Source organism: Bufo gargarizans, unplaced genomic scaffold (assembly GCF_014858855.1).
Source record: "Bufo gargarizans isolate SCDJY-AF-19 unplaced genomic scaffold, ASM1485885v1 fragScaff_scaffold_377_pilon, whole genome shotgun sequence".
In the NCBI taxonomy this organism is placed as follows: Eukaryota; Metazoa; Chordata; class Amphibia; order Anura; family Bufonidae; genus Bufo; species Bufo gargarizans.
The window spans coordinates 22,717-94,805 of NW_025334105.1; the positions used below are offsets into that span (position 1 = coordinate 22,717).

The 72,089-nt window shown below is 45.8% G+C and overlaps 1 protein-coding gene across 2 annotated transcripts; it reads left to right on the top strand.

Annotated features, from left to right (window-relative positions):
• Positions 1 to 12,326: 12,326 nt before the first annotated feature.
• Positions 12,327 to 42,423, top strand: LOC122922457 (WAP four-disulfide core domain protein 3-like). 2 transcript variants are annotated; one of them, XM_044273083.1, is made up of 8 exons: positions 12,327 to 12,482; positions 15,503 to 15,658; positions 20,237 to 20,389; positions 25,578 to 25,730; positions 28,746 to 28,898; positions 29,488 to 29,640; positions 34,066 to 34,211; positions 42,228 to 42,423. In XM_044273083.1, the coding sequence occupies exons 1-8, from the start codon at positions 12,389 to 12,391 to the stop codon at positions 42,273 to 42,275; spliced, it is 1,056 nt and encodes a 351-aa protein (XP_044129018.1). In that variant the 5' UTR covers positions 12,327 to 12,388; the 3' UTR covers positions 42,276 to 42,423. The 2 variants fall into 2 exon arrangements, with proteins under 2 accessions (XP_044129018.1, XP_044129019.1); XM_044273084.1 differs by lacking the exon at positions 28,746 to 28,898.
• The last annotated feature ends 29,666 nt before the right edge of the window (positions 42,424 to 72,089 follow it).

Sequence of the window (72,089 nt, forward strand, 5' to 3'; positions counted from 1 at the left end):
GAAAAGACGGCCCGCACTTTATGCAGCAGCTCTGACATGCCGGGGTAGTTGTGAATGAACTTCTGCACCACCAAATTCAGCACATGCGCCTAGCAAGGGATGTGCGTCAAACCGGCTAGTCCCAGAGCTGCAACGAGATTTCGGCCCTTATCGCACACCACCAGGTCGGGCTTGAGGCTCACAACCACTCGTCGGTCTGTTGTTCTATACCCCGCCACAACTCCTGTGCGGTGTGGGGCCTGTCCCCCAAACATATGAGTTTCAGAATGGCCTGCTGACGTTTACCCCCGGCTGTGCTGAAGTTGGTGGTGAAGGTGTGTGGCTGACTGGATGAGCAGGTGGAAGAAGAGGAGGAGGAAGCCGAGTAGGAGGAGCTGGCAACAGGAGGCAAAGAATGTTGCCCTGCGATCCTTGGCGGCGGAAGGACGTGCGCCAAACAGCTCTCCGCCTGGGGCCCAGCTGCCACTACATTTACCCAGTGTGCAGTTAGGGAGATATAGCGTCCCTGGCCGTGCTTACTGGTCCACGTATCTGTGGTTAGGTGGACCTTGCCACAGATGGCGTTGCGCAGTGCACACTTGATTTTATCGGATACTTGGTTGTGCAGGGAAGGCACGGCTCTCTTGGAGAAGTAGTGCCGGCTAGGAACAACATACTGTGGGACAGCAAGCGACATGAGCTGTTTGAAGCTGTCTGTGTCCACCAGCCTAAATGACAGCATTTCATAGGCCAGTAGTTTAGAAATGCTGGCATTCAGGGCCAGGGATCGAGGGTGGCTAGGTGGGAATTTACACTTTCTCTCAAATGTTTGTGAGATGGAGAGCTGAACGCTGCCGTGTGACATGGTTGAGATGCTTGGTGACGGAGGTGGTGGTGGTGTTGGTGGTACATCCCCTGTTTGCTGGGCGGCAGGTGCCAACGTTCCTCCAGAGGCGGAGGAAGAGGCCGAGGCGGCAGCAGCAGAAGAGGTAGCAGGGGGAGCCTGAGTGACTTCCTTGTTTTTAAGGTGTTTACTCCACTGCAGTTCATGCTTTGCATGCAGGTGCCTGGTCATGCAGGTTGTGCTAAGATTCAGAACGTTAATGCCTCGCTTCAGGCTCTGATGGCACAGCGTGCAAACCACTCGGGTCTTGTCGTAAGCACATTGTTTGAAGAAGTGCCATGCCAGGGAACTCCTTGAAGCTGCCTTTGGGGTGCTCGGTCCCAGATGGCGGCGGTCAGTAGCAGGCGAAGTCTCTTGGCGGCGGGTGTTCTGCTTTTGCCCACTGCTCCCTCTTTTGCTACGCTGTTGGCTCTGTCTCACCACTGCCTCTTCCTCCGAACTGTGAAAGTCAGTGACATGACCTTCATTCCATGTGGGGTCTAGGACCTCATCGTCCCCTGCATCGTCTTCCACCCAGTCTTGATCCCTGACCTCCTGTTCAGTCTGCACACTGCAGAAAGACGCAGCAATTGGCACCTGTGTTTCGTCATCATCAGAGACATGCTGAGGTGGTATTCCCATGTCCTCATCATCAGGAAACATAAGTGGTTGTGCGTCAGTGCATTCTATGTCTTCCACCGCTGGGGAAGGGCTGGGTGGATGCCCTTGGGAAACCCTGCCAGCGGAGTCTTCAAACAGCATAAGAGACTGCTGCATAACTTGAGGCTCAGACAGTTTCCCTGGTATGCATGGGGGTGATGTGACAGACTGATTGGCTTGGTTTTCAGGCGCCATCTGTGCGCTTTCTGCAGAAGACTGGGTGGGAGATAATGTGAACGTGCTGGATCCTCTGTCGGCCACCCAATTGACTAGCGCCTGTACTTGCTCAGACCTTACCATCCTTAGAACGGCATTAGGCCCAACCAAATATCGCTGAAGATTCTGGCGGCTACTGGGACCTGAGGTAGTAGGTTCAGTAGGACGTGTAGCTGTGGCAGAATGGCCACGTCCTCTCCCTGCACCAGAGGCTCCACCAACACCACCACCGCGACCATGACCGCGTCCCTTATTATATGTTTGCCTCATTGTTAGCGTTCACAAAGCAAAGTAAAAATTGGTTAAGTCTGTTAAAAAAAAACTGATGTAAGGTATTGCACAAAATTATTATTTTTTTAACTCTATATGACAGCGGTATTTGTGGCCTAAATGTGACAGTCACCGATGCACGTGTAATCCAAGATGACCAGTATATGAACAAAAGTTGTTGTTTTTTTTACCGCAGTAACCTAATGGCCGTATTTGTGGCCAAAGGCTGGGTTCACACCTGAGCGTTTTACAGCGCGTACGATCGCGCTGTAAAACGCCCGACGCCCCAAGAAGTACATGAGCTTCTTTGGGGCGTCTTGTCACGTGTTCCCGTACATAGACTTTCGGGAATGCGCGACAATGGGCGTTCGCTTGTCTCTGTATGCGCGATTGCAAATGCCGGTACAATCGCGCATACAGAGCGCTCCATCGTGAACGCTCAGGTGTGAACCCAGCATAAATGTAATCAAAGATGACCAGTATATGAACAAAAAGTTTTTTTAAGCACAGTCAGCAAAAAAGCTGTATTTCTGGACTAGCAGACATTCAGATTTCCTGTGCTGGTGCACTATTGTTGCACAAAATGGCTGCCGATTAGGTATTGATAGTGACAAACTGAAGTTAAAAAAAGTTCGTTTTCAGCAGAAGTTGGCTGAGTGCAGGCTTAAAAAAATTGTGCACTGCACCCACAAAACACATTGGATTTAGATCGCTGAGTAAAAGGCAGTTCTTCTTAATATTTCTCCCTGATCTCTCCCTGACAGCAGCTGCAGCCTCTCCCTACACTGATCAGAGCAGAGTGATGGGTGGCGCTACGTGACTCCAGCTTATATAGAGCCTGGGTCACATGCTGCAGTTGGCCAATCACAGCTATGCCATTAGTAGGCATGGCTGTGATGGCTTCTGAGGGCACACAGTTAAACACTTGTTGATTGGCTGCTGTGCAGCCTTTCAAAAAGCGCCAAGAGAGCGCCGAACACCGAACCCGAATCCAAACTTTTACGTAAATGTTCGGGTTCGGGTCCGGGTCCCGAAAAAGCTAAAGTTCGGGTTCGCTCAACTCTAGTTATGTTCCAAGCAAATCTAACACCATTAAGGGTGACCAGCTGCTATTATGTATCTCTGGAGTTAAAGTAGAAAATTTTACTCCTCCTGAATTATTGGAGTGTTTTAAATATGACTAATCCTCAATATCCTAAGGCCTAGGGCACCAGCTTAGGAAAAATATTTTGCTACCTGTTTCATTCACCAAGGTGAAGAAGCATAAAGCATAATTAGGCCTTGTTGCTAGAAGGGAATACAGGATAAAGCCACCCTTCTGTTTGCAGGCGTTTTCATTGCATAATGGTGGGACTACAGAGTAAAGACACCCCCGTGCCGTCTTTGGTATCGGTGGACAATACTCAAAGTATAGTCAGTAATGAGCGCTTAGTGCACATTGTTTTGGTTCTCTGATTATACCTGAGAGGGAAACTGTTAACAGACACCCTACTCACAAAGGCAGAGAGACCTTTTGGTAGCCAATGCCATTGCTATATCGGATGGTAACAAATTTCAGTCTTTGTATGCAGCACCTTATATTTATTTGGTACCCTGAGAGCATATATATATAGGTATCTATATTTTGCATACCCTAAGCACAAGCCGAGGGCGGCTTGCCTCTTAAGTGCCAGGGAATGTAATGACCCAGAGTGCCATTACCACCTCCTTTTGTAACCCCCACTATCTGTATTGTGTGATCCTATGTCTTCATTCATATTTATTGCCATTGCTTGCAATGTGTGTATGTATTCCCTTGCAAAACTAATGTTCACGTGTAATGTGCCTGGTTCGCCAGGAGATGGCAGCAAATCTGTGCAGAGATACTTTCCTGCAGAGGAACCTTCAGGTTCCATTCCAGCCCTCTTTAGAGAGGGAGGAGTTTAGTTAGTCAGTAGGTCAGTCTAGCCTACCCCCTCCGGGGGATTGGTCATGTGTTGGCTAGCAGAGCACTGCCTGCTCTGCTAGGCCCAGAGGCCCAGTAGCTGAAGTCTACATGGTTGCTTGTCCTATCCTGGGCTCACATTCCCTTAACCTCCAAGCTAAAAGAGCTTGAAGCCAGGAAGAAGTTCCTAGGATTAAAGATAAAATAAGAGACAGACTACAGCTAACCTACGTGTAACAGCGTCCTCTGTGGGACGCTGTTCCCCTGATTACCGCTGCGGTTCCCGTTACCGTGCTCATCAATGATCGTGGTCTGTGCTTCCCTGTCTCTGCTGCAGCTTTGGGCTCTGTCTTTGTGGTTAGTATTACTTTGTAGATTCCGCTCCAAAACTTCAATTTAAGGGCTCTTTCACACCTGCGTTATTGTCTTCCGGCATAGAGTTCCGTCGTCGGGGCTCTTTGCCGGAAGAATCCTGATAAGGATTATCCTAATGCATTCTGAATGGAGTGAAATCTGTTCAGGATGCATCAGGATGTCTTCAGTTCCGGAACGGAACGTTTTTTGTCCGGAGAAAATACCGCAGCATGCTGCGCTTTTTGCTCCGGCCAAAAATCCTGAAGACTTGCCGCAAGGCCGGATCCGGAATTAATGCCCATTGAAAGGCATTGATCCGGATCCGGCCTTAAGCTAAACGTCGTTTTGGCGCATTGCCGCATCCGACGTTTAGCTTTTTTAGAGTGGTTACCATGGCTGCTGGGACGCTAAAGTCCTGGCAGCCATGGTAAAGTGTAGCGGGGGAGCAGCACACTTACCGTCCGTGCGGCTCCCGGGGCGCTCCAGAGTTACGTCAGGGCGCCCCACGCGCATGGATGACGTGATCGCATGGCACGTCATCCATGCGCATGGGGCGCTCTGACGTCACTCTGGAGCGCCCCAGGAGCCGCGCGGACTGTAAGTATACCGCTCCCCCGCTCCCGATCCTACTATGGCAACCAGGACTTTAATAGCATCCTGGGTACCATAGTAACACAAAGCATTTTTAAGACGGCTCCGTCTTCAAATGCTTTCAGTACACTTGCGTTTTTCCGGATCCGACGTGTAATTCCAGCAAGTGGAGTACACGCCGGATCCGGAAAACGCAAGTGTGAAAGAGGCCTAACCTGAACACTGCTTGAACTCAGCTTCTGTTGTGCAGTACGCTTCACTCCCTGGACGGGGCTGACTTGTGTCAGGTGATCTCGTTAACCTATCCTGGCTCTCCTGCAGGTACTTTAGTGGCTCAGCCCTCTTCCCAGAGGCCTTAGAGTCAAGGTCCTTATCTTGTGCTAATGAGCTTGCTTACCACTCGTGTTCCTGACTTCGTGCTTCGTTCCTGGACTTCGTTTATCTCATATCCCAGCCTGCTTGCATCGCCTCTCCTGTTACCAACCTGGATTGTCTGACATTGCTCCTGTGCCGCTTGCCCTGACCCTTTGCTCGTCCTGACTACGTCTCTGCATCATCCTCCGGTTCCAGTCTTGTTCCTCTTGGTAATGTCCCTATCTTTGCAGGTACCTCCTGGTCTGCCTGGACCAGCTGTCAATGACTGGTTTACGCTCCAGAGTAGCCCCTGGCAACTACCGACGGTCAAGCCTATCCTCACCATCAGGGACTCTAGTGAAATCCGGGTAGTCGCTTAGTCACGCCCCTCTGGAGTATTGCTAGTCAGTGGCACGGTGGGTCCACATCCGCTGTTCCATGATACTAAGTTCCAGCAGAAGAGGAAGAGTTCTTATTTAAGCCAGCCAAGCATAGCAGAGACGAGAGAGCTACAGCATAACGGAGGTGAGATTGTTGCAGAGAAGTGTTTGCCTGCCAGATTATGCCAATACCTGCTGATGATCAAGATCAAGTTAAAAGATTGTTCCTTGATATAGTTTATGCCAAGTAAAGCAGTTTTTTTCTATGTTACGACAATGTCTGGACTCCATTTATTCTACTTATTCATCACCCCCTTTTACACTTGCTTCGGACTACACAACGTCTGGGATCAATGGATATCCAGGTAGGAGCACCGTGACACGTGCCTATAACATCTACAGATACACTGTAGGCCTTTCTACACCCTGGGTTCCACCAATAACATCTACAAAGGGAATTCCAAGTCCTCGTTGCTTAACTGCAACTGATGCAATGACAACTAGCTTTATTTGAGGGACATATAATCATAGATACCTCTTGAGGGGCAAGGGATCCCCCAGATGCTGGCGGTGGGCCACTGCACTTGCGCAAGTGGTGCGCTGCATGCTCACTTGCTGACAGCTGAATTGTCAGCATAAGGCAGAGGCATGACTTCTGGCTCTCCACATTCTTGGACCCTCACTACTGGTCCAAAATGGGGGCCTTTTTTACACCTGCTGAGAGGGAGGACAAACTGAACTACTATAGAGACATCCTATGTAGTCAGTTTGCCGCTGCCTTTCTGCACCATTGTCCATCCTCTCTCAGGGCTGAGGGAGGTCCCTCTGCGCTCACGTTCCACAGCCATGGCTGCTGGGGAGGGGTGGGGTGGCAGGAGCAGTACCAGCTCCATCATCAGCAGCCTAAGTCTAGAGTCGCTGATGAGCAGCTTTCTTCACCCGCCTAGTGAAGAAACTACTCACCAGCAGCAGCATCTAGACCTGGAGCAGAACCTGAACCAGCAGGTGGTGGCATGCTTGGACAACAGCCTGCCAGCCGACATTGAAGATTCGCTGGACTACTGGGAAGCCAAACTGGATTTGTGGCCACAACTGGCCGAGTTTGCCCTGGAAAAGCTGTCCTGCTCGTCCAGTAGTGTGGCATCAGAGCGGGTTATAGTTGCCCCAAGAAAAACTCGCCTGTCCATCCAAAATGTGGAGAGACTGACCTTTGTCAAGATGAATCAGGCGTGGATCAGCCAAGATTTCCACCCAACAATTCCTGATGCATCAGACTAGATTATCCATGGTGCCACACCAACACTTTGACAAAAGAGACCGGTTTCTTCTGGCTACATGCCTCTGCTACTATTAAGATGCCGCCACCCGCCTGATGCCACACATCTGATGCCAAGTACTCCTTCTTTCACCCACTATCTTCAGCGGGTACTGATATGGCCACCCACCTCCACACTATGTCACCTTGCCACTCTGCGGCCTCCTGATGCTGCCGCCACCTCCAGAATCTGTCATTGGGCCACTCTGTGGTCTCCTTATGCTGCTGCCACCTCCACACTATGTCACCTTGCCACTCTGTTGCCTCCTCCTCATTCTGCTGCCGCCATCTCCGCACTCTGTCATTGTGCAACTCTGTGGCCTCCTTATGCTGCTACTACCCTCCCCACTTCATGACTGAGCCACTCTTTTACCTTTCCGCCTGGCTGACATCATCATTTATTTGACCCTTCTTCTGATCGGTCAGAAGGAAGGAAAAATGAGACGCACAACGGATCCTGTCTGTGTAGCAGCTGTAAGGCCTGTATGGTCCCATCAGAATTGACTTATGATTTGTTAGCCAAAAGCAGAAGTGGGTACAAAACACAGAAGACATGCAAATATTCCGTCCACGTGTCATCTGTTTTGGATCCACTCCTGTTTTTTTTTGGCATTAGCAATACTAATGGATTACTGACCAAATGCTGACCCAGTGAAGGCGGATGCTCCACAGACAGGATCAATTTTTTTGGGGGTTATTGTTCTGACGGATCAGAGAAAGGTCAAATTAATCAGTGCTGTCAACACAGACTTACTGCTGACCCCCTCTCCACTCTGTCGGGGGCTCTACTTGTATTAGCGTTTAATAGAACTGGTTCTGTAGACATCTCTGTGGAATCAGCTGCCGGCAGTGTAAAAGGAGTGCGCTTCTTCTTGGCGCTAACATCGACCTGTAAGGCTGAGTTCATACTTAAAACGGAGTTATTGGGTCAGTTTTGGCCCCGTGACTGCCCTAATAAGTGAAGTGCGCAGTGATTCTAAGAGCGACGCCTGTCATCTGCATGTCATACTGGCTCACAGTACTGTTTCACTACCACAGCAGACTCCCTATGTATGTTACTGCAAGGCACAGTGTTCTACACCACTGTAGAGGCTCCCTGCAGCCAGGAAATAGATGTTTTTTAAACGTGATTCGCCGCAAATATATTCGGATCAAACCAAATTTTTCCCCCAAAAGTCAGCGAAACGGCTAATTGAATAAAAAAAAAATTTGCTCATCTCTAGTTATTATCCATATTGCTTCCTTTGCTGGCTGGTTTCATTTTTTCATCACATTAAACACTGCTCGTTTCCATGGTTACAGACCACCCTGCAATCCATTAGTGGTGGTCGCACTTGCACACTAGAGGAAAAAGTGTCAGCCTCTCTGATGGCCAGGACCATAAAAGCGCACATAGGCTGAAGCCTTTTCCTATATTGTGCAATCATGACCACCACTGATGGATTGCAGGGTGGTCTGTTACCATGGAAACGAGCAGTGTACAATGTGGTGAAAAAATTATTCCAGCCACCAAAGGAAGCAATCTGGATAATAACAATATATTAGTAAGGGCCTTGTATTAACTTTCTCTACATGATAAATGCCACTTACTTAAGTTAGAAAACCCCTTTAAGGATATAAAATGTCCCTGAATAACTGCCTTTTGGGCTTCCCAGGTAACACTAGACAGCATAGATGGGTCTGTGCTGAAAGTAAAGTATTCCTCTAACTTCCCCAGGATCTGTTTAACATTATGCTGGTTGCGTAGTAATAACTCATTGAGCCTTCGAGATCATTTTGGGTTTAGATACAGATTTCAGCTGGAATTGTAGGAAGACTGGGACCCGATCTGATAGGAGTAAGGACCCTATCGAGGCCTTTGTACAGTAAGGCAACATCGTTGGGGTGCAAATATGTAATCCAATCTTCGGTAGGACGAATGTGCTGTTGAATAAAATGAATACCCACACATCCACCAGTCCTGCTCTAGCTAGGGAGAGACAAACATATCTAAGAGCTTTATGTGACATAGCAGAGGTACCGGTTGATTAATCTATGTGTGGATGAAGTGCCACATTAATATCACCTCCGAGAAGTGCAATACCTTCTGCAAACTTCTGCTAGAACGGTGCGAAGCCAATGGGCCTGAGCGGTGTTCGGTGAATAAACATTTCCAAACGTGTACATCTGAGTACCACCATACCTTTAAGAAAGATATATCTACAGTACCCTCGTCGTCTGCCAGGGTTGAGAGTACCACCAAGGGGAGCCATTTGCTGGTACCTTTAGTAGGAGAGTGTGGCGCTGTACTATTGAACAACTGGGTATAAACCAGATGGCTTAGTCGGGGTATATGTCCTCTTTTAAAATGTGTAGCAAAACGTCCACATGGTGTTTCTTCATTAATGCGCATATCTGGCTCCTCCTGGCCGGTACATTCAACCCCCGGACATTAAAGGAACACATCTTAAGCGTGGCCATAATAAGCAGAAGGGAAAGCAGAAAAAAGCAAATGAGAAGGCCCATACAGCAAATATCTCCTGCACATCTGTAACACAAAGTAAAGGAGCTGCATTTGGGTTGCCCAGGGGAGAAGACTGGATAAGTGGAAGGCGTATTGTAAAACATAGCACATGCCAGTCACATTCGCTGATAACGAAGGTAGTAGGGAAGACGTAGACTGTCATCTACTGTACCGACTTGCGGGAGCGGATCACTGTGATAATATGGGCTATCAAGGGACTGTTAGTAAAACAATAGAAGTGGGGTTGGTGCATCACAACAGAATAGACAGAACTGAAGTCTTTACCACATCCATAGTCTAAGGGTAGAAACCAACTAGCATGAACATCTCTCAGTCATATTCAATAGGCGGTTTGTGAGGAGTGAGCCCATTCGTTTTTCTCTCTTGCCTTTGGGGTCTCCCCCATTCAGCAGGAGACCAAGACGTTTTACAGGGAGAGGTGGTAGCTCCGATGTGGTCATGACCAGGTTCCAATCGGTCATATTCAGATCTTCAATTTCCAGGTACTCATAAACCCTTTTGAGGTCGGTGTGGGCCCGATCAAGTAGTTGCCGGTCAAGGTTGTTAAAAAGCAGTCCAAACAGATAACGCCAATGGTAAACTAACTTTTTATCACTTAAAATGTCCAAAAATTGTTTCAAAGCTTGTATTTTCTTTAGTGTCATTTTGGATAAGTCCTGATATATTGTAACATGCGTACCTTCATAAGTAAAATGGTAGGCTGATCAGGCGACATTCAGGATCCGTACTTTAAGTTGGAAACTGGTCAGCCTACTAACAATACCCCTCGGTGGTTCAGAGGTTTGTGGGGGGAAGGGGGTGGGCTACAAGGTCCTGTGTACTCTGTCTAAAGCAAGATCTTTTGCTACAGATGTAGCAGGGTTAACGCACAAACTCTTAACTCATCGCGGTATCTTGAAACAAAAGCCATTGAAAAGCAGTTGAAGGTGTTTGCTTAACGCATTTAGTTTAGATAAAATGTCTCATAAAGCATGTGTGTTAACTCTACTACATCTGTAGGTATGCGCCCAACAATTCTGCATAGAACCACGTGACTGTCTCCATAATGGTGTCAGGCGGTATGGACTCAGGGAAGTCTTTTAGCCTTAAGTTATTCTGCCTTCCGACGTTATCCTGGTCTTCTATCAGGTTGTAGAGGTAGTTAAGATGAGCTTGGGAGTTGTCCAGGTTGTGGTAAACCGCCAACTCAGACTTGACCATGGCGGCCACCGTATCCACTCTGTAGCTCAGTTGCTTAATGTCCTATAGCTCCTGCATCAGGGGAAAGCAAATAACTGGTGAATGAAATTTAGAATTCCATACCACCTGCAGGGACCATTCAGGTTAACTAAGTTCCTACAGTATGTACAGGCTCGGACTGGCCCACAGGGGTACAGGGGAAACCCCCGGTGGGCCCCTGAGCAAGGTGGGCCCTAGTCTCCCACCCACTGCACAAGTGGCACATAACACATTAAATTTACTGCACTACATACATATATTCAATGTACAGCACTTCATCCAGCCTATGGTCATATAACAAACTTGTTAGATTATTTATTATATTTGAATGTATCTGTACGGTGGGCCCCCAAAATAAATTTTACTGGTGGGCCCTAGGTACCCCAGTCTGACACTGCCTATGTAGATCTGACCGCCCTTATATAGGTGGCTATTCTGATGTAGACAGGGCACCTGTAGTGATACGGGTGATATAGGGCAAGTTCTTCATCTCTTGCTGATTTAGATGTCTACTCTGGAAGTGGCTGTGTGTTTGCTGGACAGGTCATAGAATTCTGAAGGTGTCATCACTGTATGGGGATAAGTAAAGCAGTAATACACATAGTAATGATCGCTCGACCCCATACAGATGAAATGACTGACGCTCGTAAAAACAGCGCCTACTGTATCTCCTATGATGAAAAGGCAAATATCAGGAACAAGCAATTCATTCCTGATAACTGTCTTGTCAGTTGGCCCATGTAAAGGAGGATTTACTCTTATTACTGCAGGACTCTGAATCTAACGTTAATAATTGGCCCGATATTGATGGGACCTATAAAAAAAATTGCATTAACAAAGAAACAGAGTGGAGAAGACATGTTAAGACTAGCGTTGCACATACTAGTCTTAGTGTAAAGACCTTCAGTGCATAATGTGACAAATTTATTAGGAGGCACAAGCCTCTTAAAGAAATATGCACAAATCCTGGCAGTCCTTATGCCAGAAATTGAAATCTACACCAGTTATAAGATAGTTTAGATCTGGGAGCAAATGTGCACAAGTTTCTGGAGTAGACCATAGTTAATCTGACCGGCCATGGAACTCCTCTGGAAGGTAAGACTGTCTCACTTTTCTATTCTCCTTTTGAAAACTAGCAAGAATAGTTTAAAGTATAGCGTTACTGCACCAACAATTGTAGGTCACTTGTCTGATGCAAAACAGTTCATAAATCTGTCCCATAACCTTTATTCAAGAACACAAAAAGCATAAGACGTTTACATTCTACCCTGAAGTATCCTGAACTGTGGGTGATGACATGTGTGGTTTTGATTGAGATCATTTCAATTGACTGAGTTAATTTTTTCAGAGTTCACTGTGCATCCAAATATTTGAGTTGGCATCATCTGCAGCTTCCTCTGGATTTTTAACATCCACATTGGACTTCCATCGTTGCCTGAAGCTTTTGTCACTTCCTTGAGATGACATCATAAGTAAATAAAAGTATCCGGATGATGGAGAACATTGCCACAGGCTAAGTGTACTCACAATAGGAGCATTCTGCAGAAGCAGGAACATGATGAGGAACAGAACACCAGGATCCAGAAGTTGGAAACATCTGAAAGTCCCTAATTATAATATTAGTGGATCATGGTCCAAGAACCACGCAGTATCAGCTCCCTCCTACATGTATATAAACCAACAAGTTCTAGATGCATCATATCTCCAGTAAACATCAGACATGGCCCCAGCGACCAACTCAATCATTCTGCTCCTTCTGTTCTACGGAGGAAATGTCTCATCACAAAGTGACCTTGTACCCATTACTGATGATGGTAAGTGGAGAAGACTGAGGACAATCTATATTGCAAGGGATCTCTAGAGTACTCAATGTTTATTGCTAAATCCTAGTATAATTCTTATCCTATATATATACGGACACTGCACAGTACCACTTCTCCTATCCTGTATACTGGGTGTAATCCTCAGTATCTGCTCTTATTCTGTATATATATATATATATATATATATATATATATACACTGCACAGTACCACTTCTCCTGTCCTGTATACTGGGTGTAATCCTCAGTATCTGCTCTTATTCTGTATATATACACTGCACAGTACCACTTCTCCTGTCCTGTATACTGGGTGTAATCCTCAGTATCTGCTCATATTCTGTATATATGGATACTGCACAGTACCACTTCTCCTTAATTTGGTAATTCCTTGTTTTAGTTTCCTTTTTCGTTTATGTATCTGAAGAATGCCTTATTGCCTGTTTTCCCTGACTGAGCTAATTTCTCTTCTGCCTGTGCTTTAGAAGCTCTTATAACTTGTTTGGCCTCTCTCTGCCTAATCTTATAAATTTGCCTGTCATCCTTGTTTTGTTTTGTTTTATAATTCCTAAATGCTATCTTTTTGTTTTTAATGATTTTGGCCACTTCTGCTGAGTACCACAGTGGTCTCTTCCTTTTTTTGCTTTTACTGACAAGCCTAATGCAATTTTCTGTTGCCTTCAATAGTGCCACTTTTAAGTAGTCCCATTTCTCCTGGACTCCATTGAAACTGTTCCAATCTGATAGGGACTCGTATACCACTAATCTAATTTTAGAAAAGTTCGTTTTTCTAAAATCTAAAACTTTTGTTTTTGTGTGGTGTGACTCAGTCACTGTACTTATAGTAAACCACACTGACTGGTGATCACTAGATCCCAAGCTTTCCCCTACAGTAATATCAGATACCAAATTCCCATTTGTGAATACTAAATCTAAAATGGCCTCCTTCCGGGTTGGCTCCTCCACTACTTGCTGTAGAGATAATCCCAGTAGGGAATTTAGAATATCTGTACTCCTGGCAGAACTAGCTATTTTGGTTTTCCAGTTTACATCAGGAAGATTTAAAGGGGTTCTGCACTTTCATTTTACTGATGATCTATCCTCTGGATAGATCATCAGCTTCTGATCGGCGGGGGTCATACACCAGGGACCCCGCCGATCAGCATTTTGAGAAGGCAGCGGCACTCCAGCCCTTCTCACTGTTTACCGCCGGCCCACTGACGTCATGACTAGTATCAACTAGTGTGGGCACGGCTAAGCTCCATTCAAGTGAACAGAGCTTAGCCCCGCCCACACTAGTTTATACTAGTCGTGACGTCAGTGGGCCGGCGTTAAACAGTGAGAAGGCCGCGGCGCTGCTTGCATTTTGATTGCGGGGTTATTCTCGCACATTTGGGCCCCTGGGTTGCCGGGGCAGTGTGGCTGCGCCGCGGGTGACCCCATTTTGGGGGGGGACACCCCGGGGTGTTCCGTGGGGGGCGTGGCGAGTTCCTAGAATTTTTTGTTTTTTGTCGCAAGTTAGTGGAATATGAGACTTTGTAGGAAAAAAATAAATAAAAAAAATCATCATCATTTTCCGCTGACTTGTGACGGAAAGTGGGGGGTTCTATGAGCTCACTATGCCCATCAGCGAATGCCTTGGGGTGTCTACTTTCCGAAATGGGGTCATTTGTGGGGGTTTTCTACTGTTTGGGCATTGTAGAACCTCAGGAATCATGACAGGTGCTCAGAAAGTCATTTAAAAAAAAAAAAAAAAAAAAAAAAAACAGTGAGAAGGCCGCGGCGCTGCTGGAGCACCGCTGCCTTCTCAAACAGCTGATCGGCAGGGGTCCCGGGTGTCGGACCCCCGCCGATCAGAAGCTAGATCATCAGTTAAATGAAAGTGCAGAACCCCTTTAAGTCTCCCATAATGATAACTTCCCCTTTCAATGTCATTATAGCTATTTCCTCAACTAGTAGACCATCTAATTCTTTGACTTGGCTACGTGGTCTATATATCACACCCACACGAGTTACCTTATGATTATCAAGCTGCAAGATAACCCAAACTGACTCTAAATTGGTCTCGCTAACTTGTATTAAATGAGATTTTATGCTATTTTTCACATACAGGGCCATCCCAACCCCTTTCTTGCCTTCTTTGTCTTTCCTATATAGAGAGAACCCTGGTATTGTTATATCCCAGTCATTACTCCCATTGAACCATGTCTCAGTAACAGCCACTAAATCTATACTCTCAGATGCCATTATAGAATCAAGGTCATTGATCTTATTCCCTAAACTGCGAGCATTTGTAGACAAGACTCTGAGCTTGTCACTTCTTAACCTATGTGCTACTGGCATCTTCTGGCATTGTTCCGGGGGGGGGGGGGGGGGCAGTCAGACTGCTGGATTATCACTCTTTTGGCCCCCTTTCCTAGTTTAAATGCTCCTTAGCAAATACTTTGAACTGTTCACTGAGGACATTCGTTCTCTTGAGAGAAAGATGCAAACCATCTTTCTTGTACAGTTCTTTTCCATTCCAACGAGAGCTAACATGAGACACAAAGCCAAACCCTTGGTTCAGACACCATTCACCAAGCCATACATTGAATTACTTAATGTGCATCTTCCTGTCATGCTGAAGGTTATGCACAGGCAAAACTGCAGAGAATAAAATAGTTGATGCAACCTCCCTTATATCATTTCCAATTGTGTGAAAAGCTTCCTTTACCTTTGAAACGGACACTGCACAGTACCACTTATTCTGTCCTGTATACCGGGTGTAATCTTCAGTATCAGCTCTTATTCTGTATATATGGACACTGCACAGTACCACTTCTCCTGTCCTGTATACTGGGCGTAATCCTCCGTATCTGCTCTTATTCTGTATGTATGAACACTGCATAGCACCACTTCTCAATGTTTCTGGATGTAATTCTCAGTATACATATGTAGCAGAGTACCTCTTTCATGTTGCTGTGTTTGTGATACAGCATTTACTCTATGTTATTCTATTTTAATTTGATATTACCAGGAGTGAAGCCGGGGACGTGTCCTGTTTTTAATAATCTGGATTTGTGTGATGAAAAGATATATAAACCATTATGTTCTGGAGACAAGGACTGTCCTCTTGACCAGAAATGCTGTGAACAGTCCTGTGGCAGAGTCATGTGCTCCATCCCAATTCCACGTAAGTGACAAATAAGTATTGATTTCTCTCATCTGCAGCAATTACTGATCCCAGAGCTCTGCCCATGAGCATCACATCTTCAGCCCATAGTATCACAGACAAGGTGCTACGTCTCTGCTCTTCTGCACAATGTGTTTAGTACGTTTTGTTTGTGCATTCATCAGCCAACAAAAGCACAAACCTCTGATCAGCACTGATTTCTGACAGTCACTCTTACAGTCAGGAACAGGCATACACTCGCTCTCACAGTCAGAGAACAGATTTACTCTGGCTCTTACACTTAGGGGCAGGCATATGCATTACCCTAGACGTGGAGGTATCTACACATGTTTTTTGTATATATGCAGTGACCAGGAACGGGTACACTGACGCCTCTTATGCAGTGGGCCAGGATATGGGTATTTAATAGTTTGTAGTTTGTTTGTGACGCCAATTGCAGCATGCGCAGGGCACTACCCCCGGGCCCTTCCAAGGTGTTATACGCACCTCCCAGATTAGGAATGCCAGAGTGGTGTAATGACCTATAATGTCCCTATAGGTGGTGAGAATTGTGTCAACAGTGTCTCATACCTGGGTACAGCTGGACTCCTGGCTCCTGGCTCACTTGCAATAAATTTGAGTGTAGTGATAGTAGGAGTAATAGAGGATTTTTGTAGCAGGAATGAATGATGTCCAGACTTTTAGATGAGGTTCAATCGTTTCTTTACTGAAGATAACTTGTATCAAAGCAGTATACAGCTTTGGCCTCTGGTCCCAGCAGGTTTTAGCAATCATTGGCGGGAATAAATGCTTCTGATTGATATGTGGGGAGCTTGTAGAATAGGACGTCTGCTTGGTAGCTCTGTAACTGTGGCAGGAATTAATCTTCTGCTTTAACTGTAACTCTGCTTTGTGGGGACAGACTAGCTGAGGAGGATATGGCTTCTCTTAGGTCTCTGGACTTTACTCACAGATAGTTTCTCAGGGGATTCTTTCTTCCTGGAATTCTGGAGGTTGTCTGCTTTCTTCTCATACAGCTGAGTCTGAAGGTTCTCAAGCTGGGGATGTGATCAATGTCTCAGCCGAGACAAGATCCTGGCTTTATTCCCTATGCAGGGGATCTCCTGAACTGTATCACACAGCCTTCCCCAAAAGGGGTGACTGGCACACTGACTCTAACTTCCTTCTCCTCCCATGCTGCAGGATGTGGGAACAGTCCACACCTCCACAGAGGGGGGCTAAGCTGGAATAATCCATTCCAGCCTAGATTCACTAAACTGGGACTTGTACCCTACCAATGCATTGCTGCCACCTGCTGGTCAACCTGGAAAATTACAGGAAAACAATTGTATTTAACATGGTTTTAGAAGTACATTTGTGAAGACATGAGCAGAATCATATCAGATGACAATGTAAAAGCTCTTAGAAGACAGTAGCAGGGTAGAGGAGTGTAGTACCACACAACTCTGGGGTGTTACATATAGTTAAGTCTTGTGTACTGGCATGTTATGTATTTGCATGTTTTGGCCACATGTTCCAGCAGGGGAGGTATGGTTGGCAGGAGCTGGGCTAACCATCCTGTTCCTCACCTCTTGGTAGGAGTGGGCTGGTCCTGCTTCCTGCCAGGTGGCAGAGTTCCTGTTCAGGCAGCATAGGGAAAGAAAGCAGATGTCTGAGCTCCTGCTCCTCAGAACCATATGTTATTCTCCTGTGAGACCTTCACTCCAGAGAAATCATCAGCATCAAGAATGCTGCTTCCAGAAAGCAGCGGTGTGAGAAGACAGCAGACTGATCAGTTAAATTACAGCTTTAGGCTACTTTCACGCTGGCGTTTGGGCTTTCCGTTTATGAGATCCGTTCAGGGCTCTCACAAGCGGTCCAAAACAGATCAGTTTTGCCCTAATGCATTCTGAATGGAAAAGGATCCGCTCAGAATGCATCAGTTTGCCTCCGTTCCGTCTGCATTCCGCTCTGGAGGCTGCCTGCAGTGTTTTGGTGTCCGTCTGACCAAACTGAGACAAACAAATCCGTTCTGACACACAATGTAAGTCAATGGGGATGGATCCGTTTTCTATGACACAATATGAGACAATAGAAAACGTATCCGTCCTCCATTGACTTTCAATGGTGTTCAATACGGATGTGTCTTGGCTATGTTACAGATAATACAAACAGATCTGAACGGATGCATGCGGTTGTATTATCGGAACGGATTTGTCTGTGCAGATCCATGACGGATCCACACCAAACGCGAGTGTGAAAGTTGCCTAACACACACTGCTACAAGATGAGGGTCTATGGCTCAGACATCCATCAACTTGCTAACAACCTGGCTAGACACCAAGCCTACATTTCACATTGGACACCTATATCCACAAGTGCCTGCAAGTGCTATTAAATTGCCACACAACCAGCCACCATGCCTCCTAATCTGGTGACACAAACTGCACTTTGTACTTAATGTTCCTGGATATGCCACAAGTTATCTTCGGCACTACGCAAAGACAGCCTTTTACCATTTACGTCTAACCTGATTGTGCAAACTACCTTTCCTCTGCACTAATCACAACAGACTGAGGGAGGGACATTATGACAAAACATCTCATTAGGGCCACTACTACTCCCATCATCTGCACCAGCTCCTCAGGATCTTGCCACACATACACCCACAACTACAGAGAGCGACAGGTGTACATTCTTAAATAGTCAGGGAAAAGTATACACTCACTCATATACAAAAGTATAAAAAAAATTGATTTGGTTGATTTGCCGAGTTTTGCAAAAAAATTAGCTTTGTAACGAATTACTTAGTCATGAAGCGCATTTCTTTGTGAGTAGTGGTGCCGCCGCCTCCTGTAGTAGTGGTGCCGCCGCCTCCTGTAGTAGTGGTGCCGCCGCCTCCTGTAGTAGTGGTGCCGCCGCCTCCTGTAGTAGTGGTGCCGCCGCCTCCTGTAGTAGTAGTGGTGCCGCCGCCTCCTGTAGTAGTAGTGGTGCCGCCGCCTCCTGTAGTAGTAGTGGTGCCGCCGCCTCCTGTAGTAGTAGTGGTGCCGCCGCCTCCTGTAGTAGTGGTGCCGCCGCCTCCTGTAGTAGTGGTGCCGCCGCCTCCTGTAGTAGTGGTGCCGCCGCCTCCTGTAGTAGTGGTGCCGCCGCCTCCTGTAGTAGTGGTGCCGCCGCCTCCTGTAGTAGTAGTGGTGCCGCCGCCTCCTGTAGTAGTAGTGGTGCCGCCGCCTCCTGTAGTAGTGGTGCCGCCGCCTCCTGTAGTAGTGGTGCCGCCGCCTCCTGTAGTAGTGGTGCCGCCGCCTCCTGTAGTAGTGGTGCCGCCGCCTCCTGTTATTGGGCATCTCAGATGCCACGTTTATAGCTGATTGCGACAGTAATAATACAGTGTAAAATAAAAATTAAAAAATCATACTTATCTCATTCGTTTGATCACAAAGAGCCATCTTGATTAAAGATCTAGAATGTAATCTTGTGCTGCCCGAGAGAAGAAGTCATAATGTCGGCCGACATGATTTTGTGCAAGATCTTTATTCAAGGTGGCGGTGGCCGACTCTTCGCGATCATACGTAGGTGGTAAGTATGATTTTAAATTTCCCTGAAATTCAGATCAAAAAGTCCACTTTGTGGACTTCGATTCATTCAACACTACTATAGTCAGGGACAGGTGTACACTCGCTCCTATAGTCAGGGACAGGTGTACACTCGCTCCTATAGTCAGGGACAGGTGTACACTCACTCATATAGTTAAGGACAGGTGTACACTCACTCCTATAGTCAGGGACAGGTGTACATTCACTCATATAGTTAAGGACAGGTGTACACTCGCTCCTATAGTCAGGGACAGGTGTACACTCACTCATATAGTCAGGGACAGGTGTACTCTCGCTCATATAGTCAGGGACAGGTGTACATTCGCTCATATAGTCAGGGACAGGTGTACACTCGCTCATATAGTCAGGGATAGGTGTACACTCGCTCCTATAGTCAGGGACAGGAGTACACTCGCTCATATAGTCAGGGATAGGTGTACACTCGCTCCTATAGTCAGGGATAGGTGTACACTCGCTCATATAGTCAGGGATAGGTGTACACTCGCTCATATAGTCAGGGACAGGTGTACACTCGCTCATATAGTCAGGGACAGGTGTACACTCACTCATATAGTCAGGGATAGGTGTACACTCACTCATATAGTCAGGGACAGGTGTACACTCACTTATATAGTCAGGGATAGGTGTACACTCACTCATATAGTCAGGGATAGGTGTACACTCACTCATATAGTCAGGGATAGGTGTACACTCACTCATATAGTTAGAGACCAGTGTACACTCACTCATATAGTTAGATAAAGGTGTACACTTACTCATATAGTCAGGGACAGGTGTACACTCACTCATATTGTCAGGGACAGGTGTACACTCAGTCATATTGTCAGGGACAGGTGTGCACTCAGTCATATAGTCAGGGACAGGTGTACACTCGCTCATATAGTCACAGTGTAATTGCATCGTGTATAGACACATACGGTACTGCTTCCCTTGTACTTTGCAGTGTAATGTAAAGTCTCTTTTGTTATTGTGTATTTGCTGTTACCAGGAGTGAAGCCGGGAAAGTGTCCTGAATGGACTTTAACAGAGATTTGCCCCAAAATGCTGCCTTTCCCCCCATGCTCTGCAGATGACCAGTGTCCTGATGGCCAGAAATGCTGTAAAGATTCATGTGGCGAAGTGATGTGCACCGACCCTATAGGTAAGTGACAGATAAGTCCTGATCCCCTCTGATCTGCAGTCAGGGACAGGTGTACAATTTCTCATATAGTCAGGGATAGGTGTACACTCACTCATATTATTAATAATTATTTAAGCGCCATTCATTCCATAGCGCTGTACATATGATAAGCGGTGCACATACATAACACAGACAATTGTACTAATCATGAACAAGATGAGTTACAAACTGGTACAGAAGGAGAGAGGGCCCTGCCCGTGAGGGCTTACAATCTACATGGTATGGGAGAAGGACACAGTAGGTGCGGGTTGAGTTGGTCATGACGGTATAGAGGCAGCAGGGTCACAGGTTGTAGGCTTGTCTGAAGAGGTGGGTTTTCATGTTTCTTTTGAAGGATTCCACTGTAGGTGAGAGTCTGATATGTTGGGGTAGCGAGTTCCAGAGTATGGGGGATGCACGGGAGAAATCTTGGAGTCGATTGTGGGAAGAGGCGATAAGAGGAGAGGAGAGAAGAGAAGGAGGTCTTGTGAGGATCGGAGAGTGCGTGTGGGGATGTATCGGGAAAGTAGCTCAGAGATGTAGGGAGGGGACAGGTTATGGACGGCCTTGTATGTGTTTGTCAGTACTTTGAAGTGGATTCGTTGGGCAATGGGGAGCCAGTGAAGGGATTGGCAGAGGGGAGAGGCAGAGGAGTAATAAGGTGAGAGGTGGATTAGTCGGGCAGCGTAGTTGAGGATAGATTGGAGGGGTGCGAGGGTGCTAGATGGAAGGCCACAAAGGAGAATGTTGCAGTAGTCTAGGCGGGAGATAATGAGGGCATGTACGAGCATTTTCGCAGATTCGAAGTTAAGGAAAGCACGGATGCGGGAGATGTTTTTGAGTTGGAGGCGGCAGGTATTGGAAAGGGCTTGGATGTGCGGTCGGAAGGAAAGGGCAGAATCTAAGGTCACTCCAAGGCAGCAGGCTTTTTTGACTGGGGATAATGTGCAGCCATTGATCGTGATAGATAGTTCTGTTGGGGGGGTTGAACAAGATGGGGAAAGATTACGAATTTTGTCTTATCCATGTTAAGTTTAAGAAAGCGAGAGGGAAGAAGGATGATATAGAAGATAGACATTGTGGGATTCTTGATAGTAAGGTGGTGATGTCTGGACCAGAAAGGTAGATTTGTGTGTCATCAGCATAGGAGTGATACTGAAAGCCATGGGACTCTATGAGCTGTCCCAGGCCAAAAGTGTAGATTGAGAAGAGCAGGGGTCCTAGGACAGAGCCTTGCGGGACACCAACAGAGAGGGCATGAGACGAGGAGGTGGTGCGGGAGTGAGAGACGCTAAACGTCCGGTCTGTGAGGTATGATGTGATCCAGGAGAGAGCCAGGTCGGTGATGCCAAGAGATGAGAGAGTTTGCAACAGAAGGGTGTGGTCAACAGTGTCGAAGGCAGAGGACAGGTCAAGGAGAAGGAGGACAGAGTATTGTTTCTTGGTTTTGGCTGTCAGTAGGTCATTGGTGACTTTGGTAAGGGCAGTCTCGGTCAAGTGGTGGGTTCGGAAGCCGGATTGTAGGCGGTCAAAGAGGGAGCAAGAGGAGAGGTGGGAGGACAGTTCAGAATGGACATGTTGTTCAAGTAGCTTTGAGGCATACGGAAGAAGTGATATGGGGCGATAACTGGACAAGGAAGATGGGTCAAGTGAAGGCTTTTTGAGGATGGGTGTAATGGTAGCATGTTTAAAAGCAGAGGGGAAGACACCAGAGTTTAGTGATAGATAGAAGAGATGAGTTAGGACTGGGATAAACACTGGGGTGAGGTTAGGGATGAGGTGGCATGGATCGGGTCAAGTGCACAGGTGGTGAGATGTGATCTGGAGAGTAGAGTGGAGAGTTTTTCTTCTGTAATGGTGGAGAAGCAGGTTTTAGGGGGAGAGGACTGAGCAGTTGTGTAGAGGGTCTGTGGGGACTGTGTAGTAAAGCTTTCTCTGATGTGGACTATCTTTTGTTTGAAATATTAGATAGGTGTACACTCGCTCATATAGTCATGGATAGGTGTACACTCGCTCATATAGTCATGGACAGGTGTACACTCGCTCATATAGTCAGGGACAGGTGTACACTCGCTCATATAGTCAGGGACAGGTGTACACTCGCTCATATAGTCAGGGACAGGTGTACACTCGCTCATATAGTCAGGGATAGGAGTACACTCGCTCATATAGTCAGGGATAGGAGTACACTCGCTCATATAGTCAGGGATAGGAGTACACTCGCTCATATAGTCAGGGATAGGTGTACACTCGCTCCTATAGTCAGGCATAGGTGTACACTCGCTCCTATAGTCAGGCATAGGTGTACACTCGCTCCTATAGTCAGGCATAGGTGTACACTCGCTCCTATAGTCAGGGATAGGTGTACACTCGCTCCTATAGTCAGGCATAGGTGTACACTCGCTCCTATAGTCAGGGATAGGTGTACACTCGCTCCTATAGTCAGGGATAGGTGTACACTCGCTCCTATAGTCAGGGATAGGTGTACACTCGCTCCTATAGTCAGGGATAGGTGTACACTCGCTCCTATAGTCAGGGATAGGTGTACACTCGCTCCTATAGTCAGGGATAGGTGTACACTCGCTCCTATAGTCAGGGATAGGTGTACACTCGCTCCTATAGTCAGGGACAGGTGTACACTCACTCATATAGTCAGGGACAGGTGTACACTCACTCATATAGTCAGGGATAGGTGTACACTCGCTCCTATAGTCAGGGACATGGATATGGGTACAAGTGCCTGCAAGTGCTATTAAATTGCCACACAACCAGCCACCATGCCTCCTAATCTGGTGACACAAACTGCACTTTGTACTTAATGTTCCTGGATATGCCACAAGTTATCTTCGGCACTACGCAAAGACAGCCTTTTACCATTTACGTCTAACCTGATTGTGCAAACTACCTTTCCACTGCACTAATCACAACAGACTGAGGGAGGGACATTATGACAAAACATCTCATTAGGACCACTACTACTCCCATCATCTGCACCAGCTCCTCAGGATCTTGCCACACATACACCCACAACTACAGAGAGTGACAGGTGTACATTCTTAAATAGTCAGGGAAAAGTATACACTCACTCATATACAAAAGTATAAAAAAAATTGATTTGGTTGATTTGCCGAGTTTTGCAAAAAAATTAGCTTTGTAACGAATTACTTAGTCATGAAGCGCATTTCTTTGTGAGTAGTGGTGCCGCCGCCTCCTGTAGTAGTGGTGCCGCCGCCTCCTGTAGTAGTGGTGCCGCCGCCTCTTGTAGTAGTGGTGCCGCCGCCTCCTGTAGTAGTGGTGCCGCCGCCTCCTGTAGTAGTAGTGGTGCCGCCGCCTCCTGTAGTAGTAGTGGTGCCGCCGCCTCCTGTAGTAGTAGTGGTGCCGCCGCCTCCTGTAGTAGTAGTGGTGCCGCCGCCTCCTGTAGTAGTAGTGGTGCCGCCGCCTCCTGTAGTAGTAGTGGTGCCGCCGCCTCCTGTAGTAGTAGTGGTGCCGCCGCCTCCTGTAGTAGTAGTGGTGCCGCCGCCTCCTGTAGTAGTAGTGGTGCCGCCGCCTCCTGTAGTAGTAGTGGTGCCGCCGCCTCCTGTAGTAGTAGTGGTGCCGCCGCCTCCTGTAGTAGTAGTGGTGCCGCCGCCTCCTGTAGTAGTAGTGGTGCCGCCGCCTCCTGTAGTAGTAGTGGTGCCGCCGCCTCCTGTAGTAGTAGTGGTGCCGCCGCCTCCTGTAGTAGTAGTGGTGCCGCCGCCTCCTGTAGTAGTAGTGGTGCCGCCGCCTCCTGTAGTAGTAGTGGTGCCGCCGCCTCCTGTAGTAGTGGTGCCGCCGCCTCCTGTAGTAGTGGTGCCGCCGCCTCCTGTAGTAGTGGTGCCGCCGCCTCCTGTAGTAGTGGTGCCGCTGCCTCCTGTAGTAGTGGTGCCGCCTCCTGTAGTAGTGGTGCCGCCGCCTCCTGTAGTAGTGGTGCCGCCGCCTCCTGTTATTGGGCATCTCAGATGCCACGTTTATAGCTGATTGCGACAGTAATAATACAGTGTAAAATAAAAATTAAAAAATCATACTTATCTCATTCGTTTGATCACAAAGAGCCATCTTGATTAAAGATCTAGAATGTAATCTTGTGCTGCCCGAGAGAAGAAGTCATAATGTCGGCCGACATGATTTTGTGCAAGATCTTTATTCAAGGTGGCGGTGGCCGACTCTTCGCGATCATACGTAGGTGGTAAGTATGATTTTAAATTTCCCTGAAATTCAGATCAAAAAGTCCACTTTGTGGACTTCGATTCATTCAACACTACTATAGTCAGGGACAGGTGTACACTCGCTCCTATAGTCAGGGACAGGTGTACACTCGCTCCTATAGTCAGGGACAGGTGTACACTCACTCCTATAGTCAGGGACAGGTGTACATTCACTCATATAGTTAAGGACAGGTGTACACTCACTCCTATAGTCAGGGACAGGTGTACATTCACTCATATAGTTAAGGACAGGTGTACACTCGCTCCTATAGTCAGGGACAGGTGTACACTCACTCATATAGTCAGGGACAGGTGTACTCTCGCTCATATAGTCAGGGACAGGTGTACATTCGCTCATATAGTCAGGGACAGGTGTACACTCGCTCATATAGTCAGGGATAGGTGTACACTCGCTCCTATAGTCAGGGACAGGTGTACACTCGCTCATATAGTCAGGGATAGGTGTACACTCGCTCCTATAGTCAGGGATAGGTGTACACTCGCTCATATAGTCAGGGATAGGTGTACACTCGCTCATATAGTCAGGGACAGGTGTACACTCGCTCATATAGTCAGGGACAGGTGTACACTCACTCATATAGTCAGGGATAGGTGTACACTCACTCATATAGTCAGGGATAGGTGTACACTCACTTATATAGTCAGGGATAGGTGTACACTCACTCATATAGTCAGGGATAGGTGTACACTCACTCATATAGTTAGAGACCAGTGTACACTCACTCATATAGTTAGATAAAGGTGTACACTTACTCATATAGTCAGGGACAGGTGTACACTCACTCATATTGTCAGGGACAGGTGTACACTCACCCATATAGTCACAGTGTAATTGCATTATGTATAGACACATACGGTACTGCTTCCCTTGTACTTTGCAGTGTAATGTAAAGTCTCTTTTGTTATTGTGTATTTGCTGTTACCAGGAGTGAAGCCGGGAAAGTGTCCTGAATGGACTTTAACAGAGATTTGCCCCAAAATGCTGCCTTTCCCCCCATGCTCTGCAGATGACCAGTGTCCTGATGGCCAGAAATGCTGTAAAGATTCATGTGGCGAAGTGATGTGCACCGACCCTATAGGTAAGTGACAGATAAGTCCTGATCCCCTCTGATCTGCAGTCAGGGACAGGTGTACAATTTCTCATATAGTCAGGGATAGGTGTACACTCACTCATATTATTAATAATTATTTAAGCGCCATTCATTCCATAGCGCTGTACATATGATAAGCGGTGCACATACATAACACAGACAATTGTACTAATCATGAACAAGATGAGTTACAAACTGGTACAGAAGGAGAGAGGGCCCTGCCCGTGAGGGCTTACAATCTACATGGTATGGGAGAAGGACACAGTAGGTGCGGGTTGAGTTGGTCATGACGGTATAGAGGCAGCAGGGTCACAGGTTGTAGGCTTGTCTGAAGAGGTGGGTTTTCAGGTTTCTTTTGAAGGATTCCACTGTAGGTGAGAGTCTGATATGTTGGGGTAGCGAGTTCCAGAGTATGGGGGATGCACGGGAGAAATCTTGGAGTCGATTGTGGGAAGAGGCGATAAGAGGAGAGGAGAGAAGAGAAGGAGGTCTTGTGAGGATCGGAGAGTGCGTGTGGGGATGTATCGGGAAAGTAGCTCAGAGATGTAGGGAGGGGACAGGTTATGGACGGCCTTGTATGTGTTTGTCAGTACTTTGAAGTGGATTCGTTGGGCAATGGGGAGCCAGTGAAGGGATTGGCAGAGGGGAGAGGCAGAGGAGTAATAAGGTGAGAGGTGGATTAGTCGGGCAGCGTAGTTGAGGATAGATTGGAGGGGTGCGAGGGTGCTAGATGGAAGGCCACAAAGGAGAATGTTGCAGTAGTCTAGGCGGGAGATAATGAGGGCATGTACGAGCATTTTCGCAGATTCGAAGTTAAGGAAAGCACGGATGCGGGAGATGTTTTTGAGTTGGAGGCGGCAGGTATTGGAAAGGGCTTGGATGTGCGGTCGGAAGGAAAGGGCAGAATCTAAGGTCACTCCAAGGCAGCAGGCTTTTTTGACTGGGGATAATGTGCAGCCATTGATCGTGATAGATAGTTCTGTTGGGGGGGTTGAACAAGATGGGGAAAGATTACGAATTTTGTCTTATCCATGTTAAGTTTAAGAAAGCGAGAGGGAAGAAGGATGATATAGAAGATAGACATTGTGGGATTCTTGATAGTAAGGTGGTGATGTCTGGACCAGAAAGGTAGATTTGTGTGTCATCAGCATAGGAGTGATACTGAAAGCCATGGGACTCTATGAGCTGTCCCAGGCCAAAAGTGTAGATTGAGAAGAGCAGGGGTCCTAGGACAGAGCCTTGCGGGACACCAACAGAGAGGGCATGAGACGAGGAGGTGGTGCGGGAGTGAGAGACGCTAAACGTCCGGTCTGTGAGGTATGATGTGATCCAGGAGAGAGCCAGGTCGGTGATGCCAAGAGATGAGAGAGTTTGCAACAGAAGGGTGTGGTCAACAGTGTCGAAGGCAGAGGACAGGTCAAGGAGAAGGAGGACAGAGTATTGTTTCTTGGTTTTGGCTGTCAGTAGGTCATTGGTGACTTTGGTAAGGGCAGTCTCGGTCAAGTGGTGGGTTCGGAAGCCGGATTGTAGGCGGTCAAAGAGGGAGCAAGAGGAGAGGTGGGAGGACAGTTCAGAATGGACATGTTGTTCAAGTAGCTTTGAGGCATACGGAAGAAGTGATATGGGGCGATAACTGGACAAGGAAGATGGGTCAAGTGAAGGCTTTTTGAGGATGGGTGTAATGGTAGCATGTTTAAAAGCAGAGGGGAAGACACCAGAGTTTAGTGATAGATAGAAGAGATGAGTTAGGACTGGGATAAACACTGGGGTGAGGTTAGGGATGAGGTGGCATGGATCGGGTCAAGTGCACAGGTGGTGAGATGTGATCTGGAGAGTAGAGTGGAGAGTTTTTCTTCTGTAATGGTGGAGAAGCAGGTTTTAGGGGGAGAGGACTGAGCAGTTGTGTAGAGGGTCTGTGGGGACTGTGTAGTAAAGCTTTCTCTGATGTGGACTATCTTTTGTTTGAAATATTAGATAGGTGTACACTCGCTCATATAGTCATGGACAGGTGTACACTCGCTCATATAGTCATGGACAGGTGTACACTCGCTCATATAGTCATGGACAGGTGTACACTCGCTCATATAGTCAGGGACAGGTGTACACTCGCTCATATAGTCAGGGACAGGTGTACACTCACTCATATAGTCAGGGACAGGTGTACACTCGCTCATATAGTCAGGGACAGGTGTACACTCACTCATATAGTCAGGGACAGGTGTACACTCACTCATATAGTCAGGGATAGGAGTACACTCGCTCATATAGTCAGGGATAGGAGTACACTCGCTCATATAGTCAGGGATAGGAGTACACTCGCTCATATAGTCAGGGATAGGTGTACACTCGCTCCTATAGTCAGGCATAGGTGTACACTCGCTCCTATAGTCAGGCATAGGTGTACACTCGCTCCTATAGTCAGGGATAGGTGTACACTCGCTCCTATAGTCAGGCATAGGTGTACACTCGCTCCTATAGTCAGGCATAGGTGTACACTCGCTCCTATAGTCAGGGATAGGTGTACACTCGCTCCTATAGTCAGGGATAGGTGTACACTCGCTCCTATAGTCAGGGATAGGTGTACACTCGCTCCTATAGTCAGGGATAGGTGTACACTCACTCATATAGTCAGGGATAGGTGTACACTCGCTCCTATAGTCAGGGATAGGTGTACACTCGCTCCTATAGTCAGGGATAGGTGTACACTCGCTCCTATAGTCAGGGACAGGTGTACACTCGCTCCTATAGTCAGGGACAGGTGTACACTCGCTCCTATAGTCAGGGACAGGTGTACACTCACTCATATAGTCAGGGACAGGTGAACACTCACTCATATAGTCAGGGACAGGTGAACACTCACTCATATAGTCAGAGAAAGGTGTATACTCACTCATATACTCACAGTGTAATTGCATTATGTATAGACACATACGGTACTACTTCCCTTGTACTTTGCAGTCTAATGTAAAGTCTCTTTTGCTATTTTGCATTTGCTGTTACCAGGAGTGAAGCCGGGAAAGTGTCCTGAATTTACTTTAACAGAGATTTGCCCCAAAGTGCTGCCTGTTCCCCGATGCTCTGCAGATGACCAGTGTCCTGATGGCCAGAAATGCTGTAAAGAATCATGTGGCGCAGTGAAATGCACCAATCCGATAGGTAAGTTAAAGATAAGTCCTGATCCCCTCTATAGTCAGGGATAGGTGTACACTCGCTCCTATAGTCAGGGATAGGTGTACACTCGCTCCTATAGTCAGGGACAGGTGTACACTCGCTCCTATAGTCAGGGATAGGTGTACACTCGCTCCTATAGTCAGGGATAGGTGTACACTCGCTCCTATAGTCAGGGATAGGTGTACACTCGCTCCTATAGTCAGGGACAGGTGAACACTCACTCATATAGTCAGGGACAGGTGTACACTCGCTCATATAGTCAGGGATAGGTGTACACTCGCTCATATAGTCAGGGATAGGTGTACACTCGCTCAATTAGTCAGGGATAGGTGTACACTCACTCATATAGTCAGGGACAGGTGTACACTCACTCATATAGTCAGGGACAGGTGTACACTCACTCATATAGTCAGGGACAGGTGTACACTCACTCATATAGTCAGGGACAGGTGTACACTCACTCATATACTCACAGTGTAATTGCATTATGTATAGACACATACGATACTACTTCCCTTGTACTTTGCAGTCTAATGTAAAGTCTCTTTTGCTATTTTGCATTTGCTGTTACCAGGAGTGAAGCCGGGAAAGTGTCCTGAATTTACTTTAACAGAGATTTGCCCCAAAGTGCTGCCTTTCCCCCCATGCTTTGCAGATGACCAGTGTCCTGATGGCCAGAAATGCTGTAAAGATTCATGTGGCGAAGTGAAATGCACCAATCCGATAGGTAAGTTAAAGATAAGTCCTGATCCCCTCTGATCTGCAGCAGTTACTGAACCTGCAGCTCCAGCCATGAGCTTCATACCTTTCTTCCACAGTTCTCTACAACAGACATGGTGGAGCGTCCATCAGAGGAGCCTCTCTTCTGGGCTTCTACACAATATGTTTGCTATGTTTTTTGTGTATTCACTGACCCCCCAAAATCTGCCACATGCTCCTTATGTTTACTGATTTATCTGAAGGGTCTGAATACGGTAATTGCAGAGTGAATTCTCCCTGCCATGTAGCCAGGAGTAGATTCATGTTTCAGTTTTAGCGAGTAAAGGATGGTGGACTGTAATCTGCACAGCAGCCTATGTTTCTCATGCCCCCTATATGTGTAGCTACAGCCTTAATACGAGATACAAAACACAATTCAATCCGACCATCAGGGACACTCGCTGTTTCAGTCAGGAACAGTCCACAGCACCACTTCTTTTGTCCTGTATCTGTATACGGATTGTCAACCTTATTGCTAAAGTCAGGCACCTCTACTTGTAGCTAGCTACATGCAGGCATGACAGATTCTCTTAGCTGATGTTTTCAGTGAGCTGTCAGTCGTCTGATGTGTCTAAGACCTCAGGGACACAAATTTGAGTTTCTTTCCTCATCCTGATCGTATGAATGCACTCAGCCATGTTTTCCAGGGAGTTAACTCTGCCACTGCCATCAATATGCCTGCAGCAATACGCAGTGCAATGTGAAAAGAATGGCATGGTATTAAACAAGCAGGAAGTACTTAAACCCACATGCAGTTGTGCATAGACAGTACAGACCAAAAGTTTGGACACACCTTCTCATTCAAAGAGTTTTCTTTATTTTCATGACTATGAAAATGGTAGATTCACACTGAAGGCATCAAAACTATGAATTAACACATGTGGAATTATATACATAACAAACAAGTGTGAAGCAACTGAAAATATGTCATATTCTAGGTTCTTCAAAGTAGCCACCTTTTGCTTTGATTACTGCTTTGCACACTCTTGGCATTCTCTTCATGAGCTTCAAGAGGTAGTCACCTGAAATGGTTTTTACTTCACAGGTGTGCCCTGTCAGGTCTAATAAGTGGGATTTCTTGCCTTATAAATGGGGTTGGGACTATCAGTGGCGTTGAGAAGTCAGGTAGATACTCAGCTGATAGTCCTACTGAATAGACTGTTAGAATTTGTATTATGGCAAGAAAAAAGCAGCTAAGTAAAGAAAAACGAGTGGCCATTATTACTTTAAGAAATGAAGGTCAGTCAGTCAGCTGAAAAATTGGGAAAACTTTGAAAGTAAGGGCTATTTGACCATGAAGGTGAGTGATGGGGTGCTGCGCCAGATGACCTGAACCCAATCGAGATGGTTTGGGGTGAGCTGGACCGCAGAGTGAAGGCAAAAGGGCCAACAAGTGCTAAGCATCTCTGGGAACTCCTTCAAGACTGTTGGAAGACCATTTCAGGGGACTACCTCTTGAAGCTCATCAAGAGAATGCCAAGAGTGTGCAAAGCAGTAGTCAAAGCAAAAGGTGGCTACTTTGAAGAACCTAGAATATGACATATTTTCAGTTGTTTCACACTTGTTTGTTATGTATATAATTCCACATGTGTAATTCATAGTTTTGATGCCTTCATAGTCATGAAAATAAAGAAAACTCTTTGAATGAGTAGGTGTGTCCAAACTTTTGGTCTGTACTGTACATACAGGGGAGCAAATCCTGCACTTGTGGCCCGTTGCTAATGATGATCCCCAGCAAAAATGCATACAGTGGAGGATGACCGCAGCGAACCACAAGTACCACAATAGACATCCTACATAAGATAGCAATTATGTAGATGTGATAATCAATATAACAAAATAATAGCAAAGACAGGTGCACTCTGCGGTCTTACTAAACCCTCAAACTGATTTTAAAATTGAGAGATTAACCAACATATCCTACGGTGTAGGACATGTTTGAGCCCGAGCACCGCGCCAAGGTTTCTCTAGTAGCTCGAGACCTAACACTTACCTACCTGGGCCTGTGTGGGCAAATTAAAGGAGCATGAGGCCGACTCACAAACAATTCACCTGTCTTTGCTATTATTTTGTTATATTGATTATTACATCCACATAATTGTTACCTTGTGTGAGATGTCTATTATGGTACTTGTGGTTTGCCGTGGGCATCCTCCACTGTATGCATTTTTGCTGGGGATCGTCATTAGCAACGGGCCACAACTGCAAGATTTGCTCCCCTATATATATGCACGACTGCATGTGGGTTTGAGCACCTCCTGCTTGTTTAATACCACGCTATTCTTTTCAGTTTGTATATATAGATTCCTGGAGGTGTATAAACTCCAATTTAAATGTGCCTGTTTTCCCATCCACAGGCTACATTTAGGTGCACCTGTGAGGCCTGGGCCATATCTTGAGTGGGACTCGCAGACTCCTCCCTCCTCCCATTGCAAGCATGGCCACATGCTGGAGGTAACTGGTGAGGTGTCTGTGAGTCGGACCTCACGCTCCTGTAATTTGTCCACTGGCTCCTGGTATTGCCCATACGGCACAGGTAGGTGAGTGTTAGGTCCCAAGCTACTTGAGAAACCTTGGCGTGTTGCTCGGGCTCAGACATGTCCTCCACAGTAGGATATGTTGGTTAATCTCTCAATTTTAAATCAGTTTGAGGGTTTAGTAAGACCGCAGAGTGCACCTGTCTTTGCTATTATTTTGTTATATTGTAATACGCAGTGCAATGCAAGCAGCATAGGATACAATAATGTGTGTTTTTAGTATTTACAATTTTGCAAGGCATATCAAACATGTTGTATCAATATAGTTGCCGTTACGGTACATAGTACACAATCTCCTGCCTTGTCTATTATGTTCCATATTGTACTGTTGCCTCTACTGCTACCCCTACTCAGTGACACATCTCCTGTCTGGTCTATCATGTTACTATACTATACTATACTATACTCTGCTGATGCTGCTGGTATTCCAACCCTGCACAGTATGAAAACCTGAAACTACTCCCTAAAAATTGATACTTTTTTGCTTTTTTAAAACCCATTGATTCTTCACTTTCCAGAATGATATATATTTTCTTTAAAATAATTCCAAACTTCTTGCCACTCCCGAAAAAAAAAAGGAAAATGTGTGGACCGCTTGTTAAAAATAACCATTTCTTCCTCCAATACCACCATGTGTGTGAAACACTAGTAGTAGGCATCTGCCCTCAAAAGCGATAGTTTTTGGAATATTTTAGTTCTTAAAAAGCTGGGAATCGCAGTTTGCCATATATGTCACTATCACTCATTACAAATGCTGTCTTGAGTTTGGATACAGTCCTAGGAGGCTCGAGCGTGTCATATACAGTGTGACATTTCAGGGAAATTGGGACACTGGAGTGCGGTCAAATTTATTCAGACCTGATCGAATCTGATGGCAAAATTGATCGAACACAAATTTGGAAAAAATTCACGAATCTTTATTTGTAATCCTTACCATGGAGAGGACTGAAGTGATTTATTATCTATTTACATCATTGTGGGCTACAATGGAGATATAAAAAAAGGTGTAGGGTCATCAATAGTTCATCCAGCTCCACAGTACACATATACCACCAAAGACCACACATTCTATGTCTAATTAATTCTTATATTATAATTATTCCTACAATGGCCACACAATGCTAGTATTTGTGAACGTTACATTATGGGAAGAAGGCCTCTAGAGACCATTGGACTCACCAAATCCTCCTCACGTAGAATAGAGAATCAGATGAGATCATCGGCTGTCATATGTTAAGGTCAATGTCTGACTACCATGCTTGAGCACCAAGGTGATAGGGGGTGGAGGTGGAGTGAGGAACGAGAGGCAGACTCTAGTACACATTATGGGGTGCTATAGTAGGAATGTGTCAGGTTACTGATAGTGAGATGAGGTAAGTGTCAGGAGTAATCCATACACAAAGCCCACAAGTACATTGGGAGAAGCAGGGTGTCAGTGTAGATTCAGCTTGAGAGGGATCGATAGGACAGACAGAAGATGCAATAAGATTCATCACTCATCTTCTCATCATAAGGGCTCATTCAGACGGCCGTATGCTGTCTGCAAAAATGCAGATCCATTTTTTGGCGGATCACATGCTGACCCATTCACTTCTATGGGGCCCTTTTCTTCCATTCCACGGCTCAAATCAGGATATGGCCCCACTGAAGTCTATGGGTCCGCAAAAATACTGAATGCTAGCCATTTTTGTGTGTGGACAATCCGCAAAAAAAAAAACGGATCTGCGTATTTTGCGGACAGCATACGGCCGTCTTATTTAGCCCTAATATCGTATAATCATCTGGATGTCTGATTCAATGATTCTGATTGTGATCAATGAAATCTTCTGCTTCTGATATGTCACCTCTACTTCTAGCTGAAGTGAAACCGGGGCTTTGTCCACCATATAGACGCACAGCATGCACTTTTCCTTTGCCTCCTCCGGACTGCTATAATGACCAGTGGTGTCTTGGTATACAGAAGTGCTGCTTTTACTCCTGTAAAATGGAGTGCGTCAATCCTGTAAGTACTAATTACATTAATAAAGGGCTTCCAACTATATAACCTGCCCTTCTCTAAAAACATACAAATATTGTCTGTCACTGTGTCTCCTAATCAGAAAACTGTGGACCTCATCATGCATCTGGTAAGGGATCATGGGTGGGAATCAATAGACCATGAGAACTATAAGACATTTGACAGTGTATAGTCTTGTGAGCAGCTATGAGTTCAAGCTGTAAAAGAAGAATAAGCTCCCTTTCCCTCTCTCCCAGTAGGAAGTCTCAGTAGATCTTTAACACTAGTTATCAGCTGAACTGTATATTTCTCTCTCTCTATATCTATCTATCTATCTAGACGAAAACGGACAGCAACTCCAAGTAGTACAAAAATTATAATTTATTGGGCCACAGTGGCACAGAAGCAACGTTTCGGCTCAAAATCCAGAGCCTTTCTCAAGCATATATATATATATATATACAGACGTGGACAAAATTGTTGGTACCCTTTGGTCAATGAAAGAAAAAGTCACAATGGTCACAGAAATAACTTTAATCTGACAAAAGTAATAATAAATTAAAATTCTATAAATGTTAACCAATGAAAGTCAGACATTGTTTTTCAACCATGCTTCAACAGAATTATGTAAAAAAATAAACTCATGAAACAGGCATGGACAAAAATGATGGTACCCCTAACTTAATATTTTGTTGCGCAACCTTTTGAGGCAATCACTGCAATCAAACGCTTCCTGTAACTGTCAATGAGACATCTGCACCTCTCAGCAGGTATTTTGGCCCACTCCTCATGAGCAAACTGCTCCAGTTGTGTCCGGTTTGAAGGGTGCCTTTTCCAGACTGCATGTTTCAGCTCCTTCCAAAGATGCTCAATAGGATTGAGGTCAGGGCTCATAGAAGGCCACTTTAGAATAGTCCAATTTTTTCCTCTTAGCCATTCTTGGGTGTTTTTAGCGGTGTGTTTTGGGTCATTGTCCTGTTGCAAGACCCATGACCTGCGACTGAGACCAAGCTTTCTGACACTGGCTAGTACATTTCTCTCTAGAATTCCTTGATAGTCTTGAGATTTCATTGTACCCTGCACAGATTCAAGACACCCTGTGCCAGACGCAGCAAAGCAGCCCCAGAACATAACAGAGCCTCCTCCATGTTTCACAGTAGGGACAGTGTTCTTTTCTTGATATGCTTCATTTTTTCGTCTGTGAACATACAGCTGATGTGCCTTGGCAAAAACTTCGATTTTTGTCTCATCTGTCCACAGGACATTCTCCCAGAAGCTTTGTGGCTTGTCAACATGTAGTTTGGCATATTCCAGTCTTGCTTTTTTATGATTCGTTTTCAACAATGGTGTCCTCCTTGGTCGTCTCCCATGTAGTCCACTTTGGCTCAAACAACGACGGATGGTGCGATCTGACACTGATGTTCCTTGAGCATGAAGTTCACCTTGAATCTCTTTAGAAGTCTTTCTAGGCTCTTTTGTTACCATTCGGATTATCCGTCTCTTAGATTTGTCATCAATTTTCCTCCTGCGGCCACGTCCAGGGAGGTTGGCTACAGTCCCATGGATCTTAAACTTATGAATAATATGTGCAACTGTACTCACAGGAACATCTAGTTGCTTGGAGATGGTCTTATAGCCTTTACCTTTAACATGCTTGTCTATAATTTTCTTTCTGATCTCTTGAGACAGCTCTTTCCTTTGCTTCCTCTGGTCCATGTCGAGTGTGGTACACACCATATCACCAAACAACACAGTGATTACCTGGAGCCATATATATAGGCCCAATGGCTGATTACAAGGTTGTAGACACCTGTGATGCTAATTAGTGGACACACCTTGAATTAACATGTCCCTTTGGTCACATTATGTTCTGTGTTTTCTAGGGGTACCATCATTTTTGTCCATGCCTGTTTCATGAGTTTATTTTTTTACATAATTCTGTTGAAGCATGGTTGAAAAACAATGTCTGACTTTCATTGGTTAACATTTATAGAATTTTAATTTATTATTACTTTTGTCAGATTAAAGTTATTTCTGTGACCATTGTGACTTTTTCTTTCATTGACCAAAGGGTACCAACAATTTTGTCCACGTCTGTATATATATATATATCCAGAAAAAGGACGGCACTCCAGCAGAATGAAAGTGAAAAGCTTCTTTTAATCGACCATACGTATGGTCGATTAAAAGAAGCTTTTCACTTTCATTCTGCTGGAGTGCCGTCCTTTTTCTGGATATATTGGTTGGGGTAAGAGGTTGATTCCCCAGGAGCGTGCACCCGTTTTTCTCCTAGTGCAGCCAGTGCCGCCATTTTTCCTCTTATATATATATATATTAGTGAGACAGTGACTGGAAAAGTAGTAGAGAATCGTTATATTTCGCCTAGGTTTCTTTCATATACCATGTACTACACTACAGGAGGTGGATATCTCAACTAGGAATCCTGGGTGAGATATCAGAAATCCAGGGAAAGCTGGTCTGCCTTAGCAAAGCATAGTTTGCTGAGGACTTTGGTAAATGGTGTTGTCGGGCCTGGATTTAATGGAATGAGGATGCAGGTTGGTAGCGGGGCTCCTCATTCCCTTCCTGTCCAGAACGGGTTTCATATAGAGCTCTAACCCAGGTGATGGAGCTCAGCTCATTTTTGGGCTATAAAGGTTTGCACTATGAGCATGTCTGGGTGGGGACCGATTGAACTGACCGGCTTTCACCATTGCTACTGAAGTCTGCTAAAGCAACAAAAAGGACACTGAGTTTATTTAGAATTGTGTCGTGTGGCTGGTAGTAGGCCGCCCGTATAGAAAGGGTGATCTTATGTTTAGTTAGTGCTCAGCCGAGCAGGAATTTATTTTGTATCTTTGCCTGAATGTAAAGGCCTTATATTTTGCTTGTGGATGAGAATAAAGAAAACAGGCAAATCCCTGTGTGAACTGTGCCATTGTGTCACTGTCTCTGACTGCTGTGCCCACCACTATTGAGCTGAACCCCACAATATAATATATATATATATATATATATATATATATATAAATTGGCAGCACCAACTATAAGTAAAAAGGATGGGTGCTATGTCCCAGGGTATAGGCTCATAACCCAAGAAAATAAATAATAAAGAAAAATGGACAGCACTCCAAAGGCTATAAAAATATGAAAAATGTATTTACCCATGTGGAACAGTAGCAACGTTTCGGCTCATCCATAGAGAAAGGCTTGAGAAAGGCTCTATGGATGAGCCGAAACATTGCTGCTGAACTGTTCCACATGGGTAAATACATTTTTTCATATTTTTATAGCCTTTGGAGTGCTGTCCATTTTTCTTTATTATATATATATAAGCAAAAGAGTAACAACGTTTTGAACTTTTGACTTTCAGGCTCCATATCTTAAAATCCACAACAGCTTTGCACATGAAACTCCCATCATTTTATAGATAATCATTTTGGCTATCTCATACATAAATTGGACTTGCAACTATTTAGCGTATGATTAGTTATGCAGATTTTTGTCATGTTACAATCGTATTCTTCTTGTATATTACAAGGTATAACCTGTTCTCACATTCCCTAAAAGCTCAGTGTGTTATTAGGTTGATTCCCAAGCGAGAGGTCACTGTTTCGAATCCAGGAACAGCCATGAAGATTTCCCCAAGAAAAGAGGAACAGCATCATCCTGCTCATTGATAGCTGTATCTCGACCAAGAAAATTGCCAAACTACATCATGTGAGCGCCATGATAGCTGGAAGAATACAAAATGAAGGCCATCCATCCATTCCAAAGCCAAGAAGTGGAAGTCCAGGCAAAATATTGAGGTCAGCAAGTCGGCTCATCTGAAGGTCTATTAGTTCTGGCATGACAAACACAGCAGTGTAGGTGGCTGGTATGCTTCATAATAGTGAGATCACAGACGTCCATGCAAGCACTGTGCGATACATATTACACTAGTCTGGGATAATGGCCCGAAAAAGATGAAGAAGCCTCGACTTCAATATTATCATATGAAGTGTCGGCTCGAGTTTGCAAAAAAGTACAAACATGGACAGTAGAAGATTGGAAATGGGTGATTTGGAGCGATGAGACGAAAGTCAATAGACTCTGATGGGTGCAAATGGGTCTCGAAGAAACAAGGGAAAAGGGGCTAAGGGTACTTTCACACTAGCGTTTTTCTTTTCCAGCGCTGAGTTCCGTCCTAGGTGCTCAAATCCGGAAAATAATTGATCAGTTTTATCCTAATGCATTCTGAATGGAGAGTAATCCGTTCAGGATTCATCAGGATGTCTTCAGTTCAGTCTTTTTGACTGATCAGGCTTTTCAGAAAACCGTAGCATGTTGTATTTTTACCTCCGGACAAAAATCCTGAACGCCGGATCCGGTCTTTTTCCCATTGACTTGCATTAACGCCGGATCCGGCGCCGTGTGTTCAGTCAAACCGGATTCGGCTTTTGCATGTTAAACCCCAAAAATGTGAAAAAAAAGTTAAAGTCCATAAATGGCGGATCCGTTTTTTCCAATGCATTTTTTCATTGTGATAAAAATCCTGATCAGGATTCAAATGTAATCTGTTTTCACACGTTTTTCCGGATCCGGCGGGCAGTTCCGGTGTCGGAATTGAAAGCCGGATTTAAACAACGCTAGTGTGAAAGTAGCCTTAGAGATCGAGAAATTTAAGAAACTGTCAAGTTGGGAGGAGGAAGCCTGATAATATGGGATGTTTTATAGCCAAAGGTGTTGAATAATTGACCAGGATCAATGGTGGTCTCATTGCTGAGCTATATGTCAGTATCCTACAAGACAAGTTACTTTGTACACTTGAGTACTATGGGTATGAAAAGGACAACATAGTGTTCCAGCATGACAACGACCAGAAGCATATGTCGAGATTGGGGAAGAAATGGGACAATGAAGTAGAGGAGCTGGATTGGCCCCCACAGTCCCAAGACCTCAACCCAATCAAGCACTTGTGGGTAGAGTTGAAGAAAAAGCTTTATTAGTATCCAAGTGAGTCAACCAGTATGCGCCAACATTGGGAACGTGTAGAAGAGACCTGGGAACAAATTTTGGTCGAGATATGCTTGAATCTTATCGACAGCATGCCCAGAAGGATTCAGACTGTGTTGAAAGCCAAAAGTGGATTTACAAAATACTAACAAAATAATAAAAAAATAACATTTAGAATTTTAGGAGAAAAACAGTAACAATGCAGTTACGAGACAAGAATCTGCATAACTAATCATATGCTGCAGAGCTACAAGTCGAATTTATGTATGAGATAGCCAAGATGATTGTCTATAAAATTATAGGAGTCTCACGTTCTAAGCTGTAGTGGATGGTGAGATATGGAGCCTGAATTTAAAAGTTCAAAACATTGTTACCCTTTTGCTTGTCAATGTATGTGTATATATAAATATAATGTCTACCCTGTGATGATTTATAGGGATGAGCGAATCGACTTTAGATGAAACATTTGAAATCGATTCTGTAACGGTCGTGTACACACACACACACAGGGGTGAGGGAAGTGACCACTGCGCTCCACCCTTACCCCTGGCCCTGCCTACTTGCCTCGCGAGTCCTAATGACAGGGGAAAACTGGACGGCAATCCCTAACTTGGAATAAGTGCAGGGATGACAGACAAACAAACAACAGAACGTGAACGGACCGAGTCAATACCAGGAAAGCTACAAAGTACAAAGGGAGCAAGCAGAGAATTGTCAGGAGAAGCCGGGGTCATAAATACCAGGAGAGTCGTGAAGCACCAAAGGAGTCAGCAGAGGATCGTCAGGAGGAGGCCGGGGTCAGAATACCAGGAGAGCAGCAAAGTACACAAGGAGCAGGCAGAGGATCGTCAGGAATTCAGCAGGAGGTAAGTACGCCAGGAAAGACTAAATCACAGGTGGAACCTAAATAACAGGCAATCTGTGGCCAGCAGGCTGCCTGTATTTATAGTGGGGAGTGAGGGTCATGTGACGTGGCCAGCGTTACATGACCGACAGACCAACCAGTCGAGCACCGAGTGATCAGCTCGGCGCTCAAGGCAGACTTAGGAGCAGGGAGCCACCCATCTACAGTCATGTGAAAAAATTAGGACACCCTTTGAAAGCATGTGTTTTTTTGTAACATTTTTAATAAAAGGTTATTTCATCTCCGTTTCAACAATACAGAGAGATTAAAGTAATCCGACTAAACAAAGAAAACTGAAGAAAAGTCTTTTCAAGATCTTCTGTAAATGTCATTCTACAAAAATGCCTATTCTAACTGAGGAAAAAGATAGGACACCCTTGCCCCTAATAGCGAGTGTTACCTCCTTTGGCTGAAATAACTGCAGTGAGACGGTTCTTGTAGCCATCTACCAGTCTTCGACATCGGTCTGAGGAAATTTTACCCCACTCCTCAATGCAGAACTTTTTCAGCTGTGAGATGTTTGAGGGGTTTCTTGCACGTACAGCCCTTTTCAAGTCACCCCACAGCATCTCAATGGGATTCAAATCTGGACTTTGACTTGGCCATTCCAGGACTCTCCATTTCTTCTTTTTCAGCCAATCTTTGGTTGATTTACTAGTATGTTTTGGGTCATTGTCATGTTGCATGGTCCAGTTCCGCTTCAGCTTTAATTTTCTAACTGATGGTCTCACATGTTCTTCAAGCACCTTCTGATACACAGTAGAATTCATCGTGGATTCTATGATGGTGAGCTGACCAGGTCCTGCTGCAGCAAAGCAGCCCCAAACCATGACGCTTCCACCTCCATGCTTCACAGTTGGTATGAGGTTCTTTTCTTGGAATGCTGTGTTTGGTTTACGCCAAACATGTCCTCTGCTGTTGTGTCCAAATAATTCAATTTTGGACTCATCTGTCCAAAGAACATTATTCCAGAAGTCCTGGTCTTTGTCAACTTTATCTCTGGCAAATGTCAGTCTGGCCTCGATGTTTCTCTTGGAAAGCAAAGGTTTCCTCCTTGCACACCTCCCATGCAAGTTAAACTTGTACAGTCTCTTTCTGATTGTAGAGGCATGTACTTCTACATCAACAGTAGCCAGAGCCTGCTGTAGTTCTCGAGATGACACTTTAGGGTTTTTGGAGACCTCTTTTAGCATCTTGCGGTCTGCTCTTGGGGTGAACTTGCTGGGGCGACCAGTCCTGGGCATGTTGGCAGTTGTTTTGAAAGCCCTCCACTTGTAGACTATCTTCCGGACAGTGGAATGGCTGATTTCAAAATCTTTTGAGATCTTTTTAAATCCCTTCCCAGACTCATAGGCTGCTACAATCTTTTTTCTGAAGTCCTCTGACAGCTCTTTTGCTCTCACCATGGTGCTCACTCTCACTTCAACAATCAGGAGCACACCAAACTAAATGTCTGAGGTTTAAATAGGGCAAGCCTCATTCAACATGCAGAGTAACGATCTACTAATTATGTGCACCTGGTGTGATATACCTGTGTGAGATCTGAGCCAATTTAAGAGGGAATACATGTGAGGGTGTCCTATCTTTTTCCTCAGTTAGAATAGGCATTTTTGTAGAATGACATTTACAGAAGATCTTGAAAAGACTTTTCTTCAGTTTTCTTTGTTTAGTTGGATTACTTTAATCTCTCTGTATTGTTGAAACGGAGATGAAATAACCTTTTGTTAAAAATGTTACAAAAAACCACATGCTTTCAAAGGGTGTCCTAATTTTTTCACATTACTGTAGTAAAGCTGCCCTGGGAACGAGGTCAAACACAGATCCTCGCTCCCGAAGCTAAGCAGCAGGTCTGCGGCTAATGGGGGACCGAGTGCACCTTCGGAACCCCATTACAGATTTGTTCTAATACTGTATGGAACAGGAGCTCCAAACAGTATTAGAATGTATTGGCTCAGATGAGCCAAAGTTAATGCTTTGCGAAGACTCGTGAGACTTTGTGTAATAACTTCATAAATTAATTTGTTCTCTATAAAACAATTTCCAGTACTCGGGTTCGGTTCCAAGGGGTACCTTCGCTCATCCCTAATGAATTACATTACAAATAATTTTTTCATCTCTTCTAGTACATAAGTGAATGGCCGATTGAAATAATAAGCAATAACGAAGAGTAACCACAGAAGGGATCGGCCTCCTCGCAGAAGAAGTTTCTGATCACTCTATTCTGACATCAGATCTGGAGGTTCCAGAGTCAGTTTCTATAATCAGAGATCAGCTTTTCCATGTGCTATCAATAAATCAGTGAGATGCAGTAATAAGAAATGTTGTTGTATAATCTGTTCAGAATCCATTCACACAGGTAAAAAGATAAAATACTGTCTATATACAGTCACCACTAAAGGGAGCTCACTTCATACATATTATACAGCCACCACTAGAGGGAGTTTACCACATACATATTATACAGCCACCACTAGAGGGAGTTTACTACATATAGATTATACAGTCACCACTAGAGGGAACTCACTACATATAGATTATACAGCCACCACTAGAGGGAGCTGACTACACACAGATTATACAGCCACCACTTGAGGGAGCTCCCTACATATAGATTATACAGTCACCACTAGAGTGAGCTCACTAGATACAGAATATACAGCCAACACTAGAGGGAACTCACTACATACAGATTATACAGCCACCACTAGAGGGAGCTCACTACATACAGATTATACAGTCACCACTAGAGGGAACTCACTACATACAGATTATACAGCCACCACTAGAGGGAGCTGACTACACACAGATTATACAGCCACCACTTGAGGGAGCTCCCTACATATAGATTATACAGTCACCACTAGAGTGAGCTCACTAGATACAGAATATACAGCCAACACTAGAGGGAACTCACTACATACAGATTATACAGCCACCACTAGAGGGAGCTCACTACATATAGATTATACAGCCACCACTAGAGGGAGCTCACTACATATAGATTATACAGCCACCACTAGAGGGAGCTCACAACACACAGATTATACAGCTATCACTAGAGGCAGCTCATTACATACAGATTATACAGTAACCACTAGAGGGAGCTCACTACATACAGATTATACAGTAACCACTAGAGGGAGCTCACTACATACAGATTATACAGGCACCACTAGAGAGAGCTCACTACATACAGATTATACAGCCATCACTAGAGGCAGCTCATTACATACAGATTATACAGTCACCACTAGTGTGAATTCATTACATACAGATTATACAGCCACCACTAGAGGGAACTCACTATTTAGACATTATACAGTCATCACTCGAGGAAACTCACTACATACAGATTTTATATCCACCACTAGAGGGAGCTCACTACATACAGATTATACAGCCACCACTAGAGGGAGCTCACTACGTGCACATTAAATAGTTACCAATAGAGGAAACTCACTATATACACATTATACAATCACCACTAGAGAGAGCTAACTACATACAGATTACAAAGGTACCAGAAGATGAGCTCACTACATACAGATTATACAGCCACCACTAGAGGGAGCTCACTTCACACAGATTATACAGCTATTGCTAGAGGCAGCTCATTACATACAGATTATACAGTAACCACTAGAGGGAGCTCACTACATACAGATTATACAGTAACCACTAGAGGGAGCTCACTACATACAGATTATACAGTCACCACTAGAGGGAGCTCACTACATACAGATTATACAGGCACCACTAGAGGGAGCTCACTACATACAGATTATACAGCCATCACTAGTGTGAATTTATTACATACAGATTATACAGCCACCACTAAAGGGAACTCACTATTTAGACATTATACAGTCATCACTCGAGGAAACTCACTACATACAGATTATATATCCACCACTAGAGGGAGCTCACTACATACAGATTATACAGCCACCACTAGAGGGAGCTCACTACGTGCACATTATATAGTTGCCAATAGAGGAAACTTACTATATACACATTATACAACCACCACCAGAGGGAGCTAACTACATACAGATTACAAAGGTACCAGAAGATGAGCTCACTACATACAGATCATACATCCACCTTTAGAGGATGTTTACTACCTACAAATATACAGTCTCCCCATGCTCCTCTTCCTGCTACAGTGGCAGCCTCTCATCCTCCAGGGGACTGTCTGTGTGTGGGACCCCAACAGGCACAGGGTAGCCAGCAAAATGCATAAGTCGTTCTTGCTCTGCCTTTTCTTGTTGCATCAGTATGAGCACCTTCTCTAAGATAAATGTCAGCAAAATGACATTGTTGACTCCGTAGTCCCGTCTCCCTAATGACAATCTGGTGGCCTTTTTGAAGGGCCTGAGTAAAAGACAAGCATCTCTGATGGGCTACCATTACCTGTTTTTAAAACAACATGCTGCCTGATGAGGTGGTCTGGTGCATGATGAAATCATTCATTGCTTTATGCTTCTTGTACAGATGCTCCAACATATCCAAGGTGGAGCTCCAGCAAGGTTAAACCTCATACCAACCAACTTTCAAAAAGAATGAAGAGGGATACAATGTGCGGCACGTAAACCGCACCGCAGAAACATTTTTTCTGCAGAAGGCAATGCCTCTAACTCTGCCCAAAACAAAACTAGACACCTATTCCCACCCAGTCTCCAAAATGCCCCTACATAGTAGTTATTCCCCCTTCATGCCACCGCACAGTATTTATGCCCACATTGTGCTTCCTTCACAGTACTGATGCCCAGATATGTGCCCCTCACAGTAGTTATGCCCAGATATGTGCCTCCTCTCAGTAGCAATGCCCAGATATGTGCCCCTCACAGTAATATATTTCCAGTAAAGTTGAGCGAACACCTGGATGTTCGGGTTCGAGAAGTTCGGCCGAACTTCCCGGAAATGTTCGAGTTCGATATCCGAACCCGACCCGAACTTCGTCCCGAACCCCATTGAAGTCAATGGGGACCTGAACTTTTTGGCACTAAAAAGGCTGTAAAACAGCCCAGGAAAGGGCTAGAGGGCTGCAAAAGGCAGCAAAATGTAGTTAAATCCCCTGCAAACAAATGTGGATAGGGAAATGAATAAAAAAATAAATAAAAAAAAATTAACCAATATCAATTGGAGAGAGGTCCCATAGCAGAGAATCAGGCTTCATGTCAGCAGAGAATCAGTCTTCATGTCATAGCAGAGAATCAGGCTTCACGTCAGCCAAAACTGGAACAGTCCATTGTCATATATTTAGGCCCCGGCACCCAGACAGAGGAGAGAGGTCCCATAACAGAGAATCAGGCTTCATGTCAGCAGAGAATCAGTCTTCATGTCATAGCAGAGAATCAGGCTTAACGTCAGCCAAAACTGGAACAGTCCATTGTCATATATTTAGGCCCCGGCACCCAGACAGAGGAGAAAGGTCCCATAACAGAGAATCAGGCTTAATATCAGCAGAGAATCAGTCTTCATGTCATAGCAGAGAATCAGGCTTCACATCAGCCAAAACTGGAACAGTCCATTGTCATATATTTAGGCCCCGGCACCCAGACAGAGGAGAGAGGTCCCATAACAGAGATTCAGGCTTCATGTCAGCAGAAAATCAGTCTTCATGTCATAGCAGAGAATCAGGCTTCACGTCAGCCAAAACTGGAACAGTCCATTGTCATATATTTAGGCCCCGGCACCCAGACAGAGGAGAGAGGTCCCATAACAGAGATTCAGGCTTCAAGTCAGCAGAGAATCAGTCTTCATGTCATAGCAGAGAATCAGGCTTCACGTCAGCCAAAACTGGAACAGTCCATTGTCATATATTTAGGCCCCGGCACCCAGACAGAGGAGAGAGGTCCCATAACAGAGATTCAGGCTTCATGTCAGCAGAGAATCAGTCTTCATGTCATAGCAGAGAATCAGGCTTCACGTCAGCCAAAACTGGAACAGTCCATTGTCAGATATTTAGGCCCTGGCACCCAGACATAGGAGAGAGGTTCCATAGCAGAGATTCAGGCTTCATGTCATAGCAGAGAATCATGCTTCACGTCACCCAACACTGGAACAGGACACTGTCAGATATTTTTAGGCCCCGGCACCCAGACAGAGGAGAGGTTCATTCAACTTTGGGTTGCCCCGCAATATAATGGTAAAATAAAATAAAATATAGGATTGAATGAGGAAGTGCCCTGGAGTACAATAATATATGGTTAAGGGGAGGTAGTTAATGTCTAATCTGCACAAGGGATGGACAAGTCCTGTGGGATCCATGCCTGGTTCATTTTTATGAACGTCAGCTTGTCCACATTGGCTGTAGACAGGCAGCTGCGTTTGTCTGTAATGACGCCTCCTGCCGTGCTAAATACACGTTCAGACAAAACGCTGGCCGCCGGGCAGGCCAGCACCTCCAAGGCATAAAAGGCTAGCTCTGGCCACGTGGACAATTTGGAGACCCAGAAGTTGAATGGGGCCGAACCATCAGTCAGTACGTGGAGGGGTGAGCACACGTACTGTTCCACGATGTTAGTGAAATGTTGCCTCCTGCTAACACGTTCCGTATCAGGTGGTGGTGCAGTTAGCTGTGGCATGTTGACAAAATTTTTCCACATCTCTGCCATGCTAACCCTGCCCTCAGAGCAGCTGGCCGTGACACAGCTGTGTTGGCGACCCTTTTGCTCCTCCTCTGCCTTCGCCTTGGGCTTCCACTTGTTCCCCTGTGACATTTGGGAATGCTCTCAGTAGCGCGTCTACCAACGTGCGCTTGTACTCGCGCATCTTCCTATCACGCTCCAGTGCAGGAAGTAAGGTGGGCACATTGTCTTTGTACCGGGGATCCAGCAGGGTGGCAACCCAGTAGTCCGCACACGTTAAAATGTGGGCAACTCTTCTGTCGTTGCGCAGGTACTGCAGCATGTAGTCACTTATGTGTGCCAGGCTGCCCAGAGGTAAGGACAAGCTGTCCTCTGTGGGAGGCGTATCGTCATCGTCCTGCGTTTCCCCCCAGCCACTCACCAGTGATGGGCCCGAGCTGCGTTGGGTGCCACCCCGCTGTGAACATGCTTCATCCTCATCCTCCTCCACCTCCTCCTCATCCTCGTCCTCCTCGTCCTCCAGTTGTGGGCCCTGTCTGGCCACATTTGTACCTGGCCTCTGCTGTTGCAAAAAACCTCCCTCTGAGTCACTTCGAAGAGACTGGCCTGAAAGTGCTAAAAATGACCCCTCTTCCTCCTCCTCCTCCTCCTGGGCCACCTCCTCTTCCATCATCGCCCTAAGTGTTTTCTCAAGGAGACATAGAAGTGGTATTGTAACGCTGATAACGGCGTCATCACCACTGGCCATGTTGGTGGAGTACTCGAAACAGCGCAACAGGACACACAGGTCTCGCTTGGAGGCCCAGTCATTGGTGGTGAAGTGGTGCTGTTCCGCAGTGCGACTGACCCGTGCGTGCTGCAGCTGAAACTTACTATGGCCTGCTGCTGCTCGCACAGTCTGTCCAGCATGTGCAAGGTGGAGTTCCACCTGGTGGGCACGTCGCATATGAGGCGGTGAGCGGGAAGGCCGAAGTTATGCTGTAGCGCAGACAGGCGAGCAGCGGCAGGATGAGAACGCCGGAAGCGCGCACAGACGGCCCGCACTTTATGCAGCAGCTCTGACATGTCGGGGTAGTTGTGAATGAACTTCTGCACCACCAAATTCAGCACATGCGCCAGGCAAGGGATGTGCGTCAGAGTCCCAGAGCTGCAACGAGATTTTGCCCATTATCGCACACCACCAGGCCGGGCTTGAGGTTCACCAGCAGCAACCACTCATCGGTCTGTTGTTCTATACCCCGCCACAACTCCTGTGCGGTGTGGGGCCTGTCCCCCAAACATATGAGTTTCAGAATGGCCTGTTGACGTTTACCCCGGGCTGTGCTGAAGTTGGTGGTGAAGGTGTGTGGCTGACTGGATGAGCAGGTGGGAGAAGAGGAGGAGGAAGCTGAGTAGGAGGAGGAGGCAACAGGAGGCAAAGAATGTTGCCCTGCGATCCTTGGCGGCGGAATGACGTGCGCCAAACAGCTCTTCGCCTGGTGCCCAGCCGCCACTACATTTACCCAGTGTGCAGTTAGGGAGATATACCGTCCCTGGCCGTGCTTACTGGTCCACTTATCTGTGGTTAGGTGGACCTTGCCACAGATGGCGTTGCGCAATGCACACTTGATTTTATCGGATACTTGGTTGTGCAGGGAAGGCACGGCTCTCTTGGAGAAGTAGTGGCGGCATACTGTGGGACAGCAAGCGACATGAGCTGTTTGAAGCTGTCTGTGTCCACCAGCCTGAATGACAGCATTTCATAGGCCAGTAGTTTAGAAATGCTGGCATTCAGGGCCAGGGATCGAGGGTGGCTAGGTGGGAATTTACGCTTTCTCTCAAATGTTTGTGAGATGGAGAGCTGAACGCTGCTGTTTGACATGGTTGAGATGCTTGGTGACGGAGGTGGTGGTGGTGTTGGTGGTACATCCTCTGTTTGCTGGGCGGCAGGTCCCAACGTTCCTCCAGAGGCGGAGATAGAGGCCGAGGCGGCAGCAGCAGAAGAGGCCGAGGCGGCAGCAGCAGAAGAGATAGCAGGGGGGGCCTGAGTGAGTTCCTTGTTTTTAAGGTGTTTACTCCACTGCAGTTCATGCTTTGCATGCAGGTGCCTGGTCATGCAGGTTGTGCTAAGGTTCAGAACGTTAATGCCTCGCTTCAGGCTCTGATGGCACAGCGTGCAAACCACTCGGGTCTTGTCGTCAGCACATTGTTTGAAGAAGTGCCATGCCAGGGAACTCCTTGAAGATGCCTTTGGGGTGCTGGGTCCCAGATGGCGGTGGCCAGTAGCAGACGGACTCTCTTAGCGGCGGGTGTTCTGCTTTTGCCCACTGCTCCCTCTTTTGCTACGCTGTTGGCTTGGTCTCACCACTGCCTCTTCCTCCGAATTCTGAAAGTCAGTGGCACGACCTTCATTCCATGTGGGGTCTAGGACCTCATCGTCCCCTGCATCATCTTCCACCCAGTCTTCCTCCCTGACCTCCTGTTCAGTCTGCACACTGCAGAAAGACGCAGCAGTTGGCACCTGTGTTTCGTCATCATCAGAGACATGCTGAGGTGGTATTCCCATGTCCTCATCATTAGGAAACATAAGTAGTTGTGTGTCAGTGCATTCTATCTCTTCCACCCCTGGGGAAGGGCTAGGTGGATGCCCTTGGGAAACTCTGCCAGCAGAGTCTTCAAACAGCATAAGAGACTGCTGCATAACTTGAGGCTCAGACAGTTTCCCTGATATGCATGAGGGTGATGTGACAGACTGATGAGTTGGTTTTCATGCGCCATCTGTGCGCTTTCTGCAGAAGACTGGGTGGGAGATAATGTGAACGTGCTGGATCCACTGTCAGCCACCCAATTGACTAATGCCTGTACCTGCTCAGGCCTTACCATCCTTAGAACGGCATTGGGCCCCACCAAATATCGCTGTAAATTCTGGCGGCTACTGGGACCTGAGGTAGTTGGTTCACTAGGACGTGTGGCTGTGGCAGAACGGCCACGTCCTCTCCAGGCACCAGAGGGTCCACTAACACCACCACGACCATGTCCGCGTCCGCGTCCCTTACTAGATGTTTTCCTCATTGTTACCGTTCACCACAATAAGAAAAAATTTTTTGGGCCCAATGTATTGAATTCAAATTCAAGCCTTTTTTTACAGGCACCTAACACTATCTGGCTATCTATTTAGGTACCGTATTACACTAATAACGGCACAGCAGTAACCACAGATTTAGCTGGATATAAATTTGAGGCCTATTATTTAGGCGCTGGGTGACCGGTATACGTTTACAGACAGAATTAGACTTGGAGATGCACGGTAGCGTGTGTGTGAAGTTATTGAGGATGACCCTATCCGCACCTTCAATCTAATATACCCTTTTATGGATCAATTTAAACTTGGCCTGATACAGCAGAAAAAAAATATTTAGGGGATTGCTAAGTTGGGAATTGTATTCAACCCAGAACAAAAACTGTGCTTCGGCAGACAGCAGACTGTATTACAATTGGCTGGCCACAGCTGAAACACCAGATTTAGAGTACTGCTATTTTGGCCAATTGTATTTTACCCCTCAATAAAATAGCAAGCACAGCCAAGCCCCTGATGTCGGATATAGCAAAAAAATAACCACACTATTGATGGTTAAATGTACTTGGTGGCAGCTTGTGCTGGCGCACCACAAGACACAAAATGGCCGCCGATCACCCATGAAAAAAGTGACATAAAAACGCTCTGGGCAGCCTAAAAACAGTGAGCAATTCAATAGCAGCAGTTCAATCATCCACAGCTGCAGATCGATCTCTGAATGAAGTCCTTTGGAGGAGTTAATCACTGCCTAATCTCGCCCTAACAGCAGCTGCAACCTCTCCCTACACTGATCATAGCAGAGTGAAGTGCGGCGCTACGTGACTCCAGCTTAAATAGAGGCTGGGTCACATGCTGCACTGGCCAATCACAGCCATGCCAATAGTAGGCATGGCTGTGATGGCCTCTTGGGGCAAGTAGTATGACGCTTGTTGATTGGCTGCTTTGCAGCCTTTCAAAAAGCGCCAAGAAAGCACCGAACCCGAACCCAGACTTTTACGAAAATGTTCGGGTTCGGGTCCGTGTCACGGACACCTCAAAATTCGGTACGAACCCGAACTATACAGTTCGGGTTCGCTCATCCCTAATTTCCAGTTATGTGCCCCTTCACAGTAATATGTCCAGTTATGTGCCCCCTCACAGAATTATACTCAGCTGTGCCCCCAGTAATATGCTCAGTTATGTGGCCCCTCACAGAGTTATGCCCAGCTGTGCCCACAGTAATATGCCCAGTTATGTGCCCCTTCACAGAAAGTAAAAAATAATAAACTCCACATACTCACCTTGTTCCTAGCAGCAGCAGGACATCGGCTGTTCTGGTCTGCGAAAAAAGAGTTGCCGAGGCTGATTGACAGCTGACCCCACCCCACGGACAGACCAGAGGTGTGGAGAGCCGGCAGGGGAGAGAAATGATGGAGCAGGGAGCCGATGCCGGATCTCTGCTTCATCATTACAGGCAACTGTCTCTGCTTCCTATGGAAGCGGGGACAGCTGCCAGAAAACGAGACATACCTCCCCGTACTGGGATAGCGGGATAGCCACTGAAATCCGGGACTGTCCCACCGGATCCAGAACGGTTGGAAGGTATGTGTTGTGGATTAAGCAGTGCAAAGACAGACTATTCTGCAAGTCCAGTAGGGTGTTCTTAGCCATATAAGAATGGTTGAAATATGAAGACCGTATCCTGGACATACTCAGCACCTTCTGCAAGCCATAGTACATTTTCAAAGAGCATTGCACTATGAAATTTATTGCATGTGAAATGCAGGGAGCATGTTTTATCTCCTCAAATTGCAGCATGGCCACAATGTTCCCGCCATTGGTACTGACAATCTTTCCCAGACAGCCAGAAGGATATTTTCTGCTTGATACACTTTAGCAATTGATATACTGTGTGACTTCCCTTGCCCAGGCTCATCAGCTCTAACACTGCATGGCAGAACTTCATTTTCCACATATGACAGGAGGGAGGGGCTAGAAAAAACTCTCTGCTCTCCTATTGGGGTCTGGAGGATATCCATTGAGGAGTACGAGGAAAAGTCGTATGCTCCTAGTGTAGGCTACATACATAGAGGTGACAATTAGGGATAAGCGGACCCATGAATGTTTGGGTTCGACGGGTTTGGCCAAAGGTTTGGGTCCCAAATTTGACCCAGACTTGACCCCGAACCTTGAACCCCATTGAAGTCAATGGGGATCCAAACTTTGGGGCTGAAAAATGGCTGTAAATAAGTTATGAAAGGGGCTAGAGGGCTGCAAAAGGATCCAAAATGAGGGTAGGAGCTGGACAATTGCCCTGCAACCAAATGTGGATAGGGAAATGACTTAAAATAACATAAAATACATAAAAATAAAAAAATAATAATCTTGAACCAGGAGGTGGATGCCAAAGTGAAGTAGGTAGTTGAGGAGGCTGTAGGCGTGGAGGTGTAGATGGAAGAGGAGGAGGAGGAAGCCAACACTGTTTTTGTTTTGTTTTTTTTATTTATCTGTTAATTCTGTGTGTGACCTTTAGCCATTTTTTGGGGTGCAGACGGTATACTTATCTACTCTACCAATATAACCCAATATAACAAATAATAATCTTGAGCCAAAAATGTGGAGGTCTGAGTGGAGGAGGTGGACGTGCCAGTGTAGGCAGAGGAGGTAGCCAACATTTTATTTTATTTTTCCTTTTTTCCCCCCTTCTTTTTTTGGTTTGTGGAGGCCAAAAACATTGGGACATGGCAAAGAGAACGCACAAACTGTGCTGGAGTATAACAATAGCTGGGTGCAGCTGGTATACCGCTCTACTCTGCCAAAGGTATGGACAGGTCCTGTGGCATCCATGTCTGGTTCATTTTAATGAACGTGAGCTGTCCACGTTGACTGTGGACAGACGGATGCGCCTGTCCGCGATCACTCCCCTGCCGTTCTAAACACACATTCAGACAATATACTTACCGCAGGGCAGGCCAGCACCTCCAAGTCGTAAAAGGGCAAGCTCAGGCCATGTGCCCAATTTGGAGACCCAAAATTTGAATGCAGCAGACCCATCAGTCAGTACATGTAGGCGTGTGCACACGTACTCTTCCACCATCTTGCTGAAATGCTGCCTGCTGCTAAGATGTTCCCTATCAGATATTGGTGTGGATATTGTAGCATGCTAACAAAGTTTTTCCACATTTAGGCCATGCTAACCCTCCCTTCTGAGGTGCTGGCGGTGCCCAAGCTGCGTTGGTGACTTCCTCCTCCGCCTTGTGCTTCCTATGAGCCATGTGGTGATGTGTACGGTATAAGTGCTGGGAGGCGTGTATATCCTAACCCGATACCTCAGCTGGGTGAGATAACTGAAATCCAGAAAGCTGCAGTAGTTTCAGCAAAGTGTAGTTTGCTGAGACAGTTTTGTTTAGATGTTGTTCTGGGCTGGATTTCATGTGGACTGGGGGATAGGTTTGGTAGTGGGATCTGCCAGTCCACACAGTTCCACTGCATGTATTGTCTTTTTCCGGAGGTGATTGCAGGTGAGGCCTGCTGCTGAAATCAAGGAGGGATAAAATAACCCTCTGCGTATGACTTGGGGAAAGAAAGGCTGAGGAAGCCTGAGACAGAGGGAAGCCTGAGATGCTCTGTGTGGTGTCAGCCAGGGGGGCTGAGGGGCCACAAGGCTTTTCAAAGCATGAAGTTTGGGGGGCCCAGCAAAGTCTACAGAAAGAGGGTTGCATGGTCAGAGTCGAGAGGACATTTGGACCATCTCCCCCCAAGGGTGCTGGTGTGGTCACAGCCTGGAGGCTGCTGGACCGTATATGGCTGAGGAAGCCGGATCTAATCCCGTGTGTGAACAGTGCTCTATAGGTAAGAGAGACAACACGTGTATTAGGTAGTGCCTAGACGGGCAGGTGTTTATTTTCGAAAGTGTATGTGTGTGATGGTGCTGAAGTGCAAAAATAACGCACCTTTTGGACTTTAACCCCGTTGTCATAGGAGAAGTCTGTGATTGCGACTCCCTGAGAGAGCAATCCCTTACAGTCCACACTGTCAGGTGGGAACGCCATCAGTAGTGAGCTTGTACTCACACATTTTCCAATCACACTCCAGTGATGGAAGTGTTATGCCCCGCTAGGGGGCATTAGCACCTTTTTGTACCCCCACTAACTCTTATGGTTGATCTTGTGTCATCATATGTATTTATTACCATATCCTGCACAATGTGTATTCATTTCAATGCAACTGTTATGTTATCATGCAATATGCCTGGTTCACCAGCAGATGGTGGCACCTCTGGCAAAGCTCTCTCTATACAGGAAGGAGTTCAATGTTAGTGAACATCAGAGTAGCTTACCCCCTGTAAGGGGAAGAAGCAAGATTTCATCCCTGTTGGATGGGTCTTGCCAGAGCCTGCCAGAGTACCTTCAACTCTCCTGGAACCAGAGAAAAAAAGTAAAGAACTTCAGACGCCAGGAAGAAAGATTCCCTGGATAAAGATTAAGAGAAAGCAAAATAAAGATAAAGACAAAAGGTATAGATCAAGATAAAGAGACAGAGTCAAACTACAGAAAGTTAAGTTCAGCATACAGTAAAGGAAAAGTTCCTACTTAATCCAGTCAGCATAGCAGAGCTGAAAGAGTGATAGATGTAGCAGACCTGAGAGTGTTTGCCTGCCAAAAGTTAAGCCAAAGTCTGCTGATGGCCAAGATAAAGCTTGAAGATTGTTTCCGATGCAAGATTACTCAAGTAAAGTTACTGTTCAACGTTATATCAAGTCTGGACTCATTTATTCCTTCATCCCATCATTCAACTACCCTTTTCCTGCAACGGACGGCCACGCTTGGGGTTTCCAGTGAATCTAGGTAGGAGCACTGTGACATGTGCTACACCACCAAGGGACATTAGGCCACCCTTACACCACTTTGGCATTCCTATTGTTAAAGATGTGTGAATTTTATTCTATATTTTTGTATATCTAGGACTGTAATGAGTTAACTTTTTCTTCTCAAAGTGCCCACCCACCCCCTCTTTGTTTCAAGACTGGAGAAGAGAGGGGGGGGGGGGCAAAGAGCTGTGCTGTGAGAAGTGTCTGATTTCTCATCCTTGTACAGATGTCCCAACAAGGGAGGTATATAGAGTGTGAAGGAGTGCATAAGCCAATTATATGGCTCAATGATATGTATATATTATTCACTGCCTATAGAGAAGCACCTCTTTGAAGTGTCACATATGGCGTATGCAGTATTATTGTTAGAATACAAGCCATTACAAAATGGCGATGGTAGCCAGATGTTTACATTAGTTCACATTCCAAAGTAGGGCCCAGTGCGCAGATGCCAGGGTGTTATCTCCTCTCTCTTATCTCTTCTTCCTTTTTGACCAATGAAACAATGTTTAGGCCTCAGTGAGGACTGCCCTCTTCTGAAGATGTATATACGCTTCCCCCATGTAATAAAAGTTAGAGATTGCATTGACCATCTATGTGTTAGCGTCCAGTCTCTCAGCCACCCGTGGATATTAACCCCTGGGGGGGTACATTTATTTGGAACACCAGAGTGCATCTCAAATGCCCTAATTTAGGGCGTCTTCATCAAATGGCGACCAGAAAAGGGACTCCTTGCGAAAGTAGCATCCAACAGCTGACAAGACGGGCCTCTGAGCTTGACGAACAGCAGAGGGGAGAGGACTGATTTTTATCTCATCTGCCTTTCTGCTATTTACTTCGTCATGCTCAGATAGCTCAGTCTGCTGTGAGGTGGTACCGATATAAGTATAGTAGTCGGCTGTAATGCTGAAAGCTTGGAGTCTATAGAACCAATAGTCTGAAATTATAGATCACTCTGGTGTGTATATGTTTTGTGTGTGTCTGTGATTTGTCTGAGGAGTGAGTTGAGCACAGACGGTAAAACCACAGACAAAGGGAGGGGACAGTAACCTCCTGGTTTGGAAGGGGGCGCTGTGGCGCCGAGGTGTGGGACAAAGTAAACTCCGGCTGACCTGGCAGGGAGACGCGTGGACCCGTATGACCCTTTGACCTAAGGGAAGACTGCGGAGATATTCTCCACCTGACCTGACCTGTCAGAACTATTGAGTATGAATAAAGTCCATAATTATAAGGCCTATATAAGTGTATGGACATGAGCCTAAGGGACAACCATTTTGTCTTATTTTAAGGCAGAGTGAATTCAGGATTTTTTTTTTTTACTCTGAAATTGCTAACCTAAGGTTTACGATATATACCAAAGTGTTTACCTAAGTCTGTTTTGTGAGAAGGAGATGTCCCAAGGTCTAATGAGATGTCATGGCCTAGATAAGACAATGTATTTGAATTCTGATGATTTTAGTGAATAGAAAGACTCTAATCTTTCTTTGGGGTTTTTATATTAATCAATATAGGAGTAGATTGATTTTATATAATCAATTCTAATAGGTGTGCTGAATATATAGTATATATATAAGAGTATAGTCCTCATAGATATATTCAATTGTAAGATTAGAAATGAGGTATAAACTCCTCTGTCATGTTTAGAATCTGTCTCAGTGGAACACACAAATTAATTATTTATTTCCTGGAATGGAAAAATGTGGACACAGGTGATCATGAACAAACCCTGTCTCCTCCACGAACAATAAATTGAGATAGCCCTATTTATCTTGATTTAATCAAGTTTGGTCAAAAGACTTAAGGATACACAAGTTAGTTGACCAAGTATAAAACTCATTGTCTCTTAAAGATCTTCTCAAGGTTTCGTCTGAAACCTTAGATTACATTTTATTGCTAGTATATGAAAAAGAGAAATAAATTAATGCTTCGATTTTTGTATGGAATACTAGTGCCATCTAGTGTTAGGGTAACAAAGATCTAGGGTATATTTTTCCCTAGAGGGAGGTTCTATTAATTATAAAGTGAGGTCACTAGTTAATGATAAAACTTGGCCAAGCCCTTTCTAAGAGAGGATAAAAAGATGGTATGGGCTGACAGAAGAGGTCGATCTCGCTCTCTCTCTGGACATCATCTTGACCATCTTGCCAGTCATTGGAGGCAGCCATCTTAGAACCATTGAAACTGATTTCTGCTAGCTGACATTTTGGTATAGTATAACCTTACCTATATTTTATAGGATAATTAATTAATATAATACATATCTATAGATATATTCAATTAACCATACTTTGTGTATAGTATCTGTTTTGGAATAAGATTGGGGTGTACCTGCAGCATCATCCTGAAAATTAATCCAATACAGGGAGATTAAAAATATACTAGTGAAAACACGGTATTATCTCCAAGGAACTGAATTCAGTTCTAGACCAGTATGGTTGATAATATATATATATATTTATATAGATAAAAGATAAACCAGATTTGGGTTTAATCGGACATTTGTCGGCTGAGAGAAATCAAGTATTAAATTGACTTTTAAAATAAGTGAGGGGTATTTGTAACGGCACCGTTTCCGCAGACAAGGGGTTAAAGTCCGTTTAGGCGATATGCCCCTTTCCGAGAGACAGGCACAGCTACTGCAGAACACCAACCTCCCGAACTGGATACAAAATAGCACTCCAAACTGGAACCTCACAAGTAGCTGTCAGTCAGACGAACAGGAAAAGCGTACAGTCAGCTTACACTCCTGGCAATCAGTCTCCAACAGCATACAGGGAATCCCCCAATAACGAGACAAGGCTCCGTGTTGAGGGTCAAGCAGTGATCTGAAGTGCTGGCACACCCAGCCTGGTTTTTATTACCGTTTGTTGCAGATACAGAACAGATACAACATATCCCCACAATGCATCATGGTTTCCTCCCCTCTGTCCCGGAGACGACCGAACACAATCCAATTATCTCTCAGGACAAAGGGGAGATCACCAATACACATGTGGAGACAACAGGACAGGAATCACCACCCAAACACACAATGGCACACATTTAACATATCCCCAGATAGCTCAAGTCTGAGTGCATATCATTAGGTGAATGGCACTCAGAATACACAAATACAATAATATTAGCTATCTGGGTGCCCTCACATAACATACAATTTAACCGAACGCATAATAACATAAAATACAATTCTACAGACAGATTTAAGCTGTGCGGCCGGTCTGTCTTCTCCTTTAAAGTTACTATGGGCCATAATCCTGAGGCAAGAGGCTTTTAAACAGCCCTCTCCAAAACCCAGTGGCGAGGTTGGTTTCGCCACACATCTCCCCCCCCCAGGGAAGACTAACCAGATACCTGACCTCACGCCGGTCGGTACCTGAGTTAGTCTGGCAGCCCACCCACAACCCAATACTGGACCTGTAGAATTTAGTAGGCTGTCTCTGTCCAGTGAATCCCCCAAGGTGATGTTGGAAGCTGGTACTCCCGGTCTCTGTGTTGCTCCCTGGCTTGGAGTGGAGGTTGCTTTGTGGGCAGGGATCAGCGGTACTCTGCCCTGGTGCCAGCGCTACCACGGAAGAAGCCTGGTGGGAGCCTGGTTGTTGGAGGGGGAGACTGACTGTCTCTACCCCCTGTGCTGTACGTGCAGAGACCACGGTCCCATCTGCACTGTTGCGGGGCTTACTGTCTCCCCCTGGTGCGTTAAGCTGCCGCTGGGGAGAGGGGGTAACAAGCTCCTCTCCCATACATACTTCCAGCCGCTGTGGAGGGCGACCGACCGCCTCCGCTCCCAATACAGTGTCCTGCTGCTGGGGAAAGGAGACTGGGCTCTCTATTCCCTGTAGGACACTCTGCCGCTGGGGGACAGGACCGACTGTCTCTGCCCCCTGTAACTCCGTCTGCCGCTGGGGAATGGAGACTCGGCTCCCAATTCCCAAAAAATCATGCTGCTGCTGGGGGGCAGGAACAACTACCTCTGCCCCCTGTAACTCAGCCTGCCGCTGGGGAGGGAGGCCGCTGCTCTCCCCTCCCTGCACTTCACACTGCCGCTGGGGAATGGAGACTCGGCTCCCAATTCCCAAAAAATCATGCTGCTGCTGGGGGGCAGGAACAACTACCTCTGCCCCCTGTAACTCAGCCTGCCGCTGGGGAGGGAGGCCGCTGCTCTCCCCTCCCTGCACTTCACACTGCCGCTGGGGAATGGAGACTAGGCTCCCAATTCCCTGCAGGACCGGCGGAAAGACCTCGGTCCCATCTCTACCGGCCACCTGGGGTTCTTCCCAGTAACACTCTACAATATCTGCCCAGCTGAATGGGTCTGGATCTGGGTCTGTCACCTTACCGTCCTGCTGAGCCTTCTCAATGGAGTGGAAGAGATCTCGGTAGTCCTGCTCCAGTTCCCACTCCAGGGTTGCTAGGTGAGCCAGGTCTTGCTCTACTTCATGGGGGTCATCCCACTCATGCCTAGCCTCCCTCTCATAGAAAATGTCCTGAAGTCTGGACTGTGCAGGGCTCCCGAAGTCAGGCTCTGCAAAGGACTCCCATAACAAGCCAGGACCATCAAACTCCTCTCCCTCTGGCTTGTCATGCTCAGCTGTCCAGGGTATAAACTGTGCCACATACCACCAAAGCGCCTGGTAGGCATCCTCCAGCCATAGCTCCTGCCATACCCGGTGCTGTAGTTCTATCACCCATTCCTCCAGGGGCTGCTCTCCCAGGAAGGACATCCGCAGGGCCACTTGCTTCTGCAACCGCTGCTCTTCACTGGGGAGACTCTCACCTCGCTGGTATTGTACATTATCCAGGGCCTGGTACCAGATGCCTTTCCTTAATGCATCCCGGCCATCCAGGTCCTCCTCCTCGTATAACACTGCTGGTTCCATCCTGGTGCTTTTAGGGTCGCTGTACTGGGACATGCGTTGCCCTTAAATTGTAGAATCCAAAGAAATGATGTCTCCTGTAGCTGTCCTTCTGGCTGTAGGAACGATCCCACTGCTGCCACCAATGTAACGGCACCGTTTCCGCAGACAAGGGGTTAAAGTCCGTTTAGGCGATATGCCCCTTTCCGAGAGACAGGCACAGCTACTGCAGAACACCAACCTCCCGAACTGGATACAAAATAGCACTCCAAACTGGAACCTCACAAGTAGCTGTCAGTCAGACGAACAGGAAAAGCGTACAGTCAGCTTACACTCCTGGCAATCAGTCTCCAACAGCATACAGGGAATCCCCCAATAACGAGACAAGGCTCCGTGTTGAGGGTCAAGCAGTGATCTGAAGTGCTGGCACACCCAGCCTGGTTTTTATTACCGTTTGTTGCAGATACAGAACAGATACAACATATCCCCACAATGCATCATGGTTTCCTCCCCTCTGTCCCGGAGACGACCGAACACAATCCAATTATCTCTCAGGACAAAGGGGAGATCACCAATACACATGTGGAGACAACAGGACAGGAATCACCACCCAAACACACAATGGCACACATTTAACATATCCCCAGATAGCTCAAGTCTGAGTGCATATCATTAGGTGAATGGCACTCAGAATACACAAATACAATAATATTAGCTATCTGGGTGCCCTCACATAACATACAATTTAACCGAACGCATAATAACATAAAATACAATTCTACAGACAGATTTAAGCTGTGCGGCCGGTCTGTCTTCTCCTTTAAAGTTACTATGGGCCATAATCCTGAGGCAAGAGGCTTTTAAACAGCCCTCTCCAAAACCCAGTGGCGAGGTTGGTTTCGCCACAGTATTATTATAAGAAGGCATAATTGTGTGTATATATATATATATATATATATATATATATATGTTCTCAATTATTTTTGTCTTTACCACTATTTTGCATATCATTGAGTGAATTTTATTACCGCCAATTTTATTATATATATTATTTTGCACTATAAATTGTATTAATAAATTACATATATATTTTGTCTGTAACTGGGTTTTGTCTTCAATTCAACGCAGATCACGAGCTTGTTTTAGCTTGATATTTATGATAATAAGTTAGAATCTCCTTTATTGCCGATTTTAATTTATTCACATAAATCATATAGACTGTCAATCGGAGACAGCATAAATATTCCGACAGACCCCAGGAAGACGCGGCGGAGCCCGCCTGACCCCTGGAGCAGGGGAAGATGTGCGGGGAGTCCCAGCTGACTAGTCAGACGTGATAGTCAGATTTGAGCCAACCAGAAGGGAGGGTGAATCCTTTGTCTGCGGAGGAAAGGGTTAAAGGTGCTGATCACTCCTCTGTTTTGTGTGTGTGTGTCAGTCTGAAATACTGTTGTTTTGAGATGGGTCAGTCCCATTTACATGAAGAAGGAAAATTTAAAGTTAAAATGTGACAAAGAATGTTAGAGAAAGTGTGGCCCTGGACATCAGGTGGCCCGGCTGGCAACAGGGATGAACATCTGTAAGAAACTGTGAAGTTAGAGCTTACAGACTGTGGGCATCAGAACTCCTGTGATGTTGAAGGGGGTGTTCTAATGAGTGAGAAAACAGAGCAGTGTCAGGATGTTAATTGATGGCATTAGCAAGAAAGAAAGTGCCCCAGTGTCTGCAATCAGAAAGGCGCTTGTGTTAAATGTTCAGAAATGAACTGGTTAAGTTTTGTTACCCTAATGATATGTGTATGTTTAAATAGGGAAGATCCTAAAAGATGGTCAGTTAATGGATAAGTATTGTATGTATCCAGTGTGAACTACAGAGATTCACTTTCCCCTGCCTTTACAGAGAAACATTCCTGAGATAAGAGGAGCGGGGAAAGGGGGGAGGGAATCATGGGGGCAGGGAATCATGCAGAGTAAGTGATGTGTAATATATTATACAAGACAAAGAATTGTTCAATAATTTTCTTTCTTCTTTCTTCTTTCCCAAGCAGTGTACTGTGGGAATCCAGCTTTTAACAAAATGACTGTATGATTATAACATGTATATTGTCTTACAGCGACAGACCATCAGCAATTCTGGTTGTGGTGTGGCTATCTGTTTCCAGGAAAGCTGTGTTTGTCCGTGCTGCAAGTTTTGGGATGAAAACAGTGTGGCTGGATTGGAAGACATAAATGATTCAGTGGAATGTGAATGGGTGTGGCTTTGAGTTGTAGTTGAGGCGAATATGTGTGAAGACTGATTATGAGCTGTTGGTGAAAATGAGTACATGAAAATATGACGTATGGAGTATGGTATTTGTTTTTTAAATAATATGCGCATTGAGGATTTTATTAAATGTTATTTTTCTTGGAAGATTTAAAAAAAAAAAAATTTATTGGTGCCAACAGTTTTGATTGAACTGTACATTTTTTTTTATTGAAGTCAATGAAAAGTTTCTTATGGGCCCTTTGTGTGTTCATGTCTGTATTGTCAGATCTGTTTGTTTCAATGTTTGAAGTTACGTGTTACATGTTAAGTGTTGTGCTAAACATCAGAGCTCTGTTCTAATGGACAGCTGGGACACTACTGACGGACAAAAGGAGGACCACAGCGTCCAACTGAAAGGGGTGGACTTAGATGACTGAGAGCGGAGGGAGGAGGATAGGGGTGGACGTTACAGACAACGACAGCCCTTGTGACCATCCCCTAGTTATAAGACACTCTCATGGAAGATGAGAAGTCCTGTTTTGTTTTCCAGTCTATTAATTCCGCAATAGGAAAAGTTGGATACTTCTGTAAGCTAAAATGCAGAGTAACATCAAGCAGCATTGGGTGGTTCAGTGGTGCCAACCATAGGTATTGTTCCTTTGGCATTGCTTCAGCCCTGATGTCAAACGCCTCATTGAAGTGAGGAAAAAGTAAGTCTGCCACCCTATGATGGGCCTGCAGAGTCTGTGGGACCCAGATCCCAGAAGACAGAGTGTTGTGCTGTGTGTGGTACTCCTCGTCCACACCACATGAGAGGATTGTATTCTATGTTGACCATGCCCAGATCACTGTCCATCCCCACAGACACCCATGTTTTTTTGTCATAAGGAGAACATAAAGACAGAAAAGGGGGAGTTAGATCAAGATTAGGAAACAGGAAATCCAGTATCGGCTCTACTTTTAAACATTTTTAGCAGAATCAGTCTGGCCCAATGGTATCCCTCATTCTGGGTGATAAAATAAGTAGTCCCGTTTTTGATTGATACTGGAGCAGCCAAGACAGTTGTGCACAGCAAACATGGCCTCCCCTGATTTACTCTCCAAGGACACCAGTCTTTGGGTAGAAGTGGATGGGAAAGTAGTACGCTCCCTTTTCAACAGAAACCATCCATATTAGATTTGCCCCTAACCAAGATGCGCTTGCCCGTTTGCTGGTCAGTGGTAACGCCCCTTGTTGACTCCTGGGTACAGATTTGCTTGCAAAAGTACATGCTGGTATCTCATATCAGAAGGACGTCACTGTGAAGCTTACAGGTGCCCTCAACGACCAGGAACTTTGTTTGTTGGCCATTAGTGATAAAATTCCCTGGTCCATGTTTGTATCAGTACTCCCAGAAGCTGAGAAAAGCAAAACCACTCACCATTGGATGGTACATGACCTACATGCCGTTAATGCCACAGTTTCTAACACCCACATCGTGCCCAATACACACACCTTGTTGGCTCAGGTTCCCATTACCGCCACTCACTCCACTGTGATTGATTTGTCCTTTAGTCCCTACCGCCTCACAGATGAGGTGGTAGATGCTTTTTATGCCTAGAACTGGCAATTTTGTGTTCCCCCACACTGGGCCTATCAGATTATTACATTTAGATTGTGTTGTTATGAAGTGAGTGGCCATGACTCAGCTGTCCTCATCCAACTGCATGGCCAGCAATAACGCCCCGTAACATATTATTCAGCCAGACTTGATCCAGTGGCCAGAGGTGCCCCTTTCTGCATCAGAGCTGTAGTAGTTGTACTAGCTATGCTTGATGAAAGCTATGCTTGATGAAAGCTCTGAGATAGTTCTGAACCATAAAGTGATGGTGATATTACATCTATCCTCATGAACGTACAATCCAAATGATTGTTTTGTTGCCCGTTATTTGAGAATGCAGTGTTCCATTTTGCTGCCTGACAATGTTGCTCTCCAAAGGTGTAATACTTTGGACCCAGCCACCCTGTTGCCTCTGGATCAAGGGGAGAGGGAAGAGTTAGGGCACCGCACTTTAAACTTTTCTTCCAGATTCAAAGGAAGAGGCTCCTGACTGTTTGCAGATGATGTCACAAGAGGTAGTGGGATTTGGTAAATCAGCCATTAGGTAATTCTAGATCATGTGCTCTTTGTGGATGGATCGAGGTATGGCCAGAATGGCAGGTACTACACAGGTTGGGCAGTGGTGATTAAACGTGAACTACCACACATGTCGGCTCAAGAAGTGGAGCTAAAAGACTCTGAAGATGGCTTGCAGATATGCAGATGGGAAAACAGCCAACATTTACACTGATTCCAGGTGTGCTTTTGGGATAGCCCATGACTATGGGCCCATATGGAAAGCCAGAGACTCCTTGATCGCTTCAGGTAAACCCATCGAAAATGGGGAAGCAGTGAGGTCTCTGATGGAAGCCCTCTTGTCACTAACATGAGAGGTGATGATAGCAACGAAAGGCCACTGTAAACAGATGCAGAGGAGGCAAAGGGAAAAGCCACGGCAGATCAGGCGGCAAAAATGGCTGCCAAATTACCTAAGCAGACCCCTGTCCTAGGTGGCCACAGTTCAGGTCCCTGAAATAACTCCTCCTGTCTCCCGAAAGTTCTTAAGACCTCACAGAACCAGATGGGGAAGGAGGAAAGGGACTGGTGGATGGAAAAGGGGGGACTACAAATAAGAAGGGAAACTTTGCCTTCCCAGGTCCCTCTACTCCACGATGGTACAGGCAACCCATGGAGTGATGCACCAGACAAAAACTGCTATGTGTGATTTAGTACGTAGCATATGGTACGCCCCAGGGTTCAGCACTGTAATAGTCAGACATACTCAAGGATAAATGGTTTGTGCCCAGAACAACGTGGGCAAGGTGGTTAAGGTACCCAAGAAACATGTATTGCTTTTTGTATCTGTTTCAACATTTGCAGACTACCTTCAACTACCCAAGGTGGGCATGTATGAGTATGTATTGATATGTGATGACTTGTTTTCAGGATGGCCAAAACCGTACCCAAAGAGGTAAAGAAGATTATGGCCGAAGTTGTGTGCAGGTATGGGGTACTTTAGATCATTGAAAGTGACACAGGTGTTCACTTCACAGGTGAAGTGAGGCAGGAGATGATGAAGGTTTTGGGTGTAGGACACGGCCTTACATGCTTCGTACCATCCACAAAGCAGCAGTAGAGTAGGGAAAAGGAACTGAACGGGACACTAAGTTAAATATTCAAAGCCTTCATAGAGTGCCTGCTGGTAGCCCTCTTTTAGTAAGGTATACGCCTAACCGTGAGACAGGCCTTTGTCCCTACAAGGTCCTTTTTGGGTCAGCCCCTAGGATAGGATTTTATTTCCCACAGCAGCTTCAGATGCAACATGGTTGTCTGGCAGATTATGTGATCAGTTTTGTACAAGCATTTGACTAAAGTACATTTTCGAGTTTTTGCTTCACGTCCAGGTTTTGATAAAGTACCAGGAACCCACCCACTTGTGTCTGGAGATTGGGTGGTAGAAAAAGACACGTTAGGAAAGTCCTAAAACCCTGGTTTGATGGTCCATTCCGAGTGTTGTTGACCACATGCACAGTGAAGCTCAAAGAAAAGGATAATTGGATTGATTTCAAGGAAGTGTTGAGACTGGTTTCCCCTTGTGTGACTGTTGATCATGACTCAAAAGAATATGGGAAAAATTGTATGAAAACATTGATCCAAAAATCAGGAGCATTGATGACCTCCAGTCCCCCCATATAATGTCAACGCCAGTTAGGGAAAGATCATCTGACTTCCCCTTGCTCAAATCCAGTGTCACGGGAGGCTGTTCGCTAGGTATGGCTTGTCGTGGAAGCTGGTGAAGAGGATGTCGGAGCATTGGGACAGATGTTTAGGTTTAGAGAGAGAATGAAATTCAAGGGGGGACTGTTAAAGATGTGTGAATTTTATTCTATATTTTTGTATATCTAGGACTGTAATGAGTTAACTTTTTCTTCTCCAAGTGCCCACCCACCCCCTCTTTGTTTCAAGACTGGAGAAGAGAGGGGGGGCAAAGAGCTGTGCTGTGAGAAGTGTCTGATTTCTCATCCTTGTACAGATGTCCCAACAAGGGAGGTATATAGAGTGTGAAGGAGTGCATAAGCCAATTATATGGATCGATGATATGTATATATTATTCACTGCCTATAGAGAAGCACCTCTTTGAAGTGTCACATATGACGTATGCAGTATTATTGTTAGAATAGAAGCCATTACAAAATGGCGATGGTAGCCAGATGTTTACATTAGTTCACATTCCAAAGTAGGGCCCAGTGCGCAGATGCCAGGGTGTTATCTCCTCTCTCTTATCTCTTCTTCCTTTTTGACCAATGAAACAATGTTTAAGCCTCAGTGAGGACTGCCCTCTTCTGAAGATGTATATACTGCTTCCCCCATGTAATAAAAGTTAGAGATTGCATTGACCATCTATGTGTCAGCGTCTAGTCTCTCAGCCACGCATGGATATTAACCCCTGGGGGGGGTACATTGATTTGGAACACCAGAGTGCATCTCAAATGCCCTAATTTAGGGCGTCTTCATCACTATCCTGGGTACCACCATATCTACTAAATCAGGGACCCTGCCCCTCATTGCTGAAATGCAACTGGTGTCACGAAAAACACTTTCACTTTAAGGGACGCCCAGCGCAGCGCCTTCGTCCGCTGCAGAAGTAAGTACAGCACGTTGTCCTTGTAGCAGGGATCCAGCAGGATGGCCTCCCAGTAATTCAGCATTGGTAACTATCAGGTCAACTCGGTGGTCGTTGCGCAGGCACTGCAGCATGTAGTCACTCATGTGTGCCAGGCTGCCCAGAGGCAACGACAAGCTATCCTTAGTGGGAGGTGTATCGTCTGTGTTCTCTGTATCCCCACAGCCAAGCTCCAGTGATATGCCCGTGAGCTGATTTGCATGCCATCCTGCTGTGTACGCAGTTTCTCCTCCTCCTCATCCTCCAAAACTGTGCCCTGGCTGAAATGTTGTGTATCTGGCTGCTGTTGGTGCAGAAACCCACCCTCCGAGCCAGTTGTAGAAGACTGACCACATTTCCTTGATCACCCCCCCTGCAGTGATAAACACACGTTCGGACAATACACTTTCCGCAGGGCATGCCAGCACCTACAAAAGGTAGGTGCTCAAGCCATGTGCCAAATTTGGAGACCCAGAAGTTAAATGGGGCAGACCCATCAGTCAGTAAATACAGACGTGTGGAGACATACTGTTCCACCATTTTTCTGAAGTGCTGCCTCCTGCTAACACGGTCCGTATCAGATGGTGGTGCTGGATAATGTAGTGTGCAGACAAAGCTTTTCCACATTTTGGCCATGCTAACCCTCACTTCTGAGGTGCTAGAGGTGCCCAAGCTGCGTTGGCGACTTCCTCTCCCGACACGTGCTTCCACTGAGCCCCCGCTGTCAGGTGGGAACGCCATAAGTAGCGCTTCTACCAGCATGTGCTTGTACTCCAGTGACGGAAGTAAGGATGGCATATAGTCCTTGTAGCGGGAATACAGCAGGGTGGCCACCCAGTTATCAGTACTGGTAACAATAAGGGCAACCCACCCTCCAAGCCACGTGTGGATGACTGGCCACGTGGGATGATCCCTGTTCCTCCTCCTCTTCCTCCTTTGCCACATCCTCCTCCATCATCGCCTGAAGTGTTTTTTAATGGGCATAGAAGTGGGAGAATAACATTGAGGACAGTGTCATCGGCGTGGGCAATGTTGGTGGAATACTCAGAACAGCGCAACACAGTGGAAATATCCTGCATGGAGGCCCACTTATTGGTGGTGAAGTGGTGCTATTTTTCTGAGCAACTCACCCGTGTATGCAGCAGCTGAAACTCCACTATTGCCTGCTGCTGCTAACACAGTCTCTCCAGCATGTGCCAGGTGGAGTTGAATCTTGTGGGTGGTACGTCGCATATGAGGCGGTGATCAGAAAGGCAGAAGATACGCTGCAGCGCAGACAGGTGAGCAGCAGCAGGCTAAGACTGCTGAAAGTGTAAGCCATGTACCGGGGTAGGCTCCCCAGGATACAATGTCACGAACGAGGAAAGCAACTCTGACACCAGCTTTTGCAAAAACGGAATTTTACTAACACGTGATAATAAAAACAACCACAAATGCTGAAAACATAAAGTAAATTTACATACACCAAGCCCAAATGCTGAGACCCCTGTTTTGCAAAGCACAGTGCCCCCTGATGGATGTCAGCGGAAATTTCGCGGTAATTTACCTACTGGCGGGCACAACTAAAACTGCTTCGTCGTACCTATTTTTAACCTGAAACAAACAATTTGTTGGGTGCTTAGTACGGGCTGGCCTGCGTTGCAACACAACAGTTCACAATATTATCGTGCTTTATATTATTCGCCCTCCCATAACTAGTCCGGTAGCACATGCCTGATTATTACTCCTGAGCACAATGCTGAACTGGATGGAGTTCATGGGGGTGTTTATCAGCTCTCAAATGTGCAATATCCCTTTTAGTAATGAAGTCCTTGAAGTAAAGTAGCAACACTTTAGGCCTGACACAAAGCAGAGACCCTAACTATCTAGCTACAGGCCTGGTCTAAGTTTCTAAGAGCCAACTCTGCAATGAGGTGCGTGCACGATCTTACCGACCCAGGTATGCTCTTTATCCACTGATGTCTCTGAACCAAACAACCAGTCTCTCCAGCAAGCATGAAGTCCCACAGGGTATGCAGCTTGTTCCTTAGCTCTCATCACCACTCCTAGCAGCAGTCTTCCTTCCTGGAAACAGTCCTCTTTTCCCTGAACAGGATCTGGGTCTTGGACAACGATCAGCTTCACTCAGCTGCAGCTGTGGTCACTGAGGGGTCTTCTCACTCCTGGAACCATTAGCTTCTCTTCTCAAACACAGCGGCTCCTAAGATGGATGTAGCTTCTTCTACCAAATTCCACCTCCTTTGAATATTCAAATATCTGCAGTCTATTAGCTGTGTTAAAGAAACAGTGACCTCTTGTGGCCAAACAGCGGAATATCAGTCCTGATCATTTAACTTAATACACACACAAACAGTGTTCAAACAATGGGAGCTGTTTGTCAATCTCACAAAAGCGCGCTGTCACGCTCGTGTGTGGGAGGAAAACACTACACCGAGCATAGGAGGGAAATGGGATACCGGAATAAGGCCTAGGAACTAGGGAAGGAAGATGGAAACCTCATAGAGAAAACCCTAACTCCAGTCCTGACAAACTACCAGTATGAAACCAGGAGACTGTCAGCACTCAGACCCTATGCGCGCCGACACGGGAAGGAAGTAGATCCACAATATTTTGAACGATATATTGAACAGATTCCCAGCGAGTGCTTGTAGTCTTCAATTCACATATTCTTTATTTTATCCAAAGGATAATACAATAAAGGACACATTTTGGCCTATTCAGCCTTCATCAGCTCACAGTATTATGTGATTCATTAACTTAAATCACAATTTCTCCACCACGTGTGGTGATATCAGACGCCCAAAAGAGGAAGGGCTGTATCAATCAATTATAACCATAACATTATGCTACATGCTTCAAAGACATACAAACACAAATATATACATGCACAAAAACTGATATCACCCATATGAGGATAAAAACGTAACCAGCTGATAAGGGGGGATCGCTGGTCATTATAGACAGAAAGAACTATGTGAAGGAGGTAATGCGCCAATTGACAGACACTGATACTTATGCAGTCTTAGATGGGATTCACTATTTAAAATCAAGAACAAGATACAAACTGGACAGGCCGAAACACGTCCTTTATTGCATTATCCTTTTGATGAAATAAAGAATATATGAATTGAAGACTACAAAGGCTCGCTGAGAATCTGTTCAAGACTACCAGTATGAACAGGCCCCAAAGGTAGGCAAGTTCATACACCGGCTACCTAGAATCCTATCTCACCCTATAGGAACCTGAAACTAATGTAACGACTAAGTGTACTTGTTCCTCCAAAAAGAAGGAAGAACAGGAGTCTCCCTCAGGCCTAATGACAAACAGGAAAAGGCAACACACACATATATTTAGCCCCTTAAAAGGGTTGTCCGAGTTATGAAAAATAATAATATAGCACTGAAAATCTGATATATAACTGAGCTAAGCAAGTTTTATGCAAAAAAAAAAAAATATACATTTCCTCATTTCCCTGGTTCTTTTCTGGCCCTTTGTTTACATGCAATAAAAACAATCTCTGCCCCTCCCCCTGCTTTGCTAAGGGAGTGAATACAAGAGCTGCCCTGAGTGACATGTCTGCCTGCTGGGAGACTCTGCAGCATGTTGTATGTGTAGGACTACAAGTCCCAGATGTATAATGACACTGCTAGGGGAGTGGATACAAGAGCTGCCCTGAGTGCTGGGAGAAAAGAGCAACTTGTAAGTGTAGAACTACATGTCCCACCTATATAATGACACTGCTAATACACACAGGATCTTCCCCCTACTGTATCTTCTTGTGCAATGCTCTCTCTAGTATGTCAACTCCAGTGCCCAGCATTGTCTCCTCACTGCCTTGTCCGTTCACATAGCCTTATAAGGGCTTATTTTTTGCGGGACAAGTTGTACTTTATAATGGCACTATTTATGGTTGCATGCCAAGCAGTAAGAAGTGGGAAAAATATTCAAAATAGGGTAGAATTGGGGAAAAAAAAGCATAACCCGATGATTTAAGAAATTTGAGTTAGGAGTTTGAGTGCTAACCCTGCTACATCTGTATGTGTACAGGGCTGTGTGAGGGCTCATTTTTTGAGGGATGATCTGTTCTTTTTAAGTAATACAAATTTGAAGTGTGTGCGATTTTTTTATCACTTTTTATAAAATAATTATTGGGTAGTTGAAGTGTCAAAAAAAATACAAATTGCCCTTTTTTATTTTTCTTCCCGTTACACCATTTGCAGTATGCCACTAATATTGTTATATTTTAATAGCATGAGCATTTTTGCACGTAGCGATGCCCGCAATGTTTTTTTTTTTTTTTTAAAGTCTCCTTGGGTGACAATAACTGTCAATCATTAGATTGCATATTGTGTTCACTGATGTCTATATAGACACCATTGAACACCATTGAACACTTTATTTGCACTATACCAATACAATGCTGCCACCTAGTGGCCTGTATTGGTATAGTCATTTAACCACCTCCCGACCGCTGTACGCACGGATGCGTCCGGGAGGAGGTTGCTTTATTCCTCCTGGACGCATATACGCGTCTTCTCGCGAGACGCGAGATTTCCTGTGAACGCGCGCGCACAGGCGCGCGCGCTCACAGGAACGGAAGGTAAGCGAGTGGATCTCCAGCCTGCCAGCGGCGATCGTTCGCTGGCAGGCTGGAGATCCGAATTTTTTAACCCCTAACAGGTATATTAGACGCTGTTTTCATAACAGCGTCTAATATACCTCCTACCTGGTCCTCTGGTGGTCCCTTTTGTTAGGATCGACCACCAGAGGACTCAGGTAGGTCAGTACAGTCCCACCAAACACCACACTACACTACACCCCCCCCCCCGTCACTTATTAACCCCTTATAAACCCCTGATCACCCATGATCACCCCATATAAACTCACTGATCACCCCCCTGTCATTGATCACCGCCCTGTCATTGATCACCCCCCTGTCAGGCTCCGTTCAGACGTCCGTATGATTTTTACGGATCCACGGATACATGGATCGGATCCGCAAAAAGCATACGGACGTCTGAATGGAGCCTTACAGGGGGGTGATCAATGACAGGCGGGTGATCACCCATATACACTCCCTGATCACCCCCTGTCATTGATCACCCCCCTGTCATTGATCACCCCCCTGTAAGGCTCCATTCAGACGTCCGCATGATTTTTACGGATCCGATCCATGTATCCATGGATCCGTAAAAATCATGCGGACGTCTGAATGGAGCCTTACAGGGGGGGTGATCAGTGACAGGGGGGTGATCACCCTGATTACCCTGATCACCCCCTGTCATTGATAACCCCCCTGTAAGGCTCCATTCAGACGTCCGCATGCGTTCTGTGGATCCGATCCATGTATCCATGGATCCGTAAAAAATCATGCGGATGTCTGAATGGAGCCTTACAGGGGGGGTGATCAGTGACAGGGGGGTGATCACCCTGATTACCCTGATCACCCCCTGTCATTGATAACCCCCCTGTAAGGCTCCATTCAGACGTCCGCATGCGTTTTGTGGATCCGATCCATGTATCCATGGATCCGTAAAAAATCATGCGGATGTCTGAATGGAGCCTTACAGGGGGGGTGATCTGTACCAGGGGGTAATCACCCTGATCATCCCCTGTCATTGATAACCCCCCTGTAAGGCTCCATTCA

Coding starts and splice junctions, on each gene's coding strand:
- LOC122922457 (XM_044273083.1), top strand. CDS start 12,389: ATGGCCCCAGCGACCAACTCAATCATTCTGCTCCTTCTGTTCTACGGA. Junction 12,483..15,502: donor TGTACCCATTACTGATGATG/GTAAGTGGAGAA, acceptor TGATATTACCAG/GAGTGAAGCCGGGGACGTGT. Junction 28,899..29,487: donor GAAATGCACCAATCCGATAG/GTAAGTTAAAGA, acceptor TGCTGTTACCAG/GAGTGAAGCCGGGAAAGTGT.